This window comes from Hemitrygon akajei, chromosome 28, assembly GCF_048418815.1.
Source record: "Hemitrygon akajei chromosome 28, sHemAka1.3, whole genome shotgun sequence".
Taxonomy (NCBI): domain Eukaryota; kingdom Metazoa; phylum Chordata; class Chondrichthyes; order Myliobatiformes; family Dasyatidae; genus Hemitrygon; species Hemitrygon akajei.
This window is the reverse complement of record NC_133151.1, coordinates 9256566-9325690: the sequence shown is the minus strand read 5'-3', so window position 1 is coordinate 9325690 and position 69125 is coordinate 9256566. Positions and strand designations below refer to the sequence as shown.

The 69125-nt window shown below is 47.6% G+C and overlaps 2 protein-coding genes across 2 annotated transcripts; one reads left to right on the top strand and one right to left on the bottom strand.

Moving 5' to 3' along the window:
• Window positions 1-9283: 9283 nt before the first annotated feature.
• Window positions 9284-49182, bottom strand: LOC140717670 (adenylosuccinate synthetase isozyme 2-like). Its single transcript, XM_073031307.1, has 13 exons — window positions 48948-49182; window positions 45637-45739; window positions 43887-43955; window positions 42434-42484; window positions 41360-41426; window positions 41128-41235; window positions 27881-27962; window positions 24118-24244; window positions 15108-15262; window positions 14632-14756; window positions 12558-12655; window positions 10767-10916; window positions 9284-10286 (listed from the first exon to the last, which is right to left on the bottom strand). Exons 1-13 carry the CDS (start codon window positions 49149-49151, stop codon window positions 10234-10236), a joined length of 1392 nt encoding a protein of 463 aa, XP_072887408.1. The 5' UTR covers window positions 49152-49182; the 3' UTR covers window positions 9284-10233.
• Window positions 49183-49276: 94 nt separating this feature from the next.
• LOC140717669 (endogenous retrovirus group 3 member 1 Env polyprotein-like) lies at window positions 49277-55188 on the top strand. The gene is made up of 2 exons (XM_073031306.1): window positions 49277-50025; window positions 52670-55188. Exon 2 carries the CDS (start codon window positions 52962-52964, stop codon window positions 54630-54632), a length of 1671 nt encoding a protein of 556 aa, XP_072887407.1. The 5' UTR covers window positions 49277-50025; window positions 52670-52961; the 3' UTR covers window positions 54633-55188.
• Window positions 55189-69125: the final 13937 nt, after the last annotated feature.

The following is a 69125-nucleotide window of genomic DNA, read 5'->3' as shown; positions in this document are numbered from 1 at the left end:
AGTACTGCGAAGAACCCTGCTGTTGGCCCTGTAGTTGCTCCCACGTCCAACCGGCGTGCGGGGTGGGTGGGTTAATTGCCCTTAGTACATGGGTGAGGGGTGGGATTGGCTGGAGGAGGCGGGAATGGCAGTAGAACACTATCAGTGTAAACGCCTGATTGTTGGTCAGTACAGAATCTGTGGGCTGAATGGCCTGTTTTTTTTTCTCTCCCTCCCACTTTTAAACCCAAAATATTAACTGCTTCACTCTCCCACACATCCACACATCCACTGCCCGGCCTGCTGAGTGTTTCCATGAGATATAGGACTAGGATCAGGCAGTTCGGCCCATTAGGTTTTTACTATTCCCATCACTACTCCACCGATGTCTGCAGCTTTTATATCCGTGGGAGTTTGTGTGAAATGTCCGAGACCTGACAGGTTCACCAGAGGGTGGAGGGGAGGGAGGGGATGGCGGAACGTGGAAAATTTGTTCTAAACATAAGGGGTCTTTAAAATGGGGCATCACAGCAGTGCGAGCACTTGATAATATCAGCGACCCGGGTTCAATTTCCGCCGCTGCCTGTGAGGAGTTTGTACGCTCTCTCCCCGTGACCGCGTAGGTTTCCTCCCGCAGTCCAAAGTCGTACCGGTTGGCCAGTTGATTGGTCACGGTAAATTGCCCCATGATTAGACTAGGATTAAATCAAGGGGGGTCGCTGGGCGGCATGGCTCGTATTCCACGCTGTAATAAGACAGACTTCTTACTCTCTTCCCCCCCCTTAGAGAGTAACCAGTATTCTTACCTTTACTGCAAATCAGTTTCTACAATACTACATCAGAAGTGTGGACCGTAACAGTGACTAACACAAACTAAATTGTTCCCATCTCTCTCTCTCTCTCGAGGATGGCGTTTACCCCCGGCGGTCACGGAATACCTCCATGGTATCTGTATGGACGCCATGGATGTATCCCAGGAGGGCCCCCGGTGTTTGTAGCTGCACTCTTCAAAGGGCGGTAAGGGACAGGAACAGGTTGAAAGGATAGAGGATGAAATGTGAAGTTGGGCCCTTCCAGTCACCTTCCCGAAACGTTGGATTTGATCAGAAAGTTTCTCTTTTTTGTTTTCCTTTCACTGTCAGTCTGAGCTGCCCAGTTCCTTTTTTTCTCTTTTTTTATGGGGGGGGGGGTTTAACGTATATTAAAATTATAAAAGTTTCTTTATTTTCTTTCTTTTTATGGACAAGAAGAGAATCAATTGTCTTTTTCTTTATTATAAGGTATTAGGTTAATACTATGTACGATCTTGATAATGTTTATTTTACCTTTTATGTGGAATTGTTACTAATATAGATATAACCATATAACAATTACAGCACGGAAACAGGCCATCTCGGCCCTTCTAGTCCGTGCCGAACGCTTACTCTCACCTCGTCCCACTGACCCGCACTCAGCCCATAACCCTCCATTCCTTTCCTGTCCATATCCCTATCCAATTTTACTTTAAATGACAATACCGAACCTGTCTCTACCACTTCTACTGGAAGCTCGTTCCACACAGCTACCACTCTCTGAGTAAGGAAGTTCCCCCTCGTGTTACCCTTAAACTTTTGCCCCTTAACTCCCAACTCATGTCCTCTTGTTTGAATCTCCCCTACTCTCAATGGAAAAAGCCTATCCAGATATTTGAGAAAAATTCTCTTGTTTATATATATATATACATATACACACACACACACACACACACACTCTTTTATTTAATTAATAAAGATTGGTAAAGGAAGAAATGTGAAGTTGTAATTTCCTAATGAAATGGTGTAATCCTGCCCCAAATCTAAATTCAGCGTGTTTGTAATCCTGGGTACATTACATTGTAACTGTTGATTACAACAGGAAAAATCCATGAAAGCCCTCATTACATCAGACGCCCAGTGGGTGACGCACATGCCCATATTTGGCAGCGACTACCGGGCCGCAGGGAATCCCTTTGCAACCGGGCAGGTGGAACTCGCCCGAACTTTCCCCCAGTTCCTATGACTCACCGGCAGCCGGACGGGGTGAGGTGGAATGGCTCTCCCAACCCCCCCAGAGACCGTTGCAAAATCACCCGGGCTCCTTTCATTCCTCAGCGGTGACACACGGAGCCGACGCCGCCGCCCCTCCCCGGGCCTTCCTCCTGCGGAGATCCACGGGTGGAGAGCAGGCTGACGAGGGAGCGCCTCTTTCCCGGGAGGGTCCAGAGGGAGCGCCGCTCTGTTTAGGGGGGGGGGGGGGGTAGGGGCGGGACTTCTCTTACCAGCTGTAACGGGATTGGCTGCCGCTTTGTTGATTTCGCTGGTGATTGGTCGAGGTCGTGCGACCTGCTCTTAAAGTGACTTCTCCGCTCCTGAGTTGGTGGTCGACGAAGGAAGTTTGTTTCAAAGTGAATGTCATTATCAAGAGTACATACACATCACCCCGAGATTCATTTCCCCGCGGGCGTACTCAGCAAATCTATAGAACAGTAACTGTAAACGGGATCAGTGAAAGATCAGCCAGAGTGCAGAAGACAACAAACTGTGCAGATGTAAATATAAATAAATAGCAATAAATAACGAGATAGTGAGATAAAGAGTCCTTAAAGTGAGATCATCGGTCGTGGGGACATCTCAGTGGATGGGCAAGTGTAGTTATCCCCTTTTGTTCGGGAGCCTGATGGTTGAGGGGTAGTAACTGTTCCTGAACCTGGTGGTGTGAGTCCTGAGGCTCTTGTACCTTCTACCTGATGGTTGAGGGGTAGTAACTGTTCCTGAACCTGGTGGTGTGAGTCCTGAGGCTCTTGTACCTTCTACCTGATGGTTGAGGGGTAGTAACTGTTCCTGAACCTGGTGGTGTGAGTCCTGAGGCTCCTGTACCTTCTACCTGATGGTTGAGGGGTAGTAACTGTTCCTGAACCTGGTGGTGTAAGTCCTGAGGCTCCTGTACCTTCTACCTGATGGCAGCAGTGAGAAGAGAGCACGGCCTGGGTGGTGGGGATCTCTGATGGACGCTGCTTTCTTCTGACAGAGTTTCATGTAGATGTGGGGAGGGCTTTACCCGTGATTTACTGGGCGGGGTCCACGGCCTTTTGTAGGACTTTCCTTTCAAAGTGACTGGAGGCCCCACCGCACATCTATAGAGGTTTGTCAGTTTCGGATGCCACTCCCGAGGAAGTAGAGGCGACGCCGGGCTTTCTTCGCAATTGCTCTTGGGTCAGGTGAAAAGCGTTAACAACCAACACAGCCCAAGGGTGTGGGGGGCAGCCGGCAAGTGTGGTCACACATTCCAGCGCCAACATAGTGTATCCACGATGTTCGGCAGAACAGCACCTCACTGACGATCATCACTGCGCACCTCAGGGGTGTGAGCTTAGCCCACTGCTCTACTCTCTCCACACCCATGACCGTGTGGCTAGGATAGCTCGAATACCATCTATAAATTTGCTGACAATACAACCGCTGTTGGTAGAGTCTCAGAGAGAGATGAGAGGGCGTACAGGAGCGAGATATGCCAACAACCTGGCACTCAACGTCAGTAAGATGAAAGAGCTGATTGTGGACTTCAGGAAGGGTAAGACGAAGGAACCCATACCAATATAGAACCACAGAACATTACAGCACAGAAACAGGCCTTTCGGCCCTTCTTGGCTGTGCCGAACCATTTTTCTGCCTAGTCCCACTGAGCTGCACCTGGGCCATATCCCTCCATACCCCTCTCATCCATGTACCTGTCCAAGTTTTTCTTAACTGGTAAAAGTGAGCCCGCATTTACCACTTCATCTGACAGCTCATTCCACACTCCCACCTCTCTCTGTGTGAAGAAGCCCCCCCAATGTTCCCTTTAAACTTTTCCCCCTACACCCGTAACCCATGTCCTCTGGTTTTTTTCTCCCCTGGCCTCAGTGGAAAAAGCCTGCTTGCAATCACTCTTATCTATACCCATCATAATTTTTTACACCTCTATCAAATCTCCCCTCATTCTCCTACGCTCCAGGGAATAAAGTCCTAACCTATTCAACCTTTAGAGGGATTGGGGATATAGAGGGATTGGAAGTGGAGAGAGTGAGCAGCTTCAAGTTCCTGGGTGTCAAGATCTCTGAGGTCCTAACCTGGTCCCAACATATCGATGCAGTTATAAAGAAAGCAAGACAGTGACTATACTTCATCAGGAGTTTGAAGAGATTTGGTACGTCAACAAATACACTCAAAAACATCTATAGTTGTACTGTGGAGAGCATTCTGACAGGCTGCATCACCGTCTGTTATGGAGGGGCTACTGCACAGGACCGAAAGAAGCTGCAGAGGGTTGTAAATCCAGTCAGCTCCATCTTGGGTACAAGCCTAGAAGGTACCCAGGACATCTTCAGGGAGCGGTGTCTCAGAAAGGCAGCGTCCATTATTAAGGACCTCCAGCACCCAGGGCATGCCCTTTTCTCACTGTTACCATCAGGTAGGAGGTACAGGAGCCTGAAGGCACACACTCAGCGATTCAGGAACAGCTTCTTCCCCTCTGCCGTCTGATTCCTAAATGGACATTGAACCCGTGAACACTACCTGACTTTTAAAATATATATTATTTGTTTTTTGCATGATTTTAAATCTATTCGATATACGTATACTGTAACTGATTTACTTATTATTATTCTTTTTTTCCTCTTCTGGTTTATGCATTGCATTGAACCGCTGCTGCTAAGTTAACAAATTTCATGTCACGTGCCGGTGATTCTGACAAAGGAAAAGGGACCCTTAGAAGGCAGCGATTATAACATGATATAGGATTCACCCTGCGATTCGAGACAGAGAAGCTAAAGTCAGATGCACATGTATTACGGTCGAGTAAAGGGAAGTAGGAGCATAGAAAACCTTTAGCACAATACAGGCCCTTCGGCCCATAGTGCTGTACTGAACATGTACTTGGAATTACAGAGCCACAAGAGAGGAACTGGCCAAAACTGATTGGAAGAAAACACTAGGATAGCAGAAATGGCTGGAGATTCTGGGAGCAATTCAAAAGGCGTAAAATAGATGCATCCCAAAGAAGAATTAATATTCTAAAGGCGGATGACGCAACTGTGGCTGACAGGGGAAGTCACAGACAATATAAAAGTGGGAAGTTAGAGGATTGGGTAGCTTTTGAAAACCAACAGAAGGTAACTAAAAGAACATAAGGGAGGAAAAGATGAACTATATAGATAAGTTAGCAAACAATGTTGAAGAAGATACCGAAAGTTTTTCAGATGTATAAAAAGAGAGGCCAGACTAGATATCGGATCGGTGGGACAAGGAAATGGAGGATGAACTGAATATGTATCTTGCATCAGTCTTCACTGTGGAAGACACTAGTAGTATGCAGGAAGTTTGAAAGTTCGAGTGTGTTAGAGGGAAGATGTGAAAGCAGTTGCTATTACTAGGGAGAAGGGGTTTTGGAAGCTGGAAATTCTGAAGGTAGATAAGTCACTTGTACACCCCAGGGTTTTGAAAGAGGTAGCTGAATAGATCATAAACACAATAGTAATGATCTTTTAAGAATCATTTGACTCTGAAATAGTTCAGGAGGACTGGAAAGTTGCAGATTGTCACTCCACTCTTCAAAAGGGGAGGAAAGCAGAAGAAAGGAAATTATAGGTTATCATGGGAACCTGGAGGCACGTGATAAAACAGGCTGAAGCCAGCATGGTTTCCCCAAGGGAAAATCTTGCCTGACAAATCTGTTGGTATTCTTTTGAGGAAATAACAAGCGGGATAGACAAAGGAGAGTCGGTGAATGTTGCGTAGTTGGATTTTCCGAAGGCCTTTGGCAAGGCGCCGCACATGATGTTGCTTAAAGAAAGCCCACGGTATTACAGGAAAGACACGAGCAGGGATTAAAGCATCGGCTGATTGGCAGGAGGCAAAGAGTGGGAATAAAGGGAGCCTGACCTGATGGCTGCCGGTGTGAGACCCCTTCTTTCTACATACGTCAATGATTTGGATGATGGAATTGATGGCTTTGCGGCCGATGCAAAGACAGGTGGAGGTGCAGGTAGTGCTGAGGAAGCAGGAAGGCTGCTTTAGGAGAATGGGTAAAGAGCTGGCAAATGGAATACAGCGTCGGGAAGTGTATGGTCATGCAGATTGGTAGAATGAAAAAAAGCGTAGACTAACTGCTAAATGGGGAGAAAATTCAAAACTCTGAGGTGCAAAGGGACTTGGGAGTCCCTGTGCAGGATTCCTTGAGGTTAATTTGCGAGTTGAGTCAGTGGTGAGGAAGGCAAATGCAACGTTGGCATTAATTTTGAGAGGACTGGAATATAAACGCAAGGATGTGATGCTGAGGCTTTGTAACGCACTGGTGAGGCCTCACTGGGAGTTTTGTGAGCAGTTTTGGGCCCCTTAATTAAGAAAGAACGTGCTGATGTTAGAGAGGGTTCAGAGGAGGTTCATGAGAACACATTTACTTTGAACTTTGAGAGTTAGATAAAGAGGAAGGTCTGGCACAGAGTGTGCCAAGTGCATGTAGAGGTGTTAATGTGTATAATAAATGCACTGATTTATAACCGGTTTATATTACATAACCTTTGCCTCCCTTACTATCAAGAGCCTACCGACCTCCGCTTTAAATATACCCACAGCCGTCTGAGGCAATGAATTCCACAGATTCACCACCCTCCGGCTGAAGAAATTCCTGCCCATCTCTGTTCTAAAGGGACATGTTCTTGTGTCCTGGGCCTACAGGAAGAAGGCAAAAGAATCGGGGTTGAGAGGGTCATAAATCAGCCATGGTGGGGCAGAATCCATGGCTGAACAGCTTAATTCTGTCCTATGGGCCAGGATGCCTTCTGTCCGTTACCCGGAGCATGCCTTAGAGAGGCAGGGAACACAGAAACAGGCCCTTTGGCCCATCGAGTGAGTTCACGACACCAACTTTATTTTTCATTTAGAATTCCTTACGGACCGCGGCAGATCGGAAGCCAGTTCGTCGGGGCTGTATCAGCGATGTGCTAATGTTTCTCCCTTTCTTCAGTCGACTTCCCTCTTAGACTCTTCCCTTCACCCACACACCGGGGGGGGGGGGGGGGGCGCAATTTACAGTGGGCGGATTGACAGTCGTTGGGAAGCGGGAGCGAAGCGGAGCACCCGGGAGAAAGGGTTCGCCCCACTGAGTGATCCAACTGGTGGAAATGCTGGCAGTCAGATTCCCCACCCCGTCGTGGCGCAGCTGCTGACTCTGGCCAACAGGTGGCGCAATTGAGCATCAGCCCGTGGCAACTTTAACAGCTTCTTCACGAATAAACAGCCCAGAATGGTGCTGGCTGGGAGCTAAACCCATCAAGACTGGTTGTGTTCTAGTAATGAAGATCTCAGAAACGTAAAGGGATCGTTAGCCATTTTAATAAATCTCAGTGCACTGAGTGTGGGATACAGCTCGCAGTCTCAGGCCGCCTACGGAATGCACAGAATTGGCCTCCATGAGGGGCAAATCAGTTCCTGAGGTTTAACTGTGTTATGCACCCACCGTGGTTTCACGCCTGCCAACTTCAGCAGAGGGTCCTCGCAGTCAGCCAACCGCGGGAACCCCCTCCTCCCCAACCAGTCCGTCTGACCCGAGGCATCCCATTTCTGCAGAAGGGCGATGGCACAGCAGACCAGGCCTCCCCAGGGAGGCCGAAAATACTGACAAATAGCAGCAATACAAGCGAGAGGCTCCCCCTGCTGTCATGCCACAACCAGGCAGCAGGCAGGGGGGAAGGGAACCGAGCCTGGGTGCGGGGGGTCAGGGTCTTTGGTTAATTGCAAGGGAGCAGGTTGCTAACTGGGGCTTCTCAGGGAGTTCATCCTGGGAGCACCGGGGGTCAGGAACGCTAGAATCTGGCTGACCTGCCTGGCATTTTAATCATCTGACCACTGTGTCCTGGGCAACTCGAGATTCAGGGGCCAGTAAGCTGTCGGCAGATTCAGGGGCTGGGACTTGGAAGAGAGGAGAGAACAACACTGACACAGATACCTCCAGCTGCTGGAGTCAGTAGCAACATAAACCTGCTGAAATAGAGACCAGGATCGGGAACCCTCCCCTACCCCCACACACCTCCCTCTGACCCAGGAATGACCGGTCAGCGACGGGAAGCAGGACTCTCTAACCCAGGGGTGACCGGTCAGTGACGGGGAGCAGGACCCCTGACTGATTCCCCCCTCTCTAACCCAGGGGTGACCGGTCAGTGACGGGGAGCAGGACCCCTGACTGATTCCCCCCTCTCTAACCCCAGGGGTGACTGGTCAGTGACGGGGAGCAGGAACCCTGGCCGATTCCCCCTCTCTCTAACCCAGGGGTCACCGGACAGTGATGGGGAGCAGAAACCCGGCCGATTCCCTCTCTCTAACCCAGGGGTGACCGGTCAGTGACGGGGAGCGGGAACCTGGGCTGATTCCCCCTCTCTCTAACCCAGGGGTGACCGGTCAGTGACGGGGAGCGGGAACCTGGGCTGATTCCCCCTCTCTCTAACCCAGGGGTCACGGGCAGTGACGGGGAGCAGGACCCCTGACTGATTCCCCCTCTCTCTAACCCAGGGGTGACCGGTCAGTGACGGGGAGCAGGACCCCTGACTGATTCCCCCTCTCTCTAACCCAGGGGTGACCGGTCAGTGACGGGGAGCAGGAACCCTGGCCGATTCCCCCTCTCTCTAACCCAGGGGTCACCGGACAGTGATGGGGAGCAGAAACCCGGCCGATTCCCCCTCTCTCTAACCCAGGGGTCACCGGACAGTGACGGGGAGCAGGACCCCTGACTGATTCCCCCCTCTCTAACCCCAGGGGTGACCGGTCAGTGACGGGGAGCAGGACCCCTGACTGATTCCCTCTCTCTCTAACCCAGGGGTGACCGGTCAGTGACGGGGAGCAGGAACCCTGGCTGATTCCCCCCTCTCTCTAACCCAGGGGTGACCGGTCAGTAACGGGGAGCAGGAACCCTGGCTGATTCCCCCCTCTCTCTAACCCCAGGGGTGACCGGTCAGTAACGGGGAGCAGGAACCCTGGCCGATTCCCCCTCTCTCTAACCCAGGGGTCACCGGTCAGTGACGGGGAGCAGGACCCCGGGCTGATTCCCCCCTCTCTCTAACCCAGGGGTGACCGGTCAGTGACGGGGAGCAGGACCCCTGGCTGATTCCCCCTCTAACCCAGGGGTGACCGATCAGTGACGGGGAGCAGGACCCCTGGCTGATTCCCCCTCTCTCTAACCCAGGGGTGACCGGTCAGTGACGGGGAGCGGGACCCCTGACTGATTCCCCCTCTCTCTAACCCAGGGGTGACCGGTCAGTGACGGGGAGCAGGAACCCTGGCCGATTCCCCCTCTCTCTAACCCAGGGGTCACCGGTCAGTGACGGGGAGCAGGAACCCTGGCTGATTCCCCCCTCTCTCTAACCCAGGGGTGACCGGTCAGTAACGGGGAGCAGAACCCCTGGCTGATTCCCCCCTCTCTAACCCCAGGGGTGACCGGTCAGTGACGGGGAGCAGGAACCCTGGCCGATTCCCCCTCTCTCTAACCCAGGGGTCACCGGACAGTGATGGGGAGCAAAAACCCGGCCGATTCCCCCTCTCTCTAACATGAGAGAGAGAGAGAGAGAGAGAGAGAGAAGGGGGAGAGGGGAGAGGGGGGTAGATTGTAGCTGTTCTCTACAGCGATGCAAACACAACTCAACACCTCAGTGGAGTGAGCGAACTCCACAACGGACACAAGGGATTTCCCAGGTGCTGGAAATCTTGAGCAACACACACACACAAAAAACGGTGGAGGAACTCAGCGGGTCGGGCGGAACTCAGCGGGGAATAAACGGTTGACGTTTTGAGCTGAAGCCCTGAAGAAACCTCGACTGTTCATTCCTCTCCACAGACGCGGCCCCACCTGCTGAGTTCCTCCAGCGTTTTGCGTGAGAGATCACTAATACTTCTGCCATAACACGAGTGTGATTTTTGAAATCTAAAGATACTCTGACAAAGATTGCTTCGATTATTTGAAAAAATAAGTTATAAAAATATACCCCTGATTACACAGAGGTCTCTCTTTCTTGGATGCTTTGAAGTGTCCAATGCTTTCCCGGGGATCTTGGCCGTCACCATCGACAACCTGGCACTGAGACAGACTGGCTTTCCATCGGCCGCTTCTCTCCAGCAGCAGTCTTGCAGAGGAGGGTCGTCAGGGGTGAGGAGTGGGGACGGGGGGGGGGGCGGAATGAGGGGGGCGAGGGTCTCTGTACTCCAGGTGTCTTCAGAACAGCTGGATCATGGACTCCCGGGATTTGCCAATTCCGATCCACTTAACTGGAGGGGAAAAAGCGAGAGGGCGAGTCAGAGTGTGGACAGTCCTTACCCACTCCCGGCACGTGTCCCTGGGGCAGGGCGACTGTGGCCATTCAGCCCATCAAAGGGGGAGTGGGCGGGGCCTGATATCGCACCCTCCTCCCCAGCACGAGTAGCTGGCTACACTGTACCTCAGCCGTTGGGCTCAGAAGCTTTCGGTGTGACGTGCCCAGTCCTGGGATGGCTGAGGGTCTGGTCTCAGTCCCCACCCTACCCCACTCCTCCACCTCGGCACCATCTCCACTCCCCTCAGCCGCCGACACCCCATCCCACCCGACTCCCCTGGCCCTGAACGCCACCCTCGCACCGCAGGCTCCAAGTCCTACCGCTTCCCGATTGTTCCTCGTTCTAACCCCGTGCCCGGACAGCGGCGGGGGAAGGCACGAGGGGCTGGAGCGGGGAGGGGTCGGGAATGTGCGCTCTACTGGTCCCCGGACTCACCCGGCACGCCGACGTACTCCTCGATGAACTCCACGTACTTCCTGGCGTTCTCGGGCAGCTTGCCGAGGGATCGCACGCTCTCGGTACTCTTGTTCCAGCCCAGCAGCGTCACATACTCCACCTGGACTTTATTTAGCTCCTCCTGGTTGGCTGGAGTGGAAGACAGGAGGCCGGTTAGGTCACTTCGGGCTTGGGGGAGCGAAACACAGGCACGAGGCTGCCCGCTCTACTCCGCGCACACGTGACTGACCCGCTCAGACGTCAGCTACGGATCTGCCAACCACAATCGTCAGACGGATCACATAGGTGGTCACCAATCAACTTCCCAGCTCTTTACTCATCTCTCCCCCTCCCGGTTTCAACTGTCGCCTCGTGTTTCTCTCTCCCCTCACTCAGATCTACGCCTCATCTTTTTTTCTCCAGTCCCGCCCAAGGGTCGCGGCCCGAAATGTCGACTGTACTCCCCCCCCACCCCGCCCCGGAGACGCTGCCCGACCTGCTGAGTTCCTCCAGCATTTTGCTCAGGATTTCCAACATCGGCAGACTTTCTCGTGGGTGGTGATGAGTTGGCGTACAGGAGTGTGACAGGGCACCTGGCTGAGCGGTGCCAGGATCCACCACCTCTCACTCAGCAGCAGCAAAACTGAAAAGAGCTGATTGCTGACTTAATGGGGACGGAAGGTGAACGGGCACCAGTCTACACTGGGGTGGGGGGGTCAGCAGCTTGAAATTCTTGAGTTGCCAGCGCAAGCGAGCTCGATTTCCACGCTTTAGGGAAATTTGGATAGCTTCGTGGATGGGAAGGGTATGGAGCAGCTCGGTGGGAGTAGACAGCACAGACTAGATGGGCCGAAGGGCCCGTTTCTGTGCTGTACTTGGGGACAAATCGTGCAAATAAATAACACCGAGGACATGAGTTGTAAAGTCCTTGAAAGTGAGTCTGCAGGTTGTGGAGTCAGTTCCAGCCCAGCAATGAACTGAGTGAAGTTATCCAGAGGTGACAGAGATTTACATAGGCTAGCACGTTATTGTGGGCTGAAGGGCCTGTACCGCAATCTACTGTCCTGTGACTGCTAGCCAGAATGCAGGCGAGAGCATCTCCGTGCTGCCTTTCCGATGGCGAGTTCAATCGGTGTCCCAAGCAGCTCAGGGGACTCTGCAGCCGCTGACCGAACGAGCTCCTCGGTTCCACGGAGGCTTTGCGGGTTGAGGCAGAGGGAGATCTACTGGCGATATAAAAGGACCCAAAAGGCTTCCTGGGACGGCTGGGAACACAGAGTCAAGGTCGCAATCGCATCCGTAAGAGATGGGAGCAGAATTAGGCCATTTGGCCCATCGAGTCTGCTCTGCTCTTTCATCCGTTTTCCCTGTCAGCCCCAGTCTCTTGCCTTCATGCCCTGATCGATGAAGGATCTGTCAACCTCTGTCCTAAAGATGTGAAGTTTTCAGTGAATGGGTTGGGAAGGAGATGAATGTCAATGGGGTGGGTGATTCCACCTCCAACGCAACCACGTGGATTTCCGACAAGGGCTCAGGTTCCTCCTCACAACCCAGTGACGTGTGTGGTCGGGGGGGTAATCGTCCCTCCGTGAGAGGGTGAGGGGCAGAAATTGGAGGTGGGGTGAATAAAAAGAAACGGGTGTGTAGTGAACAGTGCGGAGACTATTTCCGAGACGTAAAGCTGGTCAAAACTGGATGGGGTCACTGGGATTGCAGAACTCCGGGGGAAAATCCCCAAACCCCAGGGACAGGAAAGTCGTCTCTCACACACACACACACACACACACTTACCTGGGAAGTACGGGATGGTCTTCCCCTCCAGCTTGTATCCCACTCCAATCTTTATTTCCTGAAGCGTGTCCAGGATATCCAGCTTGGTCAGAGCGAGCCTGGGGGGTGGCGGGGGGGGGGGGAACGGGACGGTAGAGGATGTAAAAGTAATAATCACTTCACAGTGCGTCACCAGGGAACAGGTCTGACACCCATAACCCATCGCAGTAACTCACAACCCAGGACCCTGAGCCAGTAAACTCACAGGAACTTCATTCAAAGTACATTGATTATCGAAGTAGGTATACTTTATATAACCCTGAGATTTGTCTCCCTACAGGCAGCCGCGAAGCAAGGAGACCCTGTGTAAAATATATGGCCGTCAAACCAATGTGCAGAGAAAGAACTACATCGTGCCTGTGAATATCTTTTTCGACTTCCAGGAAGACCCAACGTTCAGAGAGGGAGAAAAACACATCATGCAGACGGTAAGTAGGGTTCTGAACTGAAGCGGCAGATTCTCTGGAGCAGCAGTGTGAACTGGACCATACCCTCGCCTCGGGCCCCAACACCCTGACGTTTACAATCCGGCCCGGTGCCTAAATCCACATCACAACGTTGAGTTCAATTGCTTCGATACACTCTGGGGTCTGGACCCCACCCCCGCTTAAGGTGAACGGGGAGCAACACAATGTCGTGGGTAGCTTCTCTTTTTTTTCCTATATTTATCCGTCCATCCGCTACACGACGCGGCAGCGTAGTGGCTAGCACCAACGGTTTACAGTGCAGGTGACCCAGGTTCGACTCCTGCCGCTGCCTGTGAGGAGTTTGCACGTTCTCCCCGTGACCGCGTGGGTTTGCTCAAGGTGCTCCGGTTTCCTCCCACAGTCCAAAGACGTGCCGGTTGGTGGGGTAATTGTAAATCGTCCTGTGATTAGGTGAGGGTTAAGTCGGGGGTTGCTGGGCGACATGGGTCGCAGGGCTGGAAGGGTCTACTCCATGCTCTATCCCAATCAATCAACGGAGGACTATGTAGGAGGGAAGAGACAGATTGATCTGAGAGTAGGTTTAGCTGTTGGCACAACGTACTGGGCCTGTAATGTTCTACGTTCAATGACAGAGTGGTGGGTGCCGAGAATGTACTGCTGGGGTTCTGGGAGAGGCTGATACATTAGGTGCAGTTCAAAGACTCTTAAAGACACAGGGATGTATGAAAAACGGAGGGTTATGGGCTGTGTAGGAGGGAAGGGTTAAATTGATCAAGGAGTAGGTTAAGAGATTGGTAGATCATAGTGCCCTGTACTGCATTATATTCTGTGAACTTCACTCCTCTCTCCAGGGCGCTGTCCCATCATCGGGTCAATTCAAGTGCTGGAAGGACTGGGTGTCGGGATCTGGGACGAGAGCCGATTTTGCTCGTTCTCCGCGATGTTCACTCCTCTCCCTGCGGTGCTGAGGCTATGAAGACTCCCCCGGCTGCTGCGCTCCGTGCCTGCTAATAGAATGAACTGACAAGCGAGGCTTTGGGCCTGCTCCAGGGTTCGGACCTGAGGACTCCGTTTTGGTTCAGAATGCTGTTGTTCACTTCAATTGTTTGCATGATGTGTTTTTTTTTTCTTTATCTTGCGCATCAAGGGTTGGTCTTTTATTTTTATTATCTTTTTCTTTAATTGGGATCTTTCTGGTTTCTTGCTTTGTGGCTACCTGTGAGCGAGCAAATCTCAAGGTTGTATAATTTATACATTCTCTGATAAGAAAGGTACTTGAATCTCGACAGCAAAAGACACAAGGAGACCTCTAACCGTGAGACCCAAATAAAGTGGTTTTAAGGAGCGTTCCAAAAGGGAAAGGAGGGCAAGGTTACCAGGACATTCCGTAGCTGGTGTCCCATAATACTGAGGGTAGATGGGTCAGCGGTGAGCAGGGCACCAGGAACGGAGTGCGACGAGATGGGGTTACTCCGGAAGGGATGATCCAACACAAAGGGAGCTGTGGGAAAAGACGATACACCTTCACGGCCGAGGGGAAGTGGGAGGGAAACGCGGACTGAAGCTAGGATAGGCTGTGCGCGGCATCCCCCCCCCACTGGACTTACGCCGTGAAGCCGTTGATCATGTGGGCGTATTTCACCAGCACCAGGTCCAGCCAGCCACACCGCCTCCTGCGGCCCGTGGTCACCCCGAACTCCCGGCCTCGCGTCTGCAGGAGGTTGCCTATCTCCTGGAAACAAGACACGGTGCGGTCAGACCCGTGGGGGTGAAGAGGGACGGGACGGGGTGGGGGGGGGGGGGGGAAGAGTGTCGTGGGGACGATCGGTCGATCAGATGAGTAGAAGTCCAGGCCCGATGTCTGCGAGTCTGAAGACACTGAAGGTGGGAGGCTGGGGTTGGAGGACTGTGCACGTGGGTGGGAGCCTTGCTTTGCTGTGGTAGGAGCTGTGTTGTTCTACCGAGCATTGTGGGTACAGCTGTGCTGTTTGTAAACGTAAGGTGACGCACGGCGGGGGGGGGGGGGGCACGCTTCCGATGTACACGTGGCAGACGGACCTTCGATCCGGGGGCAGGCACTCACGTTGTTCTGCTCTGTGGGGAAGGCGCCGACTCCCACCCGGGTCGTGTAGGCCTTCACCACACCGTAGACCACGCCGACGTTGTGAGGGGGGATCCCCAGCCCCGTGCAGACGCCGCCGACCGTGCAGTTCGAAGAGGTCACGAAAGGGTAGGTACCTGCAACAGACGACACCTTGAGACAGAGGAGGGGGGAGCCGGGCCATTCGGCCCATCAAGTCTGCACTGCCCTTCAGTCCTGGCAGATTTTATTTCTTTCCCTAACCCCGCTCTCCTGCCCTCACCGTTGAGCTCTGAACAACCTTCACCAGTCATAGGCACACGAACTGACCTCAGGCTGTCAGGTGACACTCACCCGAGCCGGGTTTACTGTCACCCGCATGACTCCCTGTACACACAGGCGCGACGGAGCGGCCACAAGAAGATACACACACTATTCTCACAAGAACGAACACAATTAGGACAAAAAAAGATAGTACAGAGGTAATGATCAGGTTCGAGCACGGAATGGTTGAGGGGAAGTGGCTGCTCCTGGACCTGGGGGTGTGGGACTTCAGGCCTCTGGGCCTCTCGCCCGACGGGAGCTGCGGCAGGGCCCAGTGAGGATCTTTGATGGAGGATTGGGGCAACGGCTTTATATTTCAGAAAGACTTTCTACCCAGTTATGGGACGGTCGTGTAGGGTGGCCCTCACGCCTGATTTCACGGCGCTTTCTCTGGAACTGCAGATGGTGAGGTACACCCTTGGGTGCACTGGGACACACCGGCCAGGGGACCCAGCCAGGGTTGATCAGGAGGCCTCGGCTTGCGTCCACGGGTCACACCTCCAGATCCACAGCCATCCGGAGGCTCACTCAGCAGCCTCTGTGACGGTCCTGGCGGCTCTTTCCTTTGCAGCCCCCGTAACGCCAAGGGGAGAGAAGCAGTTTGTCCTACACTCCGTTAGTGCTTTTCCCTTCTACGACGTGCTGAAGTGATCTGTACGCATGGCATGCAGAAACAAACCTTCTCACTGTACCTCGGAACACAGTAAACCAACCGTTGAACACTTCCACACCATTGGCCACAAGCAGGACTTCCCCATGGCCAAACACTTTAATTCCCATTCCCGTTCCAAAACGTCTCGTCTATGCTCTCCTCTCGCGCCAAGATGTGGCCACCCTCAGGGTGGAGGAGTATTGATTTTCTCCATTTTGTAGCATATGGAGTAAGTCGCATTCCTAGCGGCTCTCTCTCTTTTAATACATTTTATATCCCACTAACATCCTTTTTAGTTTTGATGATTTATTACTTCTACTGAAGGATTTACGACTTAATTACAATGGCCAAAAAAAGTCGTTCTGGTATTGAACTGAGAAGCGGCAAGACTTTTCCTGAAATGGAGCAAACGGAACAAACCAAGAAAACGGAGGAATCTGTTACACTAGCAGGAATATTTTCTTCAATACAAGACATGAAGTCGGAATTCGGATCGCTTAATATTAAAATTGATAAGCTGGCCGGTTCAAACGGGAAGCTTGAAAAAGTTATTTCTACGATTCAAGACTCTTTGAAAAACTTGGATTCTCAACTTCAAACACTTCAGCAGACTACAACCTGAATCGAGACTGAGCATGATCTATTCAAGCAAACTATTAAAGATCAAGGAATGAAGATATCTTCGATGGAAAAGAAAATCAATGAAATTACCTCGGAACTATCTAAAACGAAGAAAAGAATGGTTGATTTAGGTAGTAGAGGGCGTCGGAGGAATCTGCGTATTCTGGGACTGCCTGAAAATACTGAAGCTGGCAATCTGTTAAAATTCTTTTCAGATATGTTGTACTCACTTTTCAATGAGACCCTGGAAGCTAGCCCCTTAATTGACAGCTCACAGAATTCCATTCTCTCGCTGTTCACCCGAATTACATCCTCCAGCGGTTTCTTTGCATTATTATACGACTAAAGAAGCTATTCTTCGAGAAGCCAGAAAGAAGCGGAAATTATTCTTTAATTCAACACAGATTCGTATAGTCGAAGACTATCCTCCCGAGATCTTTGCCGAAAGAAAGAAATATCGAGAAGTTATGAGTGAAATGTATAAATTAGATTTAAATCCCTCCCTTCGCTTTCCAGCAAAGCTGATAATTTTTCCTGAAAAGTCTCAATCATTGAGAATCAACTCTCCTCAGGAGGGATGGGAGTATATTAAAAATCTTAAAGTTCAGCCTACTGAATAAAATATTAAAGTTATTCCGATTACTCAATAGGCAATTTTGAAGTATTTGCTGTATGAGTTGTTTATGGAGCTTCTGAGTTAAGTACATTCTATACCTTTATATTCTCTGGTATGGGTCGTGGCTGATTTAATTTTTTTACCTTATTAATAATTAGTACATATATAACTGTCTTGTAGGGAATCTTTATAGTATTGTACTTTAATGGCCTGTGTAGGACCTGTTCTGTATTACTCTTATTTCTATTTGTTTCAATACTTATAGTTTTAGGTCTGTTATATATATATACTCATTTACTTTTCTTTTTCGAGAGAAAGAATATTGTTTGTAATATTATTCCCTCGGATTTATTCCTTTTTTTGAATATGTGTTTGTTACTTTAGCTGATTCTAAGATGGCCGTTGTTGATTATGATTTTATTAATGTTAGACATAACATTATAGTAGTTGAATTCTGTTTGTGCCTTTTATTATGGCTATTTTCTGTGGGATTTTTGCTTTATTTTTATTATACGGAGCTGCAAGAATGAGAACAGGGTTAAGGGTTATTAGTCAGCATGGGACCAGCCTATCTATTGGGTGGCGGGAGGGGGGAGGGGTCTATGGATAGGTTCTTTTCTTGATTGGACAGTTCTTTTGATGGATTTCTCTTTCGTAAATGCGTCACTCCTTCTGGTTGTACCCGCGCCTTCTGGTTTAATCTGTACTTGCGTAACATTTCTTTTATATAATATTAAATTCAATTTTAAACATGGATGTTATTAAAATCAATATAATATCTTGGAACTGGAACGGTGTCAATCACCCCATTAAGCGTAAAAAGATTTTTAAGAAATTAAAAACACTTAATGCTGATATTATTTTTGCGCAATAAAATCATATACGAAAACAGGATGAGGACAGGTTTTTCCGCTTCTGGAAAGGACATTTATTTCACTCGCTGTCGGACAGTAAAACAAGAGGCGTTTCTATATTTCTTAGTCCCAAAATCCCTTTTGTACACTTTAATACTACTACTGATTTGATTGGGAGATATTTAATTGTTACTGGTTTATTATGCGAGCAAAAGGTAGCTCTGGTGTATGTATACGCACCTAATGTAGATAATTCTGATTTTTTAAAGAAACTTGTTTCAGAGTTACTAAATCTCAATGAATATAAGCTGATCATGGGTGGTGACTTTAATTGTTGTTTAAATCCGGTGATTGACAGGTCATCAACCAATCCGTCGCTTCCTAATAAAGCGGCAGCTTGTATTAACTCTTTTTTATTAGAATATGGCCTTGTCGATATTTGGAGATATAAACACCCCAATGATAAAGATTACTCTTTTTTCTCACACGTCCATCACAAGTATTCTCGAATTGATTACTTTTTTTTAGATACACATCTGTTAAACTCTGTTGAATGTGCGTATGACATCATTGCGCTCTCAGATCACGCGCCTTTAAAGTTAACCCTTAAGCTTTCGGATAGATTTTTGAAAACCTCACAGTGGAGATCGAACCCCGTATTGTTACAGGATCCAGCTTTTGTTAATTTAATTAAGGAGCAAATTTCTATATTTTTTGAATTTAATACAACTGAAGGAATGTCAAATCTGGTTACAAGGGACACCTTGAAATCTTTTCTTAGGGGACAGATAATCTCATATTCAGCAGCCTTGAGAAAGAAAACTAAAGTGGAATTGTCAGTGTTTATAAATAAAATTAAACAGATAGATAAAGCGTATTCTGTTAAACCTACTGAAGACCTATATAAAGAAAGGGTCGAACTTCAATCACAGTATGATTTGCTTCTGACCTTTCCCACTGAACAGCAAATTTTTAAATCTAAAAGTTTATTTTATATACATGGGGAAAAATCTGCTAAACTTTTAGCGTATCAGTTAAAGGCTGGGATGGTCAGAAGACAGATTTTAAAAATTCGCCGACCAGATAGAACAGAAACTTTAGATCCCTATGAAATTAATAAGATATTTATGGACTTTTACTCTAATCTTTATAAATCTGAATTCTCTGATAGTACTATTACTATGAATAGATTTTTGCAAAGGTTAAACATACCTCAAATTTCAATTCAAGATGTTGATATGTTAGATGCACCTATTAAACAAGAGGAGATAGCCAAGGCTATATCCTCTATGCAATTAGGTAAAGCTCCGGGACCTGATGGTTATACGGTAGAATTTTACAAGACTTTTCATGAAATGCTTATACCACATCTTCATCAAACGTTTACCGATTCTACATCCTCTGGGAACCTTCCTAAAACTTTTTATGAGGCATTAATTTCATTGATTCCAAAAAAAAAGACCCACTGGAATGTGTATCCTATAGACCTATTTCTTTACTGAATGTAGATTTTAAAATCCTCTCTAAGATTCTAGCAAATAGGCTTGAGAATATCTTGCCTAACGTTATCTCAAACGCTCAAACAGGATTTATAAAAAATAGGTACTCACATTTTAATATTCGAAGATTGTTAAATATCGCTTATTCCCCCTCAGCCAAAGAATCTGAATGTATTGTATCTTTGGATGCAGAGAAAGCCTTTGATAGGGTGGAGTGACCTTATCTATTCCAGGTTTTGAAGAGGTTTAATTTTGGTCCAGGATTTATTTCCTGGATTAAATTGAGGTTTTAACTAATAATCAAAAGTCTCCTTACTTTAGATTATATAGAGGTACCCGTCAGGGTTGTCCTCTTAGTCCTTTATTATTTAATTTGGCTTTAGAACCACTTGCTATTGCTCTTAGGGATTCTAATTCTGTGCAGGGTATTAGGAGAGGGGATGAATTACATAAGGTTTTGTTATACGCGGATGAGTTATTAGTTTACATCTCAAATCCTAGGAAATCTATTCCTTTTATGTTATCTATATTTATAGAATTTGTTATTTTTTCTGGATATAAACTTAATTTACATAAAAGTGAATTATTTCCTATTAATAATTATTCTGATTATTATGATCAAATACCTTTTTATATTGCCAAAAACCATTTTACTTACCTTCGTATCAAAATTACTAAAAATTTTAAAGACCTATATAGGTATAATTTCTTTCCTTTAGTTGAATATACTCAACAGGCGCTTTCTAAATGGTCCCCTATGTCAATGTCTTTGATAGGTCGAATAAATGCTATAAAAAATGATTATTCTACCAAAATTTTTATATATATTTCAAGCAGTTCTCTCTTTCGTTCCAAAAACATTTTTTGATAAAATAGATTCTCTGATTTTGTCTTATGTTTGGAATAATAAAAACTCTAGAGTGAATAAACTTTTATTGCAAAAATCAAAAAAAGATGGGAGGATTGGCTTTACCAAACTTTAGATTTTATTATTGGGCAATTAATATTCATTTTATTACTTTTTGGATTTATGATATAGACCAACCAAGATTGCCCTTCATGGTTACAGCTGGAGGAAAATTCAGTAGTGGGGTTTTCGTTAGCTTCTTTATTAGGAGCTCCCCTTCCGTTTTCGCTCATCAGGATAGGTAGACAAGCTCTCAACCCTATTGTTAAAACATACTTAAAAAATGTGGTTTCCATTTTGTAGATTTTTTGAATTAAATGATTTTCTACTTTCTCGTAATATTTATTCTAATTTCTTTTTTAAACCATCAACTTTGGATAAGGCTTTTTTAACATGGAAAATTAAGGGAATAAAAACTTTTTTAGATTTGTTTTTACAAGACTATTTAATGTCTTTTTCACAGTTAATGGATAAATATGATATCTCCAATACACATTTTTTCAGGATATTTACAGGTTAGGAAATTTTTACGTGATTTTTTACCGAATTACCCCTCCGCCTGCTCTTTAAATTTGGCTTATGCTATTTTTCAGTTTAAACCTTTTCAAAAACGATTAATAGCTATCATTTATAAACAGTTAATGAATGCTCGCATGTCACCTAATGATAGGTTTCAACGCACCTGGGAAGTAGAACTTCAACATTCACTTTCAGATAATCAGTGGAGTAAAATTTATTATTTAGTCAATAATTCATCTATCTGTGCACACCACCAATCTTAATTCAGTTTAAGATAATATGTCCAAAGATAAATTGGCGCATATTTTTCCGAATATAAGCCCTATTTGTGACAGATGTAATGCAGAAGTGGCTACTCTAACTCATATGTGTTGGTCATGTGTAAGTTTAAATAATTTTTGGAGGGATGTGTTTGGAATATTATCTCAATTTATAGATATGGATGTTCAACCTAATCCACTTACAGCAATTTTTGGGATTATTCCAGAGGAAGCAAGCAAAGTGTCTGCTTCCGCCCAACATGTGATAGCTTTTCAAACTTTACTGGCTAGAGAGCTATTTTGCTACACTGGAAATAATCTAACCCGCCCTACTGTTTTCTGTTGGCTCTCCTCCATTATGTCATGTCTAAGCTTGGGAGAAAATTAGAAGCCGAACATTTGATACATCCTTTAATTTTGAACAAGTCTGGCAACCCTTTATTCAATATTTTCACATGATTTAATTTATTTTTCTTTATTCTCTTTGTGGAAAATCCTTATCCGTGAAGGTTCGGAGATGACTGGAAGGATGTTTTTTTCTCTCTTTTTTTAAAATTTTATCGTCAATTGGGACTGCCCAATCTTTCTTTTTCTTGTTTTCTTACTCCTTTTTTTTTTGTTTCAGATTAGTTAGTGGGGTTTTTTTTACTTTATCAATAAAATTTCCAATCTTTTTTTACGATTGCTATGAGGAGCTGTAGTTTTTTTTGACCATTGTATATATAACAGCATAATATTTTACCTATTTAATTTTGACATTATATACTTTCTGTTTTTATTATCGCTGTTTATATGTCTTTTATATTATCTGTTTGCTAAACTCCTCCTCTGATTTGTATATTCTTTATTTGAAAATCAATAAAAAGATTGAAAAATGAAAATGAAATGAATGGGGAGTATTTCGTCTGGGTACCCTCCAAACTGATGGCATGAACATCGATTTCTCCTTCTGGTTAAAAAAAAATTCCACCACACCAACCCCCCCCACCTCCTTTATTGTCCCACTCTGACCTTTTACTTCTCCTCACTCCCTTCTGGGTCCCCTCCTCCTTCCCGTTCTCCTCTGGTCCACTCTCCTCTCCTATCGGATTCTTTCTTCTCCAGCCCTCAACCTTTCCCACCCACCTGGTTTCACCTGTCACCGTCCAGCAGCCTCCTTCCCCTCCCTCCCCTCTGTATCTTTTTATTCTGGCATCTTCCCCCTTCCTTTTCGGTCTCGGCCCAAAACATCCACTGTTTATTCACTTTCCATAGCTGCTGCCTGACCTGCTGAGTCCCTCCAGCATTTTGTGTGTGTCCCAGTAGTCCGAAGCGTGGCTCAACAGTGACTTGTACAACTGCAATTTTAATGCCCCCAACTCCTAAACTGGATGCCTTGACTGATGGAACCCAGCAAGCTTTTTCACCACCTTGTCCACCAGCACGGCCACCTTCAGCGAACTATGCAACCTGCGCTCCCAGGTCCCTCCGTTCCACACCACACATCAGTGCCCTGCCCTCCACAGCCATACTGTGTGGGAGCTTCCTTGTACGAAGGAGGAGGTTTGGTGTTTGATGTCCTTGCTGCCATTTCCGTGAAATGTGATCTGTTAGCTTTTTTGTGCGAGGGAGGGTTTGGGGTTTTGCGAGTTTTTGTTTCTCCTTTTTGCGTGGGGGGTGTGGTCGATGTTCCTCTTTGAACGATTCCACACTTGTCTTTATATTGAGGCTATCGGATAAGACAGATCTCAGAGTTGTATTCGGCATACACTTGATAATAAATTAACCTTTGAAGGCTCTAGCCCGGTTGGAGTGTCCAAAATGCATTGCCCCACACTGATCTAAGTTGAAATCTATTTGCCATTCCCCAGCCCACGTCCCTAACTGATCAAGATCTCTTTTGCAATGCATTATCAACAAAACCCCTTATCATCAGCAAACTCACTAATCTTCCCGTGACTATTCACATCCAGGCCACCTTAAGAAAGGATGTGCTGGCATTGGACAGGGTCCAGGGGCAGTTCACAAGAAAGTTCCCAACCCCAACTTGCTTAACTGTATTTGTTGGGAACCCCGGGTTTAGAGGAATAAAGCCGATCGAATGTTGAAACGCAAGATAGAGTGCACGTGGAGAGCATGGTTCCTGGAGTGGGGAGTCCAGGACCAGAGGATACAGTCCCTTCAGAACCGAGATGAGGAGGAATTTTCTTTACCCAGAAGATGACGAATCAGTGGAACTCATGGCCAAAGATGGCTGTAAAGTCATTGGGTATATTTTAAAGCTGAGGTCGATGGGTAAGGTTTTGGGGAGAAGGCAGGAGAATAGGATTGAGAGGGATGATAAATCAGCCATGATGAAATGGGGTAGCCATAATGAAATTGGTTGGAATGGCCTAATTGAGCTATGTCTTATGGTGGACGGTCATAGATTTTTCCCCAGGGTCAGTGTCCCTCTCAACCCCATTCTCCCCTCCTCCCCTTAACCTTCGACACCACCCTGACTCATGCCGCGCGTTTCTCCCCACAGCGCAACAAGGTGTGAGGTCGGTGGGTTAATCGGCTGCTGCAAATTGACCCCCTCGGGTGAGGGAGAGGCGCTGTTCCACACTCTACAATCCGCTAGTCTCCTTCCTGTACAGTCCGCGTTGCCAAGTACTTCTGCCTGACGTGGGCTTTGCGGTACGCAGGGCCAGCAGCTGCTTGGGAGGGGATTTGATGGGGTGGCAGCTGCCAACAACTCCTCGTGCAGGAGCAGAGCGTTTCACACAGGGCCGAGACTCACCAAAGTCGATGTCCAGAAGCGTGGCATTTGCACCTTCCACGAGGATCTTCTTGGGCGGTCCGTGCAGGGCCTTGTACATGAAGTACACACCATCTTTCACCAACGGCCGCACGCGCTCCGCGTAGATCTGTGCAGGAAGCGATCGGGGCGAAATAAATTATATACTGCTCATTTTTGACATAAGTGTTAACAGCCTGGAAAAGCTTTCACTACTAACGTAATGGTCTTTCTGTAACAGCAGTGTTTGGGTCACGGTTAGAGATAACGGGCGCTTTGGAACGTGAGCTGTCCAATCAGGGGAGCTGGCTTTTGTGTTGTGCGCCTGACCCGGTGTGAGCTGGGGTCTTCATTCGGCAGCAGATGAAGAGAGAAGGCACCGGAGGGAACCGGTTGTAGCAGGATTCGGCCCAGTGGGGGGGCCCCTGATTGGATGGAGCTGGGTGCCGAGGTCGACCGAGGATCGGTGAATATGAATTTTGGAAGAGTTGAGCTCCAATTTGGGCACTTTTTGTTTTTTTCCTCCTTTTCTTTGCTAACCCTTTAGTTAAGATTCATAAATATAATTAGTTTAGACCATAACACAAAGGAGCAGATGTCGGCCATTCGGCCCATCGCGTCTGCTCCGCCATTTCATCATGAGCTGATCTAATCTCCCCTTTAGTCCCATTCCCCCGCCTTCTCACCATAACCTTTGATGCCCTGACTACTCAGATACCTATCAATCTCTGCCTTAAATACACCCAATGACTTGGCCTCCACTGCCGCCCGTGGCAACAAATTCCACAGATTCACCACCCTCTGGCTAAAAAAGTTTTTTCACATCTCTGTTCTGAATGGGCGCCCTGCAATCCTCAAGTCATGTCCTCTCGTACTACACTCCCCCACCATGGGAAACAACTTTGCCACATCCACTCTGTCCATGCCTTTCAACATTCGAAATGTTTCTATGAGGCCCCCCCTCGTTCTTCTAAACTACAAGGAGTACAGTCCAAGAGTGGTCAAAACGTTCCTCATATGTTAACCCTCTCATTCCCGGAATCATTCTAGTGAATCTTCTCTGAAATGAAGGAGAATCTTCTCTGAAGTTTAATCGTATGCAGTGTGCCGTCTGTCGCTTATTGGCACCGAGTTGTGACGGGGTAGCAAATCACTCAGCAGCCACACAAACCGGGGTTTGGGGTGGGAGAGCCGTCTCAAACTCACGGATTTGATGGGATGGAGTGTGTCTTCCCGAGGTTTATGCAGCCCAAGGAAACTGGGCATTTCACATGTATAGTAACAAACCTGCTTTGCATTTCATTACCATACAAGGGAAATTAATATCAGAATGCAGATTGAAGTGTTACAGAGAAAATGCAGCACAGGCAGACATTAAGGAGTGAGGGCAACGACGAGGTAGATTGGGAGAAGAATCTATCTTATTGCACTAGTGTTCTGAAAACTTGAGAAAACAGTCCTATAGCAATGGGGTGGAAGCTGTCTTTCAGCCTGGTGGGACATGCTTTCAAGTCTTTTGTACCTTCTGCCCGGTGGGAGGGGGAGAAGACCGTCTGAGGTGCTGGGGTCCTCGATTAAGCTGGCTGCTTTGCCCAGGCAGAGGAAGTGCAGAGAGAGACCACGGAGGAGAGGCTGGATTCAGCGATGTGCAGAGCTATGTCCACAACCCTCTGAAACCCTCACGTGCAAGGAAGGGAAGGGAAGAAGCCAGAGTAAGGGGGGTGGGGAGGAGTACAAGCTGGCAGGTGATAGGTGAGGGGAAAAACTCCAAGAGGACCACAACCTTTTCGTAGGGGTTTGGAGGCTTACGTTCCTCGATGACCCTGAGAGCTATCTTGGCTGGGGTCGGGGCTTTATGCTTTGGCTCTTGGTAGGGTCACCCATGTTAAACAGGTCAAAGGGCAGAGGTCAGACTAAGAGTGGTCCACCAGTCCACCAGGTTCGGTGGGGGGGGGGGGGGGGGGGGGGGGGCTTCAGCTCAGGGCAAACAACTCTGTTGCTAGGAAAACAACAATGAAGAATTATTCTGTATCTGTGTGTGACTGTATGGACAGACAGAGATGAAGGACCTTCATTGTACCCTAAATGCCTGTGGCATAACGGGCAGGAGAGAGGCTGAGGGGGGAAGGAGGTGTGGGTAGGGGGAGGGGGATTAAATGAGAAGCTGGGAGTAGATAAGATCCCAAATCACGATGCATCCAGATAGGATCCCTTCCATGGTGCATCCATAAAAATTGAGGAGGATCGAAGGGGAACATGCCAGATTCATCTATCATCCCTACTCGGACAGAATACACCACTGATAGTCAGACTGATGGGAATAAAAGGGTTTCCTCATTTCCCTCCTGATATTGCCACCTTATTCGCCTGCCTGAATCACTTTATGAGGCAGCTCCATCTGCACCTTCTGTGTTCAATGAGACTCAAGCTCACAATTTAGCCCCCTCAGTTCTGCCACAGTTCCCTTGACAGACCCCCAAATACCTGAAACCTTCACCGTTGGGGATTCTGTGAATGACTACCTAAATCTTCATCACTGGGGATTCTGGGAATCACTACCTGAAACCGTCATTGTGGGGCTTTCTGACAATCGCCACCTGAAGCTGTCATCATTGGTGGTTCTGGGGGTGGGTTCTCTCATTTGAAGCGCTAATCCCCAAGGCCATTCTACCTGCGGTAAAAGGTAGGATTAGCCCAAACAGCATGGTCAAGATGGGCCAAATGGCCTGCTCCACGTTAAAAGTGAAATCACGAAGGGCAGCGTTCTGAGGAGAGCGCTCCATGGGGTGAGTTTTCCTTGAACCTGGCAGACAGAAGAGCCATAGTAAACGAGTAGGGGCGCCACTAGAAGGAAGTGGTTAGCACGCTCACTCAGCGATCACCGACTGGGGATCGATTCCCGCTGCTGTCTCTGAGGAGTTCTCCCCACGATCGGTTGGCATTCTCCAGGTGTTCCTGTTTCCTCCCCGCCTTCCAAAGCCTCGGAAAGGCCAGGGTTAATAGCTGGAGAAGTGCTATATCGGCCCCGAAGCACGGCAACACTTGCAAGCTTCCCCCGGCACAAGCCTTGGCCTGTGTTGGTCGATGATGCATTTCATTGTAGGTTTTGATAAACGTGACAAATCAAGCTAATATTTAATCTCTAAATACAGATATAGAGAAGAACCTGAGGCTCTATTGGTATTGGTCGGACCACACTTGGAGTACCGTGGACAGTTTTGGGCCCCTTAGCTGAGAAAGGATGTGCTGACATTGGAGATGGTTCACAAGCATTATTCCAGGAATGGAAGGGTTAACGGTAATGAGGAACATTTGAGGGCTCTGGGCCTGTACTTGCTGGAATTTAGAAGAATAAAAAGGGGGGGAGGGAGGATAATCTCACTGAAACCCTTTAGAATTTTCAAAGGCCTAGATAGAGAGAACATGGAAAAGATGTTTCCAGTAGTGAAGGGGTCTCAGAATACAAGGCCGTCCCTTCACAACAGGCTTGAGAGGAACTTCTTTGGCCAGACCGTGGTGAAACTGGAATTCGTTGCCCCAGACAACTGTGGAAGCCCCAGTCAATGTGTATATTCAAATAGGAGAATGACAGGCCCTTGATTAGTAAAGTAGTCAGGAGAAGGCAGGACAACAGGGTTGAGAGGGGTAACAGATCAGCTGCGATGGAGTGGGCGGAGTAGACTTGATGTGCCGAATGGCCTAATTCAGCTTATGGTCCAAGTTACCCCAGCTCTGCCCGTCATGGTTCCACCCAGTCTCCACTCACCTTCAGTTTTTCGAGCTCCCCTTCGACGTCGATGATCAGCATGGGGTACATGGATTTGTACTGGTTGGCAAGCACCCTGAAGCTGCAGAGTGTGGACAGAAGGAACAGAGTTAAAGGCACGACACACCTAGATCACATTTCCTCCCCATTCTGACGCTCGGTCTGAGCAACCACTAACCTCTTGACCATGTCTGCACACATTAAGTTTCCGCCACGTGATTGGCTGACTGGATATTTGCATTAATGAGTGGATGTACAGATGTACCTAATAAAGTGGAAGCTGAGAATATGCTGGAGGTAGCTCGTGTTTCAAAAATTGCAGCATTTTCATTTCTAAGACACAAGTAACAGTTTGATGATGTATATGGAGCAAAAGATGGAAGCAAACCAGAATAGGAAGGCCGATGCAAGATGGCACCAGAGCCTGCTCTGAAAATCATAATAAGTACTTTAAATCTCCCAAATGGGGAATTATTTTGTTACAACAGTGACATTTAACCATAAAATATTCTGTAGATGCTGCAAATCCAGAGCAACACACACAAGATGTTGGGAGGAACTCAGCAGGTCGGGCAACATTCATGGAGAGGAATAGACAGACAGTCGATGTTTCGGACCAAGACCCTTCATCAGGACTAGAAAGGGGGAAAGAAGGTGGGAGGATGGGGAAGGTAGGTGATGCAAGCAGGGCAGGTGATGGGGGGGGACTGGGACTTATTGCAAGTTGCTCCTGGCTGGTCTACCCACTATTTCAATAATAATCATTCTACTCTTTACAATACTCTGTGTAATGGTCTGATCTGCATTGCACTCTATTTTCTTCAGAGTGCCGGAGGCTGAGGGGAGATCTTTATAAGATTATGAGAGGTCAACGTCCTTAGCTCCTAGTCCATTCTATATACAAACGCCATTTCCGTGGTCAGGGGGCCCGGGCGGCACAAGACAAATACTGATTGGGAGTCCGCTTCGCTGAGACACCACTCTGGGTGCAGGAGCAGCACCTTATATTCTGTTCGGGTAGCCTCCAACCTGACGGCACGAACATCAATCTCTTGGAACTTTCACCATTCCCGTCCCCGTTTCCCCCTCTCACTTCATCTCCTTACCTGCCTATCACCCCCCCCCCCCCCGGTACTCCCCCCCCTTTTCTTTCTTCCATGGCCTTCTGTCCCCTCCTATCAGATTCCCCCTTCTCCATCTCTTTCACAAATCAACTTCCAAGCCCTTTACATCTCCCCCTCCTGGTCTCACCTATCACCTGCCCCCTTGTACTTCATCCTTCCCCCCCCACCTCTCATTCTGGAATATTCCCCTCCTTCCTTTCCAGCCCCGGTGAAGAGTCCCGGCTCGAAACGCCGCAGCATTTTGAGAGTGTTGCTTTGGACCTCCGGCATCTGCGGGTTTTCTCGTGTTCCAAATGAAGTGCGACTGAGGAACGGGTGTGAGTTTTCAGAGTCGGTTAATCGGCAACGGCACTTCATCGAGAAGCTCCGTGATTTTATAAACCCCTACGCAGTCACGCCATTGCCCTCCCATGCTCTAGGGAATAATAAATGGTGACGTTATCACTCAGTGCAAAGTTAATCTGGACAACCGCTGGTCTAGCAGCCTCTGCAGTAACATCAGACCAGTTTATTCCTGGGTCGTCACTAAACATGGGTGAGGAACACTTCAAATGGAGCTGAGGGGCTCCACACTATTGATGTGATAGAACAGAGCCTTGGTGAACCGCGTCTTGAGACAGTTCAGCAACCCCACAGCCTTGGACCTGAGGCAGATCCCCTGCAATACCAGAATTTAACACATTCCAGTAACAGATCCTTTGCCAATGTAGCTCACGGACTGGCAAGCAGAGGGTGATCGGAGGAAAGTATCGGGGGGGGGGGGGGGGGAGGCAGAGGATGTCCGAGGTAGATGCTTCCTTGTCAGAGAGTGGTGAGTGTGTGAAATGGCATGCCAGGGACAGTGGTACATTATGAACGGATTGAGCTACTGGACCCCAACGGGGTCGACAAAATCCAATGCAAATATTACAGCGGCCAAGCTGAGGGATAACTATCTACCAGGATCCAATCAACTGGTTGTCAAGTGGCAAGACCAGCTCTCCGTGGTCTCTACCCATGAGGGGCACAAATTCCACCGGGCATCAGTGAGTCATGGCGCAAGAAAACACGAAGTGTGGTTTTCGGCAAACAGATCTGTAAACAAACGCATCGACCTCGATCCTATTCATGAGCCGACGAGGGCACAATTCCAGACCGCAATGCACGAAGTTCGCCACACAGCCAAGCAGCGGCGAGATCTCCTCACATCACAAATGGGTTTCTACAATGTAAAAGCCAAGCGTTCGCAGGACACACCACACAATCAGCACTGCCATGACCACGTCTGCCCGTACAGAGACAAAACACTTGCAAGTAAATTCGGAGAACAACTCAACCCACTCCTAAATAGATGATAGAAACCTGGAGGGACGCATAGGAGGGAAGGGTTAGATTGATCTTAAGGGTTAGATCGGAAGGTCAGCACATCGTAGGCTAAAAGGCTTTTACTGTGCAGTAGTTCTATGTATAGCTTGACATGTATAACTTCACACACACACAGCGGCCACTATCAGGTACTGAGTGCACGTTAGAGTTCAAGGTTCGACATGTTGTGCGTTCAGAGATGCTCTTGTGCACACACGGTCATTTGAGTTACTGTCGCCTTCCCGTCAGCTTGTACCAGTCTGGTCGTTCTCCTCTGACCTCTCTCTCATGAACAAGGCGCTTTCGCCCACTGGATTGTTATTTTTTGTTTCTCGCACCATTCTCTGTAAACTCTAGAGACTGTTGTGTGTGAAAACTCCAGGAGATCAGCAGTCTCTGAGATACTCAAACCACCCCATCTGGCACCAACAATCACTCCACTGTCAAAGTCACTCAGATCACATTTCTTCTAATTGGTCTGAACGCCAACTGAACCTCTTGACCACGTCTGCATGCTTTTTAATGCACTGAGTTGCTGCCACATGATTGGCTGATTAGATATCAGGCCTAATAAAGTGGGTATCACACAGGCAAGTCCCCTTCCTGAACTGCCCTCACACTGACTGGGCTGCTGAGAGTCAGCCAAGTCGGTGGGTCAAACGGGGACAGGGTCAGCAGACTCCCCTCGCTAGAGCACATCTGTAAAGCAAGTGGGCTTTTTAAAACAAGCAGTGCTCACCGCCGTGAGAGAAACAAGAGATTCCCGGCCACTGGTGAAATGAGAGGACTGTGAACAAAGACAGCCACACAATGGTGCAACTGGATCCACCGCCTCACACCTCCAGAGACGCAGGTTCGACAGCAGCCTCTGGCATTGTCTGTGTGGAATCTGGACCGGCACAGCACACAGAATCTACCACGCTGTGCCCAACTCACTGAGCCATACTAATCCCCTCTGCCAACACAATGTCCACATCCCTCCATTCTCTGCACGGTCACATGCCTAAGAGCCCCTTAAATGCCTCTCATCCTGTTTGCCTCCACCACCAGCCCTGGCAGGGGATGCTAAAAAATAAACAACCTCCTTTGAACTTGCCTCCTCTCGTCTTAAATACATGCCCCCTTAGATACTTGCACCCTGGGGGAAGAAAATGTCGGCTGTTTATGCCTCACAATCAGGTCTCTCTTCAGCCTCTACCGTTCCAGAGAAAACAACCTGAATCTAGTAACCCCAACGCCCTCTGATGCTCTCCTGAGCCTCCGCACCCTTCCTGTAATGGGGGGACCAGAATCAAAATCAATCCTCTGGATGCGGCCTAACTCATTATCACCATCATCATGTGTTGTGTTGTATGACGTGGACGATCATGGTCTTCACCACAACTGATCTTGGCAAATTCTACAGAAATGGCTTGTCATTGCCTTCTTCTGGGGTAGTGTTTTTACAGGATGGGTGACCCACCCCCCACCCCCAGGCATTATCAACGCTCTTCAGAGATCGTCTGCCTGGCGTCAGTGGTCACAAAACCAGGATTTGTGATATGCACCGGCTGCTCATATGACCACCCACTACCTGATCCCGTGGCTTCACGTGACCCTGATCGGGGGGGGTTGGGGGGGCTAAGCAGGTACTACACCTCGCCCAAGGGTGACCTGCAGGCTAGCGGAGGGCCTTACACTTCCTTTGGTAGGGACGCATCTATAACCCGCCACCCAGTGGCCCAACTAAAGTTTTACAAAGCTTCAATGCAACTTCCTAACTCAAACTCAGTGCCTTGACAAATAACGGCAAGCACGTCGTACACCTTTTTAAAAAAAAATTTTAATTGAACTTTCAAAGAAATATCAGCCATCCCCCCTCCCCTTAACCCCCTCCCCCCCCCAACATGTCCCTATATATATGAAAAAGAGAAAAAAAAAGAAAGAAGAAAAGAAAAATGAAAGAAAGAAAGAGTGCCTGGATATTGGAAGACCCCCACATGCTCCATGGAGTTCAAAATAGCTTTAATATTTATATTTATTTCTTTCCCCAGATGACCAATAATTTTATCTTCGGAGCACCTATATATTTAATCCTATCTTTTGTAAATAAGGGCGCCAAATTTTCAGAAATATATCATATTTATTTCTTAAATTATAAGTAATTTTTTCAAGTGGAATGCAGCTGAAAATTTCATTCTTCCAACGATCTATACTTAAGTATGAATCCGATTTCCAAGTAACTGCAATAGCCTTTTTGGCTACTGCCAATGCAAATTTTATGAATTCTTTCTGATATTTGTTCAATTTGGGTTTCGGTTTTATCCCTTCAATGTCACCTAGTAAAAATAATATTGGGTTATGTGGAAGTTGTGTTCCAATAAAACTCTTAAATTTGTCCAAAAAGGATGAATTTTAAAACAAGACCAAGTAGAATGTAAAAAAGTACCAATTTCTTGATTACATCGAAAACACTGATCAGATAAATTTGGGTTTAATCTATTTTTTTTGTGGTGTTATAATTGATGTAAAAAATTATATTGTACTAATCTTAGTCAGACATTTGTTGTATTTGTCATACTGTCAAGACATAGTCTTGACCAACTTGTTTCATCAATTTTAATATTCAAATCAGTTTCCCATTTTTGTCTTGACTTATGAATTTCTTGTTTAATTGCCTGTTTTTGAATCAAACTATACATACAAGAAATAAGTTTTTAATTTTTTTCCTTTTTGAATTAAAGTTTCTATTTCATTAGGTTTCGGCATTAACATTGTTTGACCCAGTTTATCTCTTAAATAAGCCCTTAATTGGAAATAACAAAAAAGTGTTATTTGATATTTTGTATTTATTCTTTAATTGATCAAATGACATTAATTTACCTCCTTCAAAACAGTCTCCTATATATCTAATCCCTTTTTGAAACCAGTTATATAAAAGTTGGTTATCCATTGTAAAAGGAATAAGTTTATTTTGAATTAAAGGTTTCTTTGCTAATAAAGATTTCTTTATCTCATCATCAACATTTATCTTATTCCATAAATCAATCAAATGTTTTAATATAGGAGATTCTTTCTTTTCCCGTATCCATTTAGATTCCCATTTATATATAAAATCTTCTGGTATATTTTCTCCTATCTTATCTAACTCTATTCTAATCCATGCCGGTTTATCTTGATCAAAAAAAGATGCAATAAATCTAAGTTGATTTGCTTTGTAATAATTCTTAAAATTTGGTAATTGTAACCCTCCTAGGTCAAATTTCCATGTCAATTTTTCCAACAATATTCTTGACATCTTACCTTTCCAAAGGAACTTCCTCACACATTTATTTAACACTTGAAAAAAACTTCTGCGGTAATTGTATTGGTAGTATTTGGAATAAATATTGTAATCTAGGGAATAGATTTATTTTTACAGCATTGACTCTACCTACTAATGTTATTGGTAACATCATCCATTTATCAAGATCTTGAAATTTTTCAATAATGGCATTTAATTTATATAAATTCTTTATATCATTATCAACTCTTATACCTAAATACTTTATACCATTTATCGGCCATCTAAATTGAGTTATTAATCAACATTGACTATAGTCTCCTTTAGTAAGGGGTAGAATTTCACTTTTATCCCAATTTATTTTGTACCCTGATATTTTCCCATATTCTTCCAATCTAGAAGATAATTTACGCAACGCGTACAATGGGTTTGTTAGATAAAGCAGAACATCGTCAGCAAATAAGTTAATCTTATATTCCTCCTGATTAACTCTGAAACCCATAATATCTGAATCAGTTCTAATTAATTCAGTTAATGGTTCTATCGCCAACACAAATAAAGCAGGTGATAATGGACAACCTTGTCTAGTTGACCTTGTTAACTGAAATGATGTTGAAATTTGGCCATTTGTCACTACTTTAGCTTTGGGAATCGTATTTAAGGTTTTAATCCAATTTATAAAAGATACTCCTAATCCATATTTTTCCAATACCTGAAATAAAAAATCCCATTCCAATCATCAAATGCTTTTTCTGCATCCAAAGCAACTGCCACACTCATTTCCTCCCTCTTTTGTGCCAGATGAATTATGCTAAGTAACTGAGTTACATTATTCGCCGATTGTCTATTTTTGATAAATCCTGTTTGATCCATATGTATTAATTTTGGTAAGTATTTAGATAATCTATTAGATAAAATCTTTGCTATTATTTTATAGTCGGTGTTCAACAAAGAAATAGGTCTATATGATGTTGGCTTTAAAAGATCTCTATCTTTTTTTGGCAATACTATTAAAATAGCTGTCGAAAAAGATTCTGGAAGTTTATGCGTTCTTTCCGCTTGCTGTATTAGCTCCATAAAAGGAGGAATTAATAAATCTTTAAATTTTTTATAAAATTCGGGTGGAAAACCATCTTCTCCTCAAGATTTATTACTCTGAAGTGATCCTAAAGCTTCTTCGACCTCTTTTAATATTAAAGGCATATCTAATCCCTTCTGTTCTTCCGAATTCAATTTTGGGAGAGTTATTTGTGATAAAAACCTTTCTATCTCAACAATATCATTTTGTGATTCCGATTGATATAATTCAGAATAAAAACTTCTAAAAGTTTCATTAATTTCTAAAGGTTTATAATTAATTGTATTTACACTTGTTCTAATTGTATTTATCATTTTGAAGCCTGGTCTGTTTTTAACTGCCAAGCAAGAATCTTGTGTGATCTTTCACCTAGTTCGTAATATCTCTGTTTAGTTCTCATAATTGCTTTTTCTGTTCGGTATGTCTGAAGTGTATTATATTGTAGCTTCTTATTAACAAGTTGCCTTTGTTTTTCTTCTGTCGTATATCTTTGAGATTCTTTTTCTAATTTTGTAATCTCTTTTTCCAATTGATCTGTTTCTACCATATATTCCTTCTAAATTTTAGAAATATAACTTATTATCTGGCCCCTCAAATATGCCTTCATCGCTTCCCATAATATAAATTTATCATCAACTGAATGTAAATTTGTATCAAAAAAAAAACTGAATCTGTTTTTCCATAAAAATCACAAAAATCTTGACGTTTTAATAATATTGAATTAAATCTCCATCTGTAAATCGATTCCTCCTTATCCATCATTATCATTGTCATTATCAAGGGGGAATGATCTGACAATATTCTTGCTTTATATTCCATACTTTTCACTCAGTCTTGAATATTCGTTGATAATAGGAAAAAATCTATCCTTGAGTAAGTTTTATGTCTATTTGAATAAAATGAATAATCTCTTTCTTTTGGATTAATTCTTCTCCATATACCAATCAAATTTAAATCTTTCATCAATGATAAAGTTAATTTTGCTACTTTTGATTTTGTAACAACCTTTGTTGACCTATCTAAAACTGGGTCTAGACAAAAGTTAAAGTCTCCACCTATTAATATTTTGTCATGTGTGTCAGCCAAATTCAAAAAGGCTTCTTGTATAAATTTTACATTGTTTTCACTTGGTGCATAAATATTCATAACAGTCCATAGTTCTGAAAAGATTTGACAATGTATAATTACATATCTCCCCGCAGAATCAATTAATACATTTTGTATTTTAATTGGTAAAGTTTTATTAACCAAAATTGCAACTCCCCTCGCTTTTGAATTAAATGAAGCTGCAATAACATTTCTGACCCAATCTCTCTTTAATTTCTGGTGTTCTATCTCTGTTAAATGTGTTTCTTGTAAAAAAGCTATATCTATTTTCATTTTCTTAATGTATGTTAAAATTCTTTTTCTTTTCACCAGTCCATTAAGCCCATTAACATTAAAACTTTAAAAATTCAGTAAATTAGTCTATAATAATATATAATATTTCAACTCTTGTAGTACCTTGAGGAATTTTTAAAAAATTCTCCATGTTGTTATGTGTCTCCCCCCTCCCCCCCCCCCCCCCCGATCGTCCAGGCAAAGAAAGAAAAAGAACATTAAATTAAAAAATGTTATTAAAAAAAACAAAATACCCCCCCTACTAATGTTGTGAATGAAAAAAAACACAACATTATCCCCTTCCGTTGTACGGGTCATGGCAATCGCCATGATTATACACGTGAATCCCGTAGCGATCAATCTGAAGTTCCCCCAGCTCCCCGTAACATAAAAAAGTATATATAAGAGAAGAAAAAAAATCACTACTCTCGATTAATATTTCTCCAATTTTTACCTTTCTCCCCCGTATCATATAATTAAAAGTATATTTAAATATTCTTCTGTCCTTAAATGTCCATCAACTCCATTCACTGTCCCTGTCTTCATCTTTAATCCGTTTCACTTTTAAATCTTTAGCTTTTAAATTTATAACCCTTTTCCCATAAGACTTTTTTTGCTGGGTTAAATTCCTTCTTTCTCTTCAAAAGGTCATGACTTCTATCAAGATAGAAAAGAACTGTTTTCCCTTCTATCATCAATGGCCCGTTTCTCTTTCTGGCACGTTGGGCAGCCGCCTTCAGGATCTTTTCTTTATCTTGATATCTTAAGCATTTTATCAAGATTGATCGTGGGTTTTGATCAAGTTGATGTTTTGGTCTTAAGGCTCTATGAGCCCTTTTGATTTCAATTAACTGGGTTCCTTCTTCCATTTCCAAATTTTCCGGGATCCATTTTTGAAATTTTTTTATTGGATCCTCTCCCTCTATACCTTCTTTAAGACTAACAATCTTAATATTATTTCATCTGCTAAAATTTTCAAGCACATCCACTTTTTCCAACAACCGTTTTCTTTCTGATGTCCAGGCAAGAATATTATCTTCCAATTTTATTCACTCTATCAATGGTATCTCCCGTTATTTCTTCCAACTTTTTAAACTTTCTTGTCTATTTTCTCCTGTTTTTTCACCACTTTATCAAACATAGTCTTCATATTTTTAATATCTTCTTTTATTACTTCTAATGTTTTAAATTCTTTTAATTCATGCATTATTTGCACCAAAGCTTTTCTTATGTCTCCAGGAGATCTTCCACCTCCAACCTCTTCCTGTTGTTGTTCTTCTTCTGCCTCCTCATCTTCATCTGTGTGGTCCAGAGAATCCGAATCCACCTCGGATTCACTTTCACTTCCGATCGTAGCTGGGATTTGTAGTTTGAACTGCTCGTGTTTGCGCATGCCCCTTCCTTCACGCATGCGCAGTTCCTGTTGCTCCTTCTTGGAGACTGTTGATGTTGCCGCAGTTCCCTGTTCTGTTCTGTATCGCCGGAGGTAAAATGCACTTGAGTCCGAGGCTCCATCGTGGTGGCCGGCCTTGGTTCTTTACCAACTTGTGCTGTTTTCAAAGTAGTAGTTTTCTTCGGCTTCTGTTTAGGAGGCATATCTAAAGACAATCCTGAGCAGTTTATATGTAATTTTTAGAAAGTATTCACTAACTTTTCTTCACTTAAACATTACTAGTTTTTTACGGGAGAGCTGGATTTCCACGTCTCGATCCTACGTCATCACGTGACGTCCCCTCGTTGTACACCTTCTTGATCAACCTTTCAACCTGTGCAGCCACGGACTTGGATTTCAAGATCCTTAAGGGTGCCTGGATTAAACCCCCACCAATCTGTGTTCATCTAGGTCATTTATACACGATGAACAGCAGAGATCCCTGCGGAACAAACCTCCCGCCAAAATCAGTCCTACCGGCCACCACCCTGTCATCTGTGAGCAGGTTAATTCTGAATCCGACCAACCAATTATGGATCCCATGCACCTCAATCCTCTTGAGGAACGTCCCATGAGGGACCTTTCTTTCTTCCTGGTTGTAGCAGCCAGGACAGAAGGGAGGAGCCAGCAGCCGTTTAAGAAATGTTTTTCAATTAAGAGCTCATTTTTCCAGTTATAGTGCCACAGCAGCAGAGGGGAGGAGCCGACAGCTTTTTTAAAAAAACAGTTTTTCTATGTCGGTATAGAAAGGAAGCAGTCTCTCCGGCGAAGAGTCCATTTTTGGGAAGTGGCCTTGCTTGAGATGCGAGTGCCGTGGCTGAGTACCAACGATGACGCTTTAGTTAAGAGTGGCCAAGGACTTCCTTCGAATTCCTTAGAGTGGCTGGGATGGCAATTTGAGCAACGACATGCAAACCCTGAAAGATGTGGGGGGGGGGGGCTGGAAAGAGAGAGACCACCGGTGTCCTCAGTGACTTCACCCGCAGGGAGTGTGCCCAGCTGCGGCTCCTGACTCACCGTGTGAAGGAACTGGAGCTGGACAGGGTCAAAATTAAACTCGGCTGGAATGCTGAGGATCAGACCTGGTCCCTGCATATTGATGTAGTTACAAAGAAGGCATGACAGCAGCTATATTTCATTAGAAGTTGGAGGAGATTTGGTTTGTCACCAAAAACACCGGCAAACTTCTACAGATATACAGTGGAGAGCGTTCTGACGGGCTGTATCACCATCCGGGATGGGCGGGCACGCCTTCTGCACAGAATCAAAATAAGCCGCAGAGAGTTGTGAACTCAGTCAGCTCCATCACGGGCACCAACCTCCGTCGTAGCCAAGACATCTTCGAGGAGCGGTGCCTCAGAAAGGCAGCGTCCATCATCCAGGACCCCCATCGCCCAGGTCATGCCCCCTTTCCCATTGAAGGCACACACTCAACAATTCAGGAACAGCTTCTTCCCCTCTGCCATCAGGGAGGAGGTACAGGAGCCTGAAGACACACACTCAATGATTCAGGAACAGCTCCTTCCCCTCTGCCATCAGGGAGGAGGTACAGGAGCCTGAAGGCACACACTCAACGATTCAGGAACAGCTTCTTCCCCTCTGCCATCAGGGAGGAGGTACAGGAGCCTGAAGACACACACTCAACGATTCAGGAACAGCTCCTTCCCCTCTGCCATCAGGGAGGAGGTACAGAAACCTGAAGGCACACACTCAATGATTCAGGAACAGCTCCTTCCCCTCTGCCATCAGGGAGGAGGTACAGGAGCCTGAAGACACACACTCAACGATTCAGGAACAGCTCCTTCCCCTCTGCCATCAGGGAGGAGGTACAGAAACCTGAAGGCACACACTCAATGATTCAGGAACAGCTCCTTCCCCTCTGCCATCAGGGAGGAGGTACAGGAGCCTGAAGGCACACACTCAATGATTCAGGAACAGCTCCTTCCCCTCTGCCATCAGGGAGGAGGTACAGAAACCTGAAGGCACACACTCAGCGATTCAGGAACAGCTTCTTCCCCTCTGCCATCCAATTCTTGAATGGACATTGAACCCATGAACACCACCTCACTACTTATTTAACTATTTAATATATATATATATATATCTACTGTTATATGTTTTTTATTCTCTGCTATTACACAATGCAATGTACTGCTGCATTTGTTGCAAAGGCATCGAATCTCGCAACAGTTACCAACGACAGTCAACCTGATTCCGACAGCAGTTTAAGTGAAGTGGTTACACCCAGGATGGGCGGCCACCGGGAAAAGACTGAGTGAGCGAGCAGGTAACGCAAGACTGCCCTGACACCATTCCTCTCGGCAACAAGATACTGCTGGATGGTGGTGGGGGGGGGGGAAACGACCTTCCAGGGCTGAGAAGCACAGTGCCAGGCCCTTGCCAGCGAGGCTAGTTCAGAGGCTCAGCCGGGAAGGGTAAAGTACGAAACACAGGAGATTCTGCAGATCCGGAACAACGTGCTGGAGCAACTCAGCAGGTCCGGCAGCGTCTATTTAAAAGCCGATGTTTCGGGCTGACACCCTTCATCAGGACTGGGGGGGCGAGGTGGGCAGAAGCCAGAATACGCAAGCGCAAACAACTGCCCGCACAAGGCTTCACGGTCATTGTAGTGTTTCTCGGGGGTAAACACACGTATAAAGCGGGCGTCTTCTTTTTGTAAAAGCGAAAATCCTCTTTGGTCAGCGAAAACAGATACTAATGTGAGTCTTTCGTAACAGCGAGCTGTCATAAAGCGAACATTTGAAAAGCAGGGGCCACCTGTATGGTGGGGGGGGATGTCAGAGGTAAGGTTTTTTCCTACAGAGTGTGGTGGGTGGGTGGGTGCATGGATAGAGGCAGATACTGGGGGGGGGGGGGGGGGGAGTGCTACAGGAACTCTTAGATAAACACAAGGATGATAGAAAAATGGAGAGGAACGTGGGAGGGAAGAGTCAGATTGATCTCAGAGTAGGTTAAGAGGTCGGTACAGCATCGTGGGGCAAAGGGCCTGTTCTATGTTCTGATACAAATCCTCCCCAAGTTACGAACACACCACTTACGCACAGCCCTCCTGTGCGACGGACATCTGGGAAGCCCGTGGGTTGGATTAGCCGGCTGCTGCAGGGATCTTGTGCCGTGTGGGAATTTGGTTTGAGGGAGCATCACTGCATCATGGAGAGATGCCCAGATTTAATGAGATGTTGCCTTTGGCAACCACACCTGGCTGCGCAAACAGTTCCAAGTTACGGACTGTGCTGGTAAACTAGAGAGGACCCGTAGGGGTGAACAATGCTGATTGTATGTAATTAGTTTTGCTACAACAAGTGTATGGGACATTGGAAAAAAAAGTTGAATTTCCCCATGGGGATGAATAAAGTATCTATCTAGCTATCTATCTATCATCCACGTCCCAGGAATAAGTTCAATCTGAGTTGTGACACAACTGTAGAAGTGAGGGTGGTGGGCAAGAGGAGGGGTGGCAATTCCCTGACAGGAGCAACCGGCTGTAAAGGAGCAGGCCGGTTTAATAAACCAGCCGCATTTTCCCCTGACGACAGCAAGCTGCGCACCCGGTCGCTAGCCTGGTTACCAACTCGTCGCTCCCCCCCCTCCCCCCCACCCACTCACCGCTTCGTGAACTCTTCGAAGTCCGCGAGCAGGTCGCAGATGCGCAGGCCGGTGCGGGAGGCTTTCGAAGCGTACACCGGGCCGATCCCTTTCTTCGTGGTTCCCAGGCTGACGGCGGGGGGGAAAGGGGGGAGAAGCGTTAGAGGTGGCCTGGGCCAGGGCGGCTGAACGGAGACTCCCGCGTCCCCCGGTTAAAAAAGGCGCCAAGGCGCTCGGGCGGGCGCGAACTCACTTTTTGCCAGCCTGTTCCTGCCGCTGCTGTTCCTGCGCCCCGTCCACTGCCTGGTGGAAGTCAAACACTGCAAGCAAGAGGAGAGTGCCCACAGGAGCTCGTTACTAAGAAGTCATCGCTGGGCCCAACTCTTGTCCACTCCATCCCCTCACTCGGGCCGGGCTCTTGTCTCCTTTTTTATGGGGAGGAATTTCTTTCGCCGGGGGGGGGGGGGGGAGCTGATGAATCTGTGGAATTCACTGCCGTAGACGGCTGCGGAGGTCAAGTCATTGGGTGTACTTAAAGCAGAGGGAGGGTGATAGGTTCTGGATTCGTGAGGGTGTCCAAGGTTACAGGGAGAAGACAGAAGAATGGGGTTGAGACGGATAATAGGTCAGCCATGATGGAATAGTGGAGTGGACTTGATGATCTGAATAGTATTAGAGAATCCTTTGCTCAGATGCGTGCTGTTTGCCTGACCGGTGTTGCAAGGAAGGCCTCTCTAATTAGTTAGACCCTTGCAGGCTACGCTAACAGATCCTTGGACTGTGTTGGTCATTGACAAAAACGACGCATTTTCAATGTACACGCGACGAATAAATTCTTCGCCTTTGAAGTGGAGGCTGATTAGGAAGTGGGGAACAGGGTTGAGAGGAATAAGAAGTCAGCCTCGATGGAACGGCGGAGCACAGACTCCATGGGGTGGACGGCCTAATTCTGCTCCTATGGAAGACGGCAACAGGAACAGTGCAGGAGGAGAGCAGCCCAGACCTAACTCAGAATAGCTTCACGGGAAGAACAGTCTCTCGCATTACTGCAAACAGCGTCCATCTTCCCAGGTGTCCTAGGCCCAGTACAGCCACGGGATTCATGAAGCGGGAGCACCTACAAACACGTCCTGGGAAAGGCTCAGGGAAAGGAAGGGGTCAGACTTAATAACCGGTGGCCAGCAATCACCAATGCCGCAGCTTTCCCGTGGAAAAGCGTCTGCAGGAACAATGCCAAACGCGTCTAGGTCAAAGACCACTCCGATGAAGAGAAAATGAATACTGCCACCCAGCCACACAACCCTCAAACGTAGTTACTCCAACTCACCGATGTGGGCTCTGTCCGAGATCACTGTCCTCGATTCCCAGCCTTCCAGACCTGTGGGGAGGTAGCAAGACAACAAACAGGTTTTTTAGGACTGCAGCCAATCCCTCTCAGTTGACACAAGATTATTTGCAACATGTATACACCGTTAAATACAGTGAAATGCATCGTTTACGTTAACGACCAACACACCCGAGGGTGTACTGGGGGAGAGCCCGCAAGCATTGCCACACGTTCTGGAGCTAACGTAGCTCGTGCATGTGCTATCGCCACTGACCACACACCACACGCCGCACAGGTCAGAAGGCTCACGCTCAAGTGACCTCTCTCTCGTCCGATGGCAAGCGGGAACCCGTCTGTCCCCGAGTTGGGGGGATTGGAGGGGGAGCTCGGAGAAGCGACACGGAAGGTAGTAACGTCGGAGCGCGTCGCTGGTCTCCGCTCTCATTGCAGGAGCAATTTCTCTCTCCCTCGCCGGAGAGAGAGAGCCTGCCTTGGATACCGAAGTGCCAGGTTATGAACTGTAGTTTTGGATGGACTCTAGATCACGGTCTCTGTGGAGTGGGGGGGTGGGTCAACACTTCTGCTGTTTGTGCGTGAGGAGGGAGGGGGACTTCGGGGTTCTGATGTTTCTATTCTTCATTCTATGGGTTTCTTTGTTTCGTGGCTGTCTGTGAAGAGTAAGAATTTCTGGTTCTGTACTGTATACATTCTCAGACATTAAATTGAACCATCTGATCAATGAACAACACAGAACTCAACAAAACGAGCCTCATTCCTCCCTCCACGCGCAGTCCTCTAACCCAGTGCTTCCCAATCTTTTTTATGCCGTGAACCCCTGCATTAACCGAGGGGTCCGTGGACTACCCTGCTCTAACTCCAAGACAGTATGACTTCTCGTGTCTCCAGCCGCAGATTCAGACTTGGATTCCCCACTGGCAGTTGTCTGGTTGTATTTTATCTTTCTATTTGTTCCCCTCAGAAACACGGCATCTGGCGGAGGGAGAATAAAAGGTAGACTCGCCACTGGAGCATTTAGAGGCTGCACTATCTGGCACGGGACCAAACCACACAATAGATCGAGGAACTGCGCGTAGTTTAATTCCCTGGCTTGTTTCTAAATCAGCGATACAAATGTGCTTTGTCGTTTTGCGTTCCTGGAGGACAAAAGCCTCGGTGAGTATAAACACGAGAGATTCCGCAGATGCGGGCAATCGAGTGACCGCACACAAAATGGAGGAGCTCAGCAGGTCAGGCGGCATCCGTGTGGCACCGATGAAGGGTCTCAGCCTGGAAAGACGACTATTTATCCCCCTCCGGAGATGCTGCCTGGCTTTCTGAGTTCCTCCAGCAGTTTGTGAGCACGTTGCTCAGTGGAAAATGCCTGCTCGCATTTATCCTATCTATACCCCTCAAAATCTTGATCTCATGTCTCGACACACAGAGAGAAGCGTACCTTTTCCCTTACGAAGGTTCTTCTCGGCTTCCTCGAACAGTCCAGGAAGGTGTATAACCACCCCATTGCCTGAAAACACACGAGGATTAGTAAAGCAACACTCCACAATACAAAGCTCACAATAACGTTGTTATTTAATATTTACAAGATTGCTGAAACATTAATATGTTGATTAAGCATTCTTTTGTTTAAGATAGTCATTATGGCCCTAAGCCCCATGCTTTTCGCTCTTTTTATCGAGCCGTTGGCCCAGGCAATTAGAGAAGACAAGATTATAACAGGTGTCCTGATCAAAGACACAGAATATCCGATTTGTTTATATGCGGGTGACATTCTCGTGACTCTTACCAATCCCAGTGCAGGTTTGTCTACATTATTATCCCTGCTGAAAGAACTCAGTTCCTACTCCGGCTATAAATTAAGTTTACATAAAACCCGAACTTTAAATTTTAATTACCAACTACAAGAAAACATTTACAGAATGAGTAAATTCAAACGGAAAGGTAATATTATTAAATACCCAGGAGTGCAAATACCTGTCTATATCTACGAACATAATTATATTCCCATAACAGCTGATAATAAGGCAGACTTAAATAGATGGTCCCTGCTGCCAATGAATCTGTATAATCGAATAGAAGCCATAAAGATGAATGTATTACCTAGATTGCTCTTTCTTTTTCAATCATTGCCTGTTGAAGTACCTCTCAAGCAATTTAATGAATGGAAAAGAATGATTTCAACATTTATTTGGGGAAAACAGACACCAAGAATTAGATTTCAGACATTACAGCTGCCTAAGGATAAAGGAGGATTTGCTGTGCCTGGCTTTGAAGATTTATAGAGCACCACAGCTGCGCGGTCTGGCCTGTTGGTGTGACCCTAATTGTGAGGCAAAGAGGAAGGATTTAGAACAAAGACTAATAAATATCCCTCTCCAATCTTTACTGGGGGATAAAACACTCCCACAGAAGCATTTAAGTAAACTGACTAGGTGGACAACAGTCCCTCTAAACACCTGACATAAAGAATTTAAAGACCCAACCTTTGAAAGAGATGTAAGAATACGAGGTTGGGTGGCACATGACACAGAATTCCTTCCAGCACAACTGGATGGTAGATTTACATAGTGGACAAGTAAGGGAATCACCTCATACAGCACAATATACTCTATCAAGAGCTTGGAGTCCTTTCAACAACTCACAGAAACGTATCACTTAGAGAAACAAAACTTCAGATATCTTCAACTAAGACAATATTTCAATAATATTAAAACTATTGGAGAGAAAGGGTTGAGTCTGATTTGTTTTCTCTCTCTCTCTCTCTCTCTCTCTCTCTCTCTCTCTCTCTCTCTCTCTCTCTCTCTCTCTCTCTGTGCACATAGGATGTTTGCTGGTCTGATTTTTTTAATGTGTTCTTTTGTGTTTCTTTGTTTCGTGGCTGCCTATAAGGAGACGAATCTCAAGGTTGTATGACGTATACGTACTTTGATACTAAATGTACTTTGGCCTTTGGTTGGGTATAGTGAGCTGCGGGCGTGCTACGTTGACGCTGGAAGCGTGGAGACACTTGCGGGCTGCCCCCAAGCAGGCTCCTCGGACGGTGTTGGTCGTTGGCATAGACGAGGCGTTTCGCCGCACGTCTCGATGTATACGTGACAAACGAAGCCTTGTTCCTGTCAAGGAGGAGTTAGACGGGACCTAGCTAACCTCGACTGCTCGTTCCCCTCTGCACACCGGCAAACACTCACCGATGAAGGACGTGGCATTCTTGTTGATGACACCGCTGGGCAAGAGGTGAAAGTCGTACTCTACCGAATCCACCACGACCGTGTGCCCGGCGTTGTTTCCACCCTGAGATTCGGCAGGACGGCGGTGGGGGGGGAGGAGAAAAAGCACAAACAAGGGGATTGTTAATCACAAACGCACTCCCCACATGCCCAATTTACTCAGTCCCCGACCCAAGAAAAGACTCCTGGTCCCACCTTGCCGAACAATAAGTTCACGTCGTGATCCTGTAAGCCAACGTCAGAATCAAATTATCCCTGATGTGTCGAGGAGCTGTTGCTTTGCGGCAAAAATACAGCCCAATAACGCAAACTGTGTTATAGATTATTATCGGAAAAGTATAAACAGTCAGCAGTGCAAAAGGAGAATAAAGGTGGTGAGTGGCATTCGCGAGTTCTTTGTCCATTCGGAAATCTGATGGAAGTTGTTCCTAAATCATTTTGGTACAAGAAGGTAGCGTAGCAGACAGCGGGAGACTATTACATCTCAGGGTCAGAGTCCCAGTTTCCTCAAAGACATACTGGTTAGTAGATTAACTGATGCTGTCACTAGGCTAGGGTTAAATCGGTGGGTTGCTGGGCAGCATGGCTTGTTGGGCTAAATAAAACACAGAACCGAGAGGTGTGCACTTACAGCAGATGGACAGGGCTGACTGGGCCGCCCGTGGCAGAGACTTTTTCTCCCAATGCAGACTGTTTCGTGTGCCACACAGACTAGGGGAGCCACAGACAACACAGCCAACTGCTGGGGTTTCTCCTGAACAAAGAGTAGCACTCTCAAGAGGAGCTCAGCAGGTCAGGCAGCATCTATGGAGAGGAATAAACAGCTGACGTTTCAGGCCGAGGGTCCTCACTGGGACTGGAAAGGATGGGGTGTTGGGGGGAAAAGAGTCCAGGAGAGAAGAAACACTCCCAATGACTGTTAACAGCAGGTGAATTCCTGCCCAGAGCACTGACTCGTACCAGAGACATACAGCGCGAGAAAAGCCCTTTGGCCTGTGCAGTCTGTACTGATTTGCACCAACAAAATTTTAACCACCCCACATTCCCACCAACTCAGATTCTGCATCTCATGCACGCACTGGGGCAACTCCCGACCCACAGCTCGTAGGGATGTGGCAGGAAACCAGAGACAAAAACAAAAAACAAACAAACACACACTCACAAATACACACAGACACACGCACACAAAAGCGTTATAAATCAAGTTCATTGCCATTTGCACAAATAATGGATGCACGGATGGAATTAAAATCTTTCTTCTGGCAGCACTGCAGGAACATAGCATCAGATGAGCAACAGAAACAAAATTAAATAACTAAGAAACACACACATGTAGGCATTTAAATACTGATATATACAAACATTACTAAAGATGATCAGATATGAACAGTTTAATATCGCTCCTCCCGGTGGCAGAGCACTTTAATTCCCATTCGGGAGTGTCAATCCATGGCCTCCTCCTCCTCCTGTGGCAAGATGAGGCCTCCTTCAGAATGGAGCGACACCATGCCTGGGTACCCCCCGACTACGAATATCGATTTCTCCTTCCGGTGAACAAATTCTCTCCCCCACCCCCAAGTTCACCACTTTGACCTTTTCCTTCTTCTCACCTGCCTGACACTTCCACTCCCCCCCGGTCCCCTCCTCCTTCCCTTTCTCCTACGGTCCACTCTCCTCTCCGATCAGATTTTACTTTCTCTCCAGCCCCTGACCTTTCCCATTCACCTGGCTTCACCTAATATCCCCCAGCTAGTCTCCTTCCCCCCTCCAACCTTTTTACTCTGGCTTCTTTCACCTTCCTTCTCAGTCCTGAAGAACAGTCTCGGCCCGAAGCGTTGGCTGTTTGTTCATTTCCATAGATGCTGTCTGACCTGCTGAGTTCCTCCAGGTTTACATGTATTGCTTGGATTTCCAACAATTACAGAGTGGTGTGTGCACTGAGTCCCCTCCTTTACTCCCCGTATACCCATGACTGCTAATTAGATTTGCCGATGACACTACGTTGATTGGCCTCATCTCAAACAATAATGAGGGGACCTACAGGGAAGAAGTCATCACCCTGACACAGTGATGTCAAGAAAACAACCTCTCCCTCAATGTCGCAAAAACAAAAGATCTGGTTGTGGATTACAGGAGGAATGGAGACGGGCTAAACCCTGTTGTCACCAATGGACCTCGGGTTGAGAGGGTAAACAGCTTCAAATTCCTCGGCATCCATATTACCGAGGATCTCACGTGGTCTGTACACACCAGCTGTGTGGTGAAACAGACACAACAGCGCCTCTTTCACCTCAGCCAGTTGAAGAAGTTTGGAATGGGCCCCCAAAACCTGAGAACTTTCTACAGAGGCACAATTGAGAGCATCCTGACTAGCTGCATCACTGCCTGGTATGGGAACTGTACCTCCCTTAATCGCAGGACTCTGCAGAGAGTGGTGTGGACAGCCCAGCGCATCTGTAGATGTGAACTTCCCACTATTCAGGACATTTACAAAGGCAGGTGCGTGGGATCACTGGGGATCCCAGCCACAATCTATTCCACTGCTGCCATCCGGGAAACGGTACCGCAGCATAAAAGCCAGGACCAACAGGCTCCGGGACAGCTTCTTCCACCAGGCCATCAGACTGATTAATTCACTCTAATTTGTAGGCATCCGTTAGACTTGATAGACCACGGATTTTCACCTTGCAAAGTTTCCAGGGCGCAGGCCTGAACAGGGTTGTATGGGAGACTGGCAGTTGGCCATGCTGCAAGTCTCCCCTCTCCACGATGTTGTCCATGGGAAGGACCTTAACCACTTGGCCACACGACAACACGCTGATTTGAGTGTACTCTATATTACATCGACTGTTCTATTTATTATAAATTATAAATTACTGATTGCACATTTAGATGGAAGCGTAACACACACACACACACACACACATATATATATGTAAAGATTTTTACTCTTGTAAGTGAAGGATGTAAGAAATAAAGTCAATTCAGGTCTATATATACATACACATACACACACACACACATATATATATATTGTTAGGTATATATACAGACATACACGCGCGCGCAAATTTAATCCGGGTCACTGAGGAATGGCTCCGTATAAAATATACAATAAATAAGCGGAAATAGCATAAATTATGCAAACTACGCGCGCTGCATCCACTCACCGGCCGAAGCCAGTGATATGTAAATGAGGACCGCCCGACGTCACGCGGGACCCGCCCCGATTATGATAATATATGCCGCGGAGAGCCCCGCCCACCCCTCACCTGGCAGCGGCACACCAGCTCGGCGTCCTGTGCCAGCAGGTCCACCACCTTGCCCTTGCCCTCGTCTCCCCACTGGGCGCCGAGCACCACCGTCACCCGGTTCCCAGGCTCGGCGGTGGGCTCGCCCGGCCGCAGACGCTTGGCGCCGGGCGGGCTGTCGCCGGCCTCGCTGCACGTCCCCGTTCCGTTCTGCACCAGCGCCATGACACCGTCTCCACGCTAACCGCCAAGCGCCCGTCCCTCCCCCCCCACCGGAAACGGAAAGCCCGCGTTCCCTAGCAACCCCGGACATCCCACTTAAAAAACAGACTTAAAATTACACCAGTGTAAGAAGTGAAAGGGTTAAGGTTAGACTGTGCTAAGATCTAAGCTTACAAAACATATGCTGACACATTGCTAAATAAGGATATAAGATTCTTGCAAAACTGTATAGGTACAATCTGTACCTTGTGGTAATCATGAAGAACTAAAAGGGAGTCATTAAGCTAGGAGCTGAGAGCGGAGGTGGATGAAACAGATGGAGATAAGCTGTACTCTTGTGGCTAACTCCAAGGCCGATGAGTGTTTTGAAAACTTGGCAGACATGGCTCTGCGGATGGCTAACTCCAAGGACAGAGGATATGAGAAAATGTGTATGTGACCCCCGAAATGTACAAGCCTGTGGGGAGGGGGAGAGTGGAGCTGACTATGAATAATTGTAGGAATGATACAGCAACTGAGGGACACGTGATAACCTACTTGAAACTGTATAAAAGGAAATGAAATGTAATGCTCTGGGCTCAATACTGCTGGAGCAGTTTTGAGTCCGACTCTGCAGACTCGTGAAAAATAAAGCTTTGCCGCTTTGCAGTTTGCTGAGACTCATGGTGTGAGTTATTTCTGACAGCTGGGGGTCTCGTCCGGGATCCCCACTCCGGTCGTGGAGGGCGAGAGGAAGGACATCGGAGAAGGTGCACCCTGCCGAGTTCGGCAGTCCCTGATTCCTTGCTCGTCGTCTGAAACGGCTTGAGCGAGTGAGATCCGGACAGCGCAAGGCGGCAAAGCAGGGAGGAAAGGAGACGGTTCTACGGCACACCGGGTAAGTGAGACTAGCTAACTGAGATCTAGGTGGGTGTGACCGGGTAAACTAGGTGTGACGACACCTAGAGTAAAAAGAACCGGGCCGGGAAGGGAATAATGGGAGGGGGAAGCTCAAAGGAAGAGGAGCCGGAGAGTTCGGGTTTGTTCCCGAAGGTACCTCCTGATAGCCCCCTCGGTAGAATGTTTGCAGGATGGGGATATGGACGAACAAAGGGAAAGCAGAAAAAGAGAATGGTAGAATATTGCAAATCATGGTCCAAACAGCCAATAAAAGGGTCCTCGGTATGGTGGCCACCATTTGGGTCAGATGAGGATTGGGTTAGACAGGCCTTAAACATATATGTAAACTCTAAGCCAAATGTAAAAGAAGAAGAAAGTGAATACGCCTCTTGCTGGGTTTCGGGGCCAGGAGACTCAGCCAGAAGTTACAAATTGGAAACAAAGAACAAGGAGAAACCTCCTTGGGAAGTATTGAATCATTTACCTCCGCCTTACGTGCCCCGGCCTGAACAACCGGAGGCGGCTCCCTCTGCCCCCCTCCAACCGGACGATCCGGCACGGGAGGCGGAGGCTGAAAAGGAAAAAGAACGGGAAGAATGGGCGGAAGAAGAAGAAAAACGAAAAGAGGAATACGATGAGTGGTTAGAAAAAGAAAGGAAGAAGTGGGAGGAAGGGAATCCACCACAATCAGGACCCCCCTTTATTATGACGCGCTCCCGGACACGACAACGGGTGAAAAAGGAAGAGGAGCAAAAATTCAACTATATCAAGGGGCAATTGATCCGTGCTCCGGTGTTAGTCTTGCCAGCCCTGGAAAAAACCATTCCAGCTGTACGTCAACAATGCCGAAGGAATGGCCCAAGGGGTACTCACCCAACTAAGAGGAGGAAAGCGGCAACCCGTGGCTTTCCTGTCAAAAATGTTAGACCCGGTATCGCGTGGATGGCCCACCTGTATCCAAGCAGTGGCAGCGACAGCGGTATTGGTAGAGGAAGCCCGGAAACTAACCTTTGGAGGGAAGATCACAGTGCATTCTCCCCACTCGGTCAGCACCCTACTAGCCCAGAAGGCACATCGGTGGCTCACTGACTCCCGCATTCTAAAGTACGAAACTATACTGATGACCGGAGAAGACCTAAACTTCGCAAAGGATTCCAGTTGCAACCCAGCCCAGTTCCTCTATGGAGGACTAGAAGAAAAGGAGTCAGAACACGACTGTATTGAATTGCTGGACTTGCAAACAAAGAGCCGGGAGGACTTACGGGAAGTTCCCCTGGGAGAAGGACAGGAATTGTATATAGATGGATCCTCACGATGTATTGATGGAGTACGGCACAGCGGATATGCCATCATTGACGGAGAGACTGAAAGAATAGTGGAGTCCGGGAGATTACCGGGAAACTGGTCGGCCCAGTCATGCGAATTATACGCACTCCAGAGGGCTCTGAGGATATTGGAGAAGAGGATCGGAACAATATACACTGACTCTAAGTACGCCTATGGGATAGTACATACCTTTGGGAAGATATGGAAAGAAAGAGGACTGATAACGGCCAGAGGAAAGGGACTGGCACACGAGCAAATGATAAGTATGACATTGGAAGCCCTGGCCCTACCAACTGAGATTGCGGTAGTACATGTACCCGGACACCAAAAAGGATCAACACCTGAAGCAGTAGGGAACCGTCTAGCCGATGGGGAGGCCAAACGAGCAGCCGTTGAAGACCCGATCCAACTCCTGACCTTGATACCAGTGAGGGAAGGACTTACTAAACAACCTATGTTTACCCAAATAGAGATTGATAGCATGAACCAACTAGGAGCCCGAAAAGACACTGATGGTAAATGGACGGTCCCGGATGGGAGACAGGTACTAAATAAGGAAGTAACCCGCAACATCCTCCAACAGTTGCACCATCAAACCCACTGGGGAGTACAGGCCATGTGCGACACAATTCTGAGGGACTATGTATGCAAAGGAATATACACACTGGCCCAGCAAGAGATAACTGGATGTCCGACGTGCCAGCGGATAAACAAGAAAGTGATGCGATCCACTCCAAGAGGTGGCCAGCCACTGGCCATGAGACCGTTCCATAGAGTCCAGATCGACTTTACCGAACTACCCTCAGTGCAGAGATGGAAGTACCTGTTAGTAATAGTGGATCATTTTACCCACTGGGTGGAAGCATACCCGACCACAAAGGCCGATGCGCCTACAGTAGCCCGAATACTACTAGAAAACATAATCCCCAGATATGGGATCATGGGGTCCATAGACTCGGACAGAGGGACACACTTTGCCTCCAAGACGCACCAGTTGATTTGTGATGCATTGAGTATCCAATGGAAATACCATACCCCGTGGCATCCCCAGAGTTCGGGACGGGTGGAAAGGATGAACAGTACCTTAAAGGCGCAATTGACCAAATTAATGCTAGAAACCAAGTTACCCTGGACTAAGTGTCTCCCCATCGCCCTGTTAAGAATCCGAACAGCACCCAGGAAGGATATAGGAATCTCCCCCTATGAAATGCTGTTTGGACTCCCGTATTGGAATAAGGTAGAAGGGTACCCCACGCTACAAGGGGGTGATATTTTTATAAGGAACTATTTACTGGCACTATCTCGTTCCTTTGCAGAACTGCGGAAGAAGGGTCTCTTGGCCCAGACTCCGCCGCTCGACTTTGCTTTACATCAGATCGTGCCTGGAGATTGGGTTCTGGTACGGACCTGGAAGCCGGAGAAGTTACAACCACAGTGGGAAGGCCCTTTCCAGGTCCTGTTAACCACCGAGGCGGCCGTACGAACAAAAGAGAAAGGGTGGACCCACGCATCCAGAATAAAGGGACCAGTTAAGCCTGAGGGACACACGGAGTGGACCTGTGTTCCCAGTGAAGAACCGTTGGTGGTGAAACTGAAAAGGCAACAAAAATGAACTCAATGTGGACTGTTACATTATTGACTGTAATATATTTAATTCTGTATGTGGGAAAAATAGAAGGGAAATGTGACAAGTGTAGGAACCGAGTTTTGGAGAAAGGAAAAGAACGACCCGGGGCCCTTGTGTCACATTCACATGTAAATGACCAATGTTATGGAAAAGAAAAAGAGGAATGTGAAGAGGGAGGAATAAAATATACCCTGAGAAAGAACAGGGGATACCCCGGTGGATCAGTGAGAGAAGAAAAAGGAGAAGGGAGAAGTTGGAGTGTACGAGAAAGTACATGCCCTGAGACAGAATGGATATGTGAAAGGAAAGAAAAAGGAAGGGCAGAGTTTGGTGGAGTCAGAGAAGAATGGGGAACCTATGGAAAAACAAGACCGGAAATGAAGGAAAACCTGTTTATAGACTTAGCAACTCGAATAGCTACAAGTTTAAATGTAAGTGACTGTTGGGTTTGTGGGGGACCCCACATGAGCGAGCAATGGCCATGGATAGGTGAGAGTTTGAGTGTGTGGGAGCTATTGGCTCATGATTGGGATAAGAAAAGGACTGGGAGGACGCAAGAATGGAAGTTAACAAACTATCCGGAAGGACAAGTATGTGTAGAAAGAAAAGGGAAGGTGAAAGTAGGAGAAAGCCCATGTCAGAGTATAAAGTTGGCTAAAACAAAAAATAATGCCACTTGGTGGCCCGAGGAGCCGACTTGGTACATAACTAAAGGGGCAAAGGACAATTGTACGGCTATGGGAAACAATTCGGGAATCTGGAATTGCAGTGGGCATAACCCGTACGAAGGAATTCCCAGTGTTTGGAAAGCCTGGCGGAAAGCAAAGAAAGGAGGATTTGTTCCAGAAGGTCTGTTCTGGATTTGTGGGAATCAGGCATACACCAAATTGCCGAAAGGATGGGGAGGAGTTTGTTTCTTAGGCCTTATAAGGCCAGAGTTCTCCCTCCTACCCCAGGATGAAGATAGGGAATTGGGAATCAAGTTATTTGACTCACTGAGAAGGGAGAAGCGGGAGATAAAGGTGGGAGAATGGGGCGACGAGTGGCCTCCAGCACGCATCATTGAATATTACGGACCAGCAACTTGGGCCCAGGATGGGTCATGGGGTTACCGAACCCCGGTATATATGTTAAATCGAATAATACGCCTACAAGCTGTAGTAGAGGTGATCACCAACCAAACCGCATTGGCTCTGGAATTGCTGGCTGAGCAGCAAAGCCAGATGAGAACAGCCATATACCAAAATCGATTAGCATTGGATTACCTATTGGCCTCCGAGGGAGGGGTCTGTGGAAAGTTCAATCTGACAAACTGTTGCCTAAAGATAAATGATAATGGAAAGGCAGTGTTGAAAATATCCGACAAAATTCGGAAGTTGGCCCATGTGCCAGTACAAACTTGGAGATCCTTAGGGAACCTGAGTTGGCTGGATAGTCTGCTGGGAGGAAGCTGGTGGCGAATAGCCCTGTTAATATTTGGCGGAATACTCATAATGATAATCATATTACCATGCTTAATACCCTGCTTGAGAGCATTAATAACGCGAGTAGTAGTACAGGTAATGCAGCCAGGGAACCCAGCTGACCCGGCTAAAATGCTGTTGCAACGAGGCAGAGAACTGGAAGAGTGGAATCCCTGGACAAATCCTTAGCACACTCTAAAAAGAAAAAGGGTGGAATTGTAAGAAGTGAAAGGGTTAAGGTTAGACTGTGCTAAGATCTAAGCTTACAAAACATATGCTGACACATTGCTAAATAAGGATATAAGATTCTTGCAAAACTGTATAGGTACAATCTGTACCTTGTGGTAATCATGAAGAACTAAAAGGGAGTCATTAAGCTAGGAGCTGAGAGCGGAGGTGGATGAAACAGATGGAGATAAGCTGTACTCTTGTGGCTAACTCCAAGGCCGATGAGTGTTTTGAAAACTTGGCAGACATGGCTCTGCGGATGGCTAACTCCAAGGACAGAGGATATGAGAAAATGTGTATGTGACCCCCGAAATGTACAAGCCTGTGGGGAGGGGGAGAGTGGAGCTGACTATGAATAATTGTAGGAATGATACAGCAACTGAGGGACACGTGATAACCTACTTGAAACTGTATAAAAGGAAATGAAATGTAATGCTCTGGGCTCAATACTGCTGGAGCAGTTTTGAGTCCGACTCTGCAGACTCGTGAAAAATAAAGCTTTGCCGCTTTGCAGTTTGCTGAGACTCATGGTGTGAGTTATTTCTGACAACCAGCATCTGATTTTTCGTTCGCTTCGGAATCGGACCATGTATTGACCCGCTGAAACTATCGTATTATCTTTTGTTTCACAAGCTGCGCCCTTTACTGGCTGTTTAACCCCGGTGTCAATCATTTTACGTCATCCCATTGACCCGCCCAACACTCAGCGCGATTTAGGGACTGTCTCAAAATTGCCCACCGCAATGGGGAACGTTAACAGGTTCCTTCCCTACTTTTTCCAAGTCAAGTTTATTGTCATTTCGACCATAAACTGCCGGTACAGTACACAGTACAAAAAAAACAACGTTCCTCCAGGACCCTGGTGCTACATGAAACAACACAAAACCACACTAGACTATATGAGACAGCAGGAGGCTAAACTAGACTATATAAAACAACATAAAAACTGCACTAGACTACAGACTGGCACAGGACTACATAAAGTGCATTAAACAGTTCAGGGTAGTACAGTAATTAATAAACAAGACAATAGGCACAGAAGAGGACAAATTTCAATATAATAATAAATGATGTAGACGTCTGTCTAGACTCTGGGTATTGAGGAGTCTGATGGCTTGGGGGAAGAAACTTGCACAGTCTGGTCGTGAGAGCCCCGAATGCTTCGGTACCTTTTGCCAGATGGCAGGAGGGAGAAGAGTTTGGATGAGGGGTGCGTGGGGTCCTTCACAATGCTGTTAGCTTTGCGGGTGCAGCGTGTGGTGTAAATGTGTTATATCAAACTGGCTGAGCATTCAAGCGCAAGAGAATGCAAAAACTGGAATAAACATGGAGCTATATATATATAAAAATACTTTATATATTTTCTAGAGAAGTAACCTAGCCTAGAGACTGCCTAGAATTTCCCTATTGCATAGCCCTCTATTTTTCTAAGCTCCATGCACCTATTTAAGAGACTCTTTAAAGACACTGGGTGGTAGTGTGAAATATGAGGAGGATGTTAGGAGAATGCAGGGTAACTTGGACAGGTTGGGTGAGTGGGCAGATGCAGTTTAATCTGAATGGTGTCAAGTTAGGAAAAGGGAAAGATCTACGTGTCCTTGTTCATCAGTCACTGAAGGTAAGCATGCAGGTATAGCAGGCAACAAGGGGAGCAAAGAGGTCCTTCTGCAGTTGTGCAGGGCCCTGGTGAGACCACACCTGGAGTATTGTGTTCAGTTTTGGTCTCCAAATTTGAGGAAGGACATTCTTGCTATTGAGGGAGTGTAACGTAGGTTCACGAGGTTAATTCCCGGGATGGCAGGACAGTCATATGTTGAAAGATTGGGGCGACTGGGCTTGTATACACTGGAAGTTAGAAGAATGAGAGGGGATCTGATTGAACCGTATAAGATTATTAAGGGGTTGGACACACTGGAGGCAGGAAACATGTTCCCGATGTTGGGGGGAGTCCAGAACCAGAGGCCACAGTTTAAGAATAAGGGGAAGGCCATTTAGAACAGAGTTGAGGAAAAACTTTTTCACCCAGAGAGTGGTGGATCTGCTGAGCCCTGAGACCACTATGCTGTCTGTAAGGGCAGGGCTGAACCCTGAGTGCTGTCTATAAGGGCAGTTCTGAGCCCTGAGACCACTATGCTGTCTATAAGGGCAGTTCTGAGCCCTGAGAGCTGTCTATAAGGGCAGTTCTGAGCCCTGAGACCACTATGCTGTCTATAAGGGCAGGGCTGAGCCCTGAGACCACTATGCTGTCTATAAGGGCAGTTCTGAGCCCTGAGACCACTATGCTGTCTATAAGGGCAGTTCTGAGCCCTGAGACCACTATGCTGTCTATAAGGGCAGGGCTGAGCCCTGAGAGCTGTCTGTAAGGGCAGTTCTGAGCCCTGAGACCACTATGCTGTCTATAAGGGCAGTTCTGAGCCCTGAGACCACTATGCTGTCTGTAAGGGCAGGGCTGAGGAAGCGACACCCTCATTTCCTCCAGCAGACACAGCAGTGGCGGTAGAGCAAACCGAGCAGCCCAGGGCGAGATATCGGAGTCCGAAACAGAAAACACTGGGGCTCGGGGCAACCTTGGGGAAGGCAAATGCTGGTGATCTCCCTTCAGAACTGTAAAGGAGCTTGCAAAACTACGGGGAGCGGGGGTGAATAGCAGTTTCCGAATCGGGTGGCGCGGGGCGGGGGGGGGTGGCTAAGGCTCCTGTGCCTCGTTCCTAATGGTAACAGCGAGAAGAGAGCATGGCCTGGACGGGACGGGGGGGGGGGGGGTGGTATTCAATGACGGACGCCGTTTTCATGTGGCAGAACTCCATGTTGACATGCTCGCTGTTTGGGGGGGGGAGTTGGCTTTTCCATTGGGTCGTATCCATTCAAAATGCTGGTGGAACGCAGCAGGCCAGGCAGCATCTATAGGGAGAAGCGCTGTCGACGTTTCGGGCCGAGACCCTTCGTCAGGACTCACTGAAAGGAAAGATAGTAAGAGATTTAAAAGTAGGAGGGGGGAGGGGAAATTGCAAAATGATAGGAGAAGACCGGAGGGGGTGGGATGAAGCTGATAGCTGGAAAGGTGATCGGCAAAAGGTGATACAGAGCTGGAGAAGGGAAAGGATCATGGGACGGGAGGCCTCGGGAGAAAGAAAGGGGGAGGGGAACACCAGAGGGAGATGGAGGATAGGCAGAGTGATGGGCAGAGAGAGAAAAAAAAAACTAAATACATCAGGGATGGGGTAAGAAGGGGAGGAGGGGCATTAACGGAAGTTAGAGAAGTCTATGTTCATGCCATCAGGTTGGAGGCTACCCAGCCGGTATATAAGGTGTTGTTCTTCCAACCTGAGTGTGGCTTCATCTTGACGGTAGAGGAGGCCATGGATAGACATATCAGAATGGGAATGGGACATGGAATTAAAATGTGTGGCCACTGGGAGATCCTGCTTTCTCTGGCCCAGATATACTTAGTTTTTACATTTTGGATGTGGACTTGGACTGTAATCTTCCTTTTGAGTCTGATAACTTTTTTATATTCTGGGTTTTTCACCTGATCTTTCTCGTCTTTTGTGTGCAGGGGAGGGGGATTTGGGGGTCGATATGCCTGTTTCATTTCTGTTCAATATTTTTGTGCCAGGAGGGGGACCTGGGGGGTTGGTGTCGCCATTATTTTCTTTCTGGGGTTCAGAGTTGGGTGCTTTGATCGTAAGTGAGCCAATGACAGCAGCGGGTTCGTCCTGCTCACGTGGATCAAATCGCCCGTACCTCCACTAGTACTCGATAGTGTCGAAAGTCTCGATAGACCATGGATTTGCGCCTCGGAAAGTTTCCAGGGCGCAAGCCTGGGGATGTTTGTTTTATGGGAGACCGGCAGTTGCCCAAGCTGCAAGTCCCCCCTCTCCACGCCACCGATGTTGTCCAAGGGAAGGGCACTAGGACCCAAGCAGCTTGGCACCGGTGTGGTCGCAGAGCAGTGTGTGGTTAAGTGCCTTGCTCAAGGACACAACACACTGCCTCAGCCGAGGCTCGAACCAGCGACCTTCAGATCACTGGACCGACGCCTTAACCACTTGGCCACGCGCCAACACACCTGTACAGGTACAAGGAAAATCAATATCAGAAAGCAGGAAAACAGTGTAACAGTGACAGAGGAAGTATGGTGCAGGCAGACGACAAGGTTATGAGGTCAAGGGTCCGACTTATCAAACCCGGAAGCCGTTCGACAGACATTCTTACAGCGGGGTAGAAGCCTTCCTTGAGCCTGGAGTGACTGAACGAGAGGCGAAACGAAACTGTCAATGAACCGCCTGAGTGCGACGGTATTCCCGAGTCTCCGCCTGGGACCTGCGTGACGGACAGGAGTGAAAACCGAGAGGGAAGCTACTGACGCCATGAAGGAGGCCCCGAACCCCGCTAGATATGGAGGACCTCGATTGCTGTCCCAAACGCCAGCGGTGCGCCGGGCACTAAGTTAAACGTGCGTGTAATAAATAATTCCTGAAAGCTATGGCATTTTCCCCGTCTATCCCATTTTCCGCTCCGTTTGCATCTTCCCGGCTTGTCGCCTTCCCATTTCTCGTTACGCTCCCCACCTCCTTCCTCTTTTTGCTGCCTCATCGTCCGAGTGGAAAGCAAAACCTCGTTCGGCGACTTTAGCCAATCATTGCAAACGGGTCAAAGTTCAAAGTGTCACTCGCGGTTTTCACCGCTGGCGGCCGTGCAAGTCCCGGGAGGAGGCTCAGGAATACCCTCGCACTCGGAGGTAGAGGGATTCTGCGCTGCTGTCTCCACAACAGTTTTGTTTCACCTATAGTTCAATAATTCCGTTTAATATTAGAGACTCCATCAAAGAACGTGTACGTTATACAAACTGGCGATCCGTCTCCTCGCAGGCAGCCACAGCACGAAGAAACCCGAAAGAACCCATCTTTTAAACAACCTTCAAACACCCGTGCAGAGAGAGAGAGAGAGAGAGAGAGAAAAGCAAATCGTGCAAACTATAAAAGTAAGTAAATATTGATTCCGTCGACACAAAGCCCAGAGCAGGCCACAGCCTCAGTTCCGCGCAGAGTTGCAGGGCAGAGAGCAGAACCGGCCACTACCCTCGCCTCCGGTCCCCACTCCCTGCCTCTCCGATCCACCCAGCCCGGCGTTTATATCGTCCAAACGTCGGGCCGCTGCCCGCACTAGGACCCGGGCCCTGTCGCGTCGACGCACTGGGCCAGGTGCCTGCAAAGTTGCCCCTCCCCAGGTGGCACCCGAGCTGCTGGGCTCCTCCGGTGATTTCTGTGCGCGGCTCGAGACTTCCGGCGGGATCTCTCACTGAGGGCACCCTTTCGTCGGCTGCCATTGGAGTTTTGTCGGCAGGTCCCCTCGCCACGTTACAGGGAGGATGAGATTAAGCTGGAGAGGGGCACTGAGGAGATTCACAGAGATACTTCAGGGGTTGGAGAGCTCGAGACACAGAGACACAGAAAAGCACAAGTCAAGTTTGCTGTCATTTAATTATACACATGTATACCATCAAACGAGACGTTTCTCTGGACCAGAGTGTAAAACACATAACACACTATAACTTATGAAAGTAAAAATAAAATCTACAGATGAATTACTCATAAATAACAAACTAAAGTGCATAAATTAAATACATTTTAAAGTATAGAACGGATTAACTGGTGACACTTTGAATGCGATACGTCAGGGAGTTCAGAAGCCTGACAGCCTGAGGGAAGAAACTGTTTCCCACCCTGACCGTTCTTGTCTTTATGCATCGGAGTCTCCTGCCTGATGGTAGAAAGTCAGAGAGGATGCTGGATGGACGGGTGGGATCCTGGATAGTACTAAGGGCCCTGCGTACGCAGTGCTCCTGATAAATGTCCCCGATGGACGGTCGGGAGACCCCTGTGATCCTCTCGGCCGTTCTCACAGTCCTTTGTAGGGACTTCCAGTCCGATGCTCGGCTGCTCCCAGACCAGATGGAGATGCAGCTTGTCATGACGCTCTCAGTGGTGCTCCGGTAAATTGCGGTTAAGATGGCGGGGGAGCCTCGCTTGCCTCAGTCCCCTCAGGAAGCGAGGGTACTGCTGTGCCTTCTTGCTCTGTGTTGATGCACCATCAATAACTCTCGGAGACGTGAGTCGAGATAGGCTTTTATTAGCTGGAAGAGAGCACTGTCAGCAGCCAGAGCCCACCACACGGCATCCTGGAGACAGAGAGGCCGGGCTCAGGCCTCAATCGCCTTTATACCGGGGTCTGTGGGAGGACCACGGTCAATGGGAGGAGCCACAGGAGCAGTCAGCAGGGGGGGGCGTGTCCAGACAGGTATATGTAGTTCACCACATTCACCCCACCTTTGTTTTAAAAGAGAGTCCCCATGGGGCGAAGTTTCTTACAAGTATATTTACAGGTTACGTCTATCAGGTGGTCGAATCTGTCGCTGCGATCTACGTAGCACCGGTGGTGATTGCACCGGAGACGGTTGTTGTGCTGGTTCCGGCCTGACTGGAGGTGTCAGCCCACTAGGCGTCAGTGATCCCTCATGCGTGTGCGAGGCGCCCGGTATTTGAGTGTCGTGAGGAGTCTGTGTAGGGCTTGGTGTGCGCGGTAACAGGTGGGTACAGGGTTCATAGTCACCGTGGAGTGTTTGGGGTAGGGGTCTGCTGCTCCTGCGGGCGCCAAGTCGCGGACGGAGACTGTGTCCTCCCGCCCATCAGGTAAGACCACGTAGGCATACGGGGGGTTCGCATGTAGTAGGTGAACCCTCTCGACCAGCGGGGAGTATTTATTGCTCCTCACATGTTTCCGGAGCAGCACTGGCCCTGGGGACGTCAGCCAAGCCAATAGGGTGGTCCCAGTGGCAGACTTCCTGGGAAAAGAGAATAGGCGCTCATGAGGGGTGGCATTGGTGGACGTACATAACAGGGAGCGGATGGAGTGGAGTGCCTCGGGGAGGACCTCCTGCCATTGAGAGACCGGCAACCCCTTTGACTTAAGGGCTAAAAGTGTGGCCTTCCACACTGTGGCATTCTCCCTCTCCACCTGTCCATTTCCCCAGGGATTATAGCTCGTGGTCCTACTAGTAGCAATGCCCCTAGCCAGCAGGTACTGGCGCAGGGCTTTTATGACGGACGTGGCAGTGGTGTCGGGGCAGGGGATGGCAAAGAGGAACCGCGAGTACTCGTTGATAATGTGGTGAAAGTAGACATTGCGGTCGGTGGAGGGAAGGGAGCCCTTAAAGTCAACACTCAGTCGCTCAAAGGGGCGGGTGGCCTTGATAAGTTGCGCCTTTTCAGGATCCTATTTTTCTGCCTGGTCCGAACAACAACCACCTGGGCCCTCCAAGGACTTGTGCTTGGCTCAGTGATCCCCTCCCTGAGCAGCCGCTGCACCTCCGACTGAATGAAGGCCCTGTCCCCCGCGCTGTACCTCCTGCTTTTAGTTGCCACAGGTTTACAGTCGGGGGTCAGGTTGGTGAACAGTGGTGGGGGAGGGATCTTGAGGGTGGAGAGGCTGCAAGTGGTGTCAGTAGCGCAGCTGTCAGCATGGTACTGGGCGGGACGTGCGGGTCGGTGTGTGTGTGTGGTCTGTAGCGGGGTATATGACGAAGTCCCACAAAACTGAGGATTCCTGACAGTGTGGTGGGAAAGTCACACTTTTTAGGTGGCTCTGGAAGTCCAGCCCCAATAGCACAGGCGCACACAGTCGAGGCATGACCAGTAGCGCAAAGTCCCGATATTCTGTGCCCTGCACCACCAATGTCGCTGCACAACCCACCCAGATGTCTGTGGAATGCGACCCAGAAGCCATGGTGACCCTCTGGCTTACCGGCTGTGTCACGAGTCCGCAGCGTTGCACAGTGTCCGGGTGAATAAAACTCTGAGTGCTGCCCGTGTCAAACAGGCAGCTAGTCCTGTGCCCCTCCGCCAGGATGTCCATCATTGACCTTGCAAGCTGGTGTGGGACGCTTTGGTCGAGGGTTACGGAGGCCAGAGTTGAATCGCCGTCTTGGTGCCCGGTAAGCACCCGTGGGTTGGAGGCGGGGCGAGGTGGCACCGACAAAGACGGCCGCCCCCATGCCTCGCACGAGGCGGGCAGGCAAGATGGCGGCCACCAAGATGGCGACCCCCATGCCTCGCACGAGGCGGGCAGGCAAGATGGCGACCCCCATGCCTCGCACGAGGCGGGCAGGCAAGATGGCGGCGACCAAGATGGCGACCCCCATGCCTCGCATGCGGCGGGCAGGCAAGATGGCGGCGACCAAGATGGCGACCCCCATGCCTCACACGCAGCGCTGCTCGACCCCGCTCGTGGTTTAGACTTACAGACCTTGGCGAAATGGCCCTTCTTTCCGCAGCTGGGGCAGGTCGCTTCTTGGGCCGGGCAGCGTTTTCGGGGGTGCTTTTCGAGTCCACAGAAGTAACACTGCGCGGGCTTGAGACTGGCAGCAGCTGTGGTCACTTCGCCGGAGGGTTTCGGGGAGTTCATGGACTCGCGAGTAGCAGCAGCTGTGGTCGATTCGCTGGCGGGTGGTGGGGTCTGCGGCGTCCACGGGGCCGGCGGGAGATCGTGCGGCTGGACAGCGTCAGCATTGTGCAGAGCAGCCTCCAACGTGTCGGCCAGCTCGATCGCCGAGCGTAAGGTAAGATCGGTGTTTTCCAGCAGCTGCTGGCGCACGTACACTGACCTGATCCCCGTAACGAAGGCGTCTCGTACCAGGAGCTCCGCATGCTGTTCCGCTGTCAGTCCCCTGCAGTCGCTGGCCCACACGAGTGTCTGTAGGGCTCGGAGAAACTCAGCGCTCAACTCTCCGGCACGCTGCCGCCATGTTGCTAAGCGATGTCTTGTGTAGACGGTGTTCACCGGCCGCTGGTACTGTCTTTTGAGGGCGTCCAGTGCCCCTTGGTAGGTCAGCAGGTCCCTGATAAGGGAGTATACCTTCAGACTGACTCTGGAGAGGAGGATTTTGTGCATGATAGCAGGCTCAGTCACGGGAATCTCTTCCAGGTACGATTGGAAGCATGCAAGCCAGAGTTCAAAGGCAAGAGCTGCTTCTGGGGCTTGAGGATCAATGTCCAATTTTTCCAGACGTAAAATACTTTCCATATTTTAAAATTCCAGCTAATAAAATTGATGCACCATCAATAACTCTCGGAGACGTGAGTTGAGATAGGCTTTTATTAGCTGGAAGAAAGCACCGTCAGCAGCGTCAGCAGCCAGAGCCCACCACACGGCATCCTGGAGACTGAGGGAGGAGCAGTGCCTCCAATCGCCTTTATACAGGGGTCTGTTGGGGGAGCCACAGGAGCAGTCAGCAGGGAGGGGGGGGCGTGTCCAGACAGGTATATGTAGTTCACCACATGTGTACAGCGGAGAAACAGGCCGTTTAGTCTCTCTTGTCCATAGCTGACTATTTAAACTGCCTCCGTTGACCTCCATAGGGACCACAGGCCTCCATACCCTGACCATCCATGTACCTGTCCAAACTTTTCTTAAACGTTCAAAATCGAGCTCGCACACACCACTTTTGCTGGCAGCTCATTCCCACACTCTCACCACCCTCTGAGTGAAGTTTCCCCTCATGGTCCCCTTAAACTTTTCACCTTTCACCCTTAACCCTTGACCTCTGGTTGTGGTCCCACCCAACCTCAGTGGGTAAAACCTGTTTGCATTTACCCTATTTGTATCCCTCGTAATTTTGTATACCTCTGTCAAATCTCCCCTCAATCTTCTACAAGGAATAAAGTCCGAAGCTAGTCAATCTTTCCCCTATAACTCAGGTCCCCCAGACCCGGCAACATCCTTGTAAATTTTCTCTGCACTCTTTCAACCTTATTTGCATCTTTCCTGTAGGTCGGCAACCAAAGCTGCACACAATACTCCAAATCAGGCCTCACCAACGTCTTGTACAACTTCAACATAACATCCCATCTCCTGTGCTCAATACTTATGAAGGCCAATGTGCCAAAAAGCTTTCTTTATGACGCTATCCACCCTCTCACCGCCAATCTCAGTGTCATCCACTATTTTGCTGATCCAGTGAACCACGTTATCACCCAGATCATCGATACAGACGACAAACAACAACAGACCCGGCACCGATCCCTGCGGCACTCCGCTAGTCACAGGCCTCCAGTCAGAGAGGGAACCCTCTGCTACCACTCTCTGGCTTCTCCACGGAGCCGATGTCTCATCCGATTTACTCCCTCATCTTCAATGCCGAGCGACTGAACCATCTTGACCAGCCTCCCATGCGGAACCTGTCAAAGTCCTTACTAAAGTCCATGTAGTGTTGGGCTTGAAATTCTGCCCTGTGTTCGTTTAGGAAGAGAGACAACCAACACCGGAATATTACAAAACTTGGGTTTATTGCAGAATCCATAACTGGCACAGCGAATCCACGGAGTCGCTGGAGAAGGCACGTTCCGACTTCCCCTTACAATCTGCTCTTATTTATACCCCTTTTCCCCCCAGCACAGCCCCCCGCTACATATTAGGTAATATCGGGCACTTGTGTCCATCTTATTGGCCCGATGCCATACACTCACGAGTTACCTGTTTCTTTTGTTTACTGAATCGCGTGACACTAGTAGTTTCGGTGTAGCGGAGTCCCCAGTTTTGCTTCCCCCCCCCCTCCCTCGCATTCCGGTCTCCTAATATTACGTGAGCCACTCCTGACCTGTAATGGCAGTCTCGAATTAACCCTAACATTAACCCTAACAGTAGACAACATCCACTGTCTTGCCTTCGTCAACTTTCCTGGTAGCTTCCTCGAAAAAAACTCCTTAAGATTGGTTAGACATGATCTGTCACGCACAAAACCATGTTGACTGACCCTAATCAGTCCATGCCTATCCAAACACTCATATTTCCAGTCCCTCAGAATAACTTCCAATAACTTCCCCACAACTGAGGTCAGGCTCACCGGCCTATCATTTCCTGGTTTATGTTTAGAGCCTTTTTTAAACAGTGGAACAACATCGGCTCCCCTCCAATCCTCCGGTGCCTCCCCTGTCGCTAAGGATGATTTAAGTATCTCTGCCAGGGCCCCGGCAATGTCTGCACTTGCCTCCCGCAGGGTCGGAGGGAACACCTTGTCAGGCCCTGGAGATTTGTCCCCCCTAACTTACCCTGGCAATAAACAGCTCCTCCTCTGTAATCTGCACAGGGTCCACCAAGTCGATGCTGCTTTGCCTCACTTCTATGAACTCTGTGTCTGCCTCTTAGGTAAATACAAATGCAAAGTAAAATCCATTTCAGGTCTTCCCCGTCTCTTTAGGCCGCACACATGGATTACCACGCTGATCTGCCAGAGGACCAATTCTGTCCCTCGCAATCCTTTTGCTCAAAACATATCCCTATGATTCTCCTTCACCTCGTCTGCTAGAGCAACCCCGTGTCTTCTTTTAGCCCTCCTGGTTTCCTCCCCAAGTGTTCTCTTGCATTTCCTGTACTCCATAAGCACCTCATTTGTTCCCACCTGCCTATATCCGCTATGCACCTCCTCCTTCTTTTTCTCTTAACCAGGGCCCCAATATCTCTCAAAAACCAACGTTCCCTAGACCAATAATCTTTACCTTTTATTCTGACTAGCACATACAAACTAGGTTCGCGAGGTTAATTCCCGGGATGGCGGGACTGTCATATTTTGAAAGATTGGAGCGACTGGGCTTGTATACGCTGGAAGTTAGAAGGATGAGAGGGGATCTGATTGAAACATATAAGATTATTAAGGGATTGGACACGCTAGAGGCAGGAAACATGTTCCCGATGTTGGGGGAGTCCAGAACCAGAGGCCACAGTTTAAGAATAAGGGGTAGGCCATTTAGAATGGAGCTGAGGAAAAACTTTTTCACCCAGAGAGTTGTGGATCTGTGGAATGCTCTGCCCCAGAAGGCAGTGGAGGCCAATTCTCTGGATGCATTCAAGAGAGAGTTAGATAGAGCTCTTAAAGATAGCGGAGTCAAGGGATATGGGGAGAAGGCAGGAACGGGGTACTGATTGTGGATGATCAGCCATGATCACATTGAATGGTGGTGCTGGTTCGAAGGGCCGAATAGCCTACTCCTCCACCTATTGTCTATTGTCAAACTCTGTACTCTCAAAATTTCACTTTTGAAGGCCTCCCATTACCAATGTAACACTTACCCAACAAGCTGGTATATGTCTAGGGGAAAAGGAGATCCAGCCCCTCACCAACCCCACCTCCCGTACACGCAGGTGCTGTGAGAATCAAGTTTATGCAGCGCGCACACACACAATATCAAACTCACACCAGATACCGTTATGGAATACACTTTAAAGATTTTACTAAAACTAAAAGAGTACTATGCAATACAATATATATGAAGGAAAAGAAAATAAAGTAAAAGGCGCCAACTTATCAAAGTTCAGTCAGTTTAGTGCACATCGTTGGAGCTCAACCATCGAACCATTCGACCCCTCGTCACTTTCCTCCGACCTCCACGTCCTCGCACCTGGGACCACCTGGGTGGTCGACCGAGCAGTGCAGCGCACGTCCACCTTCCTCGGCGTCTTGTTCCCGACTCCCCTGAAAAGACCGCGAAACCCCCAAGCTCCCAGACCCACAAGACAAAATAACATTCCCCATTGGTTAACAAATGAATACAATCTCCATATCAGCAAGTCTAAAGCTAAACAACTGCGAGAGAAGGCACTTATCATACAAAGAAGCATTCCTACTCTTAACAAAAGAGGCCATTTTGATTAACATACACAGTACATTGTACACCAAGTACACCCTTGCTCGAAAGCAGCCCGTCCCGATCCACACTTACCAGATCCTTTCTGATACCATCAGGATCGGCCTTCCTCCAATTTAGAATCTCAACCCACAGGCCAGGCCTGTCCTTTTCCATAGCTACCTTGAAACTAACGGCGTCATGACCACTAGATGCAAAATGTTCCCCTACACAAACTTCAGTCACCTGCCCCGTCCCATTCCCGAATAGGAGACCTAGTATCATCTCTCTCTGGTTGGGACTTCTATGTACTGATTGAGGAAACTTCACCGAACACACTTGACAAACTCTTTCCCATCCAGCCCTTTTACAATAAGAGAGCCCCAGTCAACATGTGGAAGGCTGAAATCACCTTGTTGTTTCTTGTACACTGTGTGATCCCCTTTAGATTGGCTCCTCTAAATCCCATGGACCGTCGGGTGGGTCTGTAATATAATCCCATTAACATGGCCGTACCTATCTTATTCCTCAGTTCCACAACACCTCACTGGACATGTTCACCAGTCTGACCTGACTGAGTATTGCCCCTAATAGTGAGGCCACCCCATCCTCCTTTAAACCCTCCCGCACTGCCACGTCATAAACGATGGAACCCGCCAGTCCTGCCCCTCCTGCAACCAAGGCTACGTCCGCTCTAGACCGGATAATATTGAAGACGCCGGTTTCGCGTAAAAACGATAGGCGTCCGCACCAAGCGTTTTTGAAAATACCTCCGTCCACATTGAAATGGGAATTTGGGCGAATCTCCTACTGGGCACGCGCAGGACACATCTACCGAAAACAAGCGACGTGTTTGGTGTCGAATCTTGCAGTGAAAGTACGCGTTTGTGCAGTTACAGATTAGAAAAACCTAAAAGGAAATTGCCAAACAACGGACAGCTGTTTGTTCTCGCGCAGGAGGACTTAAAACTAAAAAAAAAAACAAATACTGGAGTTTATGGAGGCAACCGACAGGGAGTTCACGGACAGTATGACCTGGCTGACGATGAACATAGAAAAACTGACTAACTGTTGCATTAATAAAGCCCCTTGTTAAATGTATAAAACATGTCTGCATCAGTGTTATCTTGTATTTCCATGCAATGTTACATTAGGCTGTTACACATCTATTGTCAGAGAAGAACTTACATAAATAGGTAAACCACCTTCACACGAGCAAGGACAGAAAACAGGGCAAAGTGAGTATACTGATTTATTCAGTAAGTTATGGGTCAAAGTATTTGGTGAGTACATTTCTAACTCTTCTGGTTTCAGCCTCGTTGCCGTCTGTTCTGAAATTGTTCGGTTGCGTTCAAGGAAACAATGAGATGCCGCGCTGCCGTCACCAGCTGTTCCGGCACGTCACGACAGCATTTTTAAAAATCTCCGGTCACCCCGTCCACACTGCTCTGCCCAATCGGCGTTTTCAAATTTACACACTCTGGAGGGCGTTTTAGAAAAGCCCCGTTTTCGGGGGAGGAAAGCGCCGTTTCAGTGTGGAGGGAGGGTCAGAGCGAAGAGAAAAAGCTTCGGTTACGGATTTATCCGGCCTAGCGTGGGCGTAGCCCAAGTCTCACCAACGGCTACGTATCATAATTCCAGGTGTTGATCCACGCCCTAAGTTCTTCTGCTTTTCCTACGATGCTTCTCGCATTGAAATATTCGCAGCTCAGAATATTAACCGCACCCCACTCAGTCTGTTGATTCCCGACTTAGTAATATCTGTCTCCACTAACCG

What these genes read in the sequence shown, in the direction of transcription:
- LOC140717670 (XM_073031307.1), bottom strand. Translation starts at nt 49,151, where the DNA reads ATGGCGCTGGTGCAGAACGGAACGGGGACGTGCAGCGAGGCCGGCGAC. An exon ending in CAGGAACAGGCTGGCAAAAA is followed by an intron (nt 41,236 to 41,359) that starts GTGAGTTCGCGC and finishes CCCCGCCGTCAG; the next exon opens with CCTGGGAACCACGAAGAAAG. An exon ending in GGGAGCTCGAAAAACTGAAG is followed by an intron (nt 24,245 to 27,880) that starts GTGAGTGGAGAC and finishes CTTCCTGCACAG; the next exon opens with ATCTACGCGGAGCGCGTGCG.
- LOC140717669 (XM_073031306.1), top strand. Translation starts at nt 52,962, where the DNA reads ATGAACTCAATGTGGACTGTTACATTATTGACTGTAATATATTTAATT.